This window comes from Malania oleifera, chromosome 1 (genome assembly GCF_029873635.1).
Source record: "Malania oleifera isolate guangnan ecotype guangnan chromosome 1, ASM2987363v1, whole genome shotgun sequence".
Taxonomy (NCBI): domain Eukaryota; kingdom Viridiplantae; phylum Streptophyta; class Magnoliopsida; order Santalales; family Ximeniaceae; genus Malania; species Malania oleifera.
Window position 1 is genome coordinate 153,727,998 of NC_080417.1, and position 72,089 is coordinate 153,800,086.

Sequence of the window (72,089 nt, forward strand, 5' to 3'; positions counted from 1 at the left end):
ATTATTTACAATGATGCCTCTAAGAAGGGTCTTGAGTGTGTTCTAATGCAACAGGGAAAGGTAATTGCTTATGCTTCTCGTCAACTCAAGGAGTACGATAAGAACTACCCGACACACGATATGGAATTAGCAGTGGTAGTGCATGCATTGAAGATCTAGAGGCACTACCTGTACAGTGAGAGGTGCGATATTTTTACCGATCATAAAAATCTTAAATACTTTTTCACCCAGAAGAAGTTGAACATGAGGCAGAGGAGATGGTTGAAGTTGATAAAGGACTACGATTGTGCCACTAGTTATCACCTAGGAAAAGCTAATGTGGTAGCTGATTCTCTGAGTCGGAAGTCAGTAAATGTGTCAGTCTTAACAGTAAATGTTCAGCATCAGATTAGTATAGACTTGGAAAGGTTAGGCATGGAATTAGTGGAAGGAAATCACTAGGCCTTCATTGCTATTTTGGTGGTATAGCTGACCTTATGGGACAGGATCAGAACAGCTCAGAAGGAAGACGCAGAGCTGGTAGAGGTTGTAGAGGGGATGCAGAATGGGTTGAAACCAAATTTCAACATCTCAGATGATGGGGTGTTGAGATTTCATACCAGTAACGGGCCATTTTAGAGGAAGCACATCGTTCGCTCTACACAGTACATCCAGGGAGTATGAAGATGTACATGGATCTACGGGAATCTTTCTAGTGGTCTAACATGAAAAGAGAGATCGCCCGATTCGTAGAGCAGTGCCTGACATGCCAGCAGGTGAAGGCCGAGAACCAAAGACCAGTAGGACCGTTGCAACCACTTCTCATTCCTAAATGGAAGTAATAGCACATCTCCATGGATTTTGTCACGGGATTGCCATCAGCACTTCATGGGCAGAATGCGATTTGGGTCATGGTTGATTGATTGACGAAGACAACCCATTTCATCCTGGTTAAAGTCAATTATTTTTAAACTCATGTAGCTATGCTATATGAATTAGAATGTTGGACAACGAATAAATAAAATATCCAAAAAGTAAAAATCACTGAGATGAGAATGCTTAGATGGATAAGTGGTATAATATTGAAAAATAAATTAAGAAATGAATATATTTGCGATAAGTTAGATGTAACTCCTGTAGAAGATAATATAAGGAATGGACGACTCTGGTGGTATAGGTACTTGCAACATAGGTCACATAGTGTTTCAGTAAGGAAGAGTAAATTAGAGATTGTGCAGGGCAGTAAAAGGGGTAGAGGTAGACCTAAAATAACTTGAAATGAGATAGTGAGTAAGAATTTAATATCCCTGAATATGTCAAAAGAAATGGTCCATGATCGCATAAATTGGTGAAAAATGATTCATATAATCGACCACGCCTAGTGAAATTTAAGGCCTAGTTTTGTTATTGTTGTAGTTGTTGTATTTCCTCAAACTAAGTTATTAATTTAGATAGAGTTCAGAGGAAAGAAAAAAATAATAATTTTGCGTTTCATGTATGGTTATAAAGAAATGAAGAAAAAAAAAACATACAATCAATTAATGAATAAAAAATTTATTTGACATGTCATGAAAAAATGATTTTCCTTAAATCATTTCTTAAAAAAATTTCATTCTTATATTTAACATAGTAAAAAATGGATTTTTTTAATACAAAATCCTCAAAATATATCCCTAATTGTCTAAATGCCTGTCTTGGCCCTTTGGCTACTATTACATGTAGTAAATTGAATTACACTTTCGAAAAAAAAAATTATTTTAATATCTTCTAATTTATTCTCGTTATGCTTTCACTATTAAATAAGTCTATATTATCGCCTAATAAAACGATAAAAAGTTAAATTATATGATCATGTAACGAAAATATATCGATAATTAATGCAGACTCAAATAGATCTAAGTAGGAGCAGATGCCACATAAAAAAAAAAAAAAAGAGTTAGTAAATTTAGATATTTCCCCATTGAAAATGCTGCTTCGACCCACTATTATAAACAACAAACACAAAAAGTTCGGACTTTTGAGTCAAATGAAAAGAAATATAAAAATAACAAGAAATTGTTTCGTTTGACTTTTTTGGTAAATAAATGTTACTTGAAATAATTTCACTAGCACTAAATACGAATGTATGTGCCCCGCTTTTAGTTACTTGTTTTAAAATTATTTATTTAAGTAGTTTTTAGAGATCATAATGTGAAATTTTTTTTTTCGCTAAATTCAAACAAGTAAATTTTGCAATTAATTACACATGATTTTGATAAATTATTCACAAAAAAAGTAAATTGAATTGAAATACATTGCATGTCAATAGCTCAAATAATTTCATTATAAAGCGGATGATCTTTTTGTTTGCAATTGTGGCATTCTTTTTGCTTTTATTTGCTCAAAAAATTTAAAATTAAAATGAAATAAAACCAATTATTAGCAATTTTTTCGACAACTTGATATTTATGAAATTTAAAATAAAAACTATAATCCATTTTACCTAATGCCACAAATTAATTTATAATTATTTATTTGTCTATGCACACCAGCGTGAGTGAGAGGGAGATATTATTAGAAACTAATAATTATTTTTTAAATAAATAAAATCTTGAATAGTAGGATATTTGCATATTTATTTCATTAAATTCAAAAAATAATTTTTATGAAAAAAAAGGAACCAAATTTTTTTTATAATTTTTATTTTTATTTAGCTCGAGTGCATCACACACTAAGTGGCAAAAGCCAATGTGACAATGTCCTTTGAGCATTGGAAGCGGTGAAGGAAGGGCACGTGCATGTGGCTGGTGATCACGTGCCTTTGGTATCCCTTAATCAGAAACCAGTGCACTGAAAAAGCTTTAAAAAAACAAAAGAGCAAACACATGCTCAAGCATAGTATATATGCCACGCCACGGCAGTGACTTTTACAGGGTCCCACTTGTGGGTCCCTGATATGCTACATGCGGTTGTACTTGATTACCCGAGACTCACCAATCATTGACCATTAATCAAATGTCAAACGCCGCGGAACCGTTGATTAGATTGACTTCTTCATCATGGATTTTGGGAAGTGTCGGCGACCCGGTTTGTTGTACCTCGTGGGTAGGAATCTAGTAAGTACTAATTGGGTGCATTGAAATCCACTCAATAATTTTTCTTAAATGCTCTTATGCTTTGTTTGGGAGTTTAGGGTCGGGACATTAAATTTGATTTTTGTGAGTTTGAACGAAATAGAAAAAATATATATATTTTAAAATGTTATACTTTTTTGTAAAAATTAAGGAGTTGTGTGGTATTGTCAAAAATTAGAACAACAAACAAAAACTAAAAATTAGAAACCAACAATCGATTTGGTTAAAATTTACAAGACTAATACAAATTAAAAAAATAATAAAAAATTATTTATTTTTATCTTTAACTTAAATAATATTATAAAAAAATAATTAAAATAATAAAATTACAAATAATGCATATTAAAAAATTTACTATAACAAAAATAACATTTATTACAATCATTTTACTTAATTCTTTCACTTTCAAATTTTACTTAAACAAATTTTTATTAGACATGACAGGTAAGAAATAGTAAAAGTATTTTGTAAGTGGTTTTATTATTATTTTTTTAAAATTTATGTATATTTTTATTTTAATTATATTTAAATTCAAATGATAATTTAATTTTGATTTTAATTTAAAAGTGTGTAAAAAAAGTGATTTAACCCAAAAAAAACTGTTTTTGGATGTTAAAATTTCTGACAAGTTGCCAAACAATTAGAAAACATAAAACCTAGTATTCAATTTTTTGACAAATAATTGAAAATCGACAACAAAAATAAAAATAAAAATGACAATACAAATAAACACATTTTTATAATCTGTTTTTTTCATTTTGGGGAAACAAAAACATAAAATAGTAAACAACAACGATACCAAATAAACTCTAAATTGTTATGATTTTTAAAATCTAAAAGAAGAAGAATAATTTTATGAGATTTAGAGGTGTAAAATATAATTTGTAAGACTTTCACAAATTCATGATATAATTTATAAAAACTTAAACAATTTATGATATAAATCTAGAAAGGCACTATTGTAAAAAATAATACAGACATTTTATTATTTTTTTCTCATGAAATAAAATGACGAGTTCTCTCTCTCTCTTCATTTCTAAAATGCCAAAAAAAAAAAAAAAAAAAATTGAAAACCCCCATTGACATTTTATTACTTTTTCCAACATAATGAAATGACGAATTCGTTGCTACCTTTCTTTTCTTTTTCTTTTTTTTTTCAAAAAATATCAAAAGATATACTTGCCATTTTATATTGTAAGAGTTGAAAACAATATTGCCAAAGTTGTTTATTAGCATATTTCTAAAAGATTGTTTTAGTCACACAATGCTTGTTGAGAATTTTACTTGTGAGTTTGTCCCACATTGAAAAATTAGAGTGGATGATGAGTACTTATATACATGGTTGGGCTTAAGACCCAATAGATTTAAGCTTTTGGGTCAAGTTGGTGTTCATCCCTATGTATCAATCCCACACCCATGGGCCCCTCCGGTCCTAACAATGTTAATATTTTTAATTATACAAATATTACTATTTAATATTTAAATTTAGTAATAAACTCAAATTCAATTGATCGTATGCTTGTAATTAAATTTGAGTTTGACTTCAATACAAATTTTTAAGATGCACATTTAACTTGAACTTAACTAATACTGTCGTTGTTGTTACTATTGGGACTTGCTAAACCCGAGCTATAAAATAGAAAATACCTCATTTTTCATCTTATGTATAAATATATTGTCACGCCCCAAACCCGGTAATGGAACCTAGGGGTAAAAATGTAACCTAACATGTCCCTGTATCATACAAATCATCACAGATACAGTACAATGGATGATCTCGTGGGGTTCCCAGGCACCCTAAACACATCCAACCACAATCATATACGCAGCGAAAAAAGTCATTCTATATCAACATATGCTAGAGTCTATACAAGAGCAGAATATGGTTCTAACAAAACGTACAAACTGGGTGCCCAAATACGACTCAAAGTGGCAACCCAACAAACTACAGTCCTAGCATTTACCCAAGTGCTAACGTAGTACACCGGCTATTACGCTCCCTACACCAGGACGTTAGTTCCAGTTACTCAAAGGACTTATAAAAAATGTACGTACAATAGGGGTGAGACACCTCTCAGTAAAGACGAACACAAGTTATATCAGTGTGTGGCATTTGAGTGTGATCATGATACAACATACATACAGTTGAATGCAATCCAATACTAATTCACACAGTGCATACATGTACGCATACGACGGTCATTTATACGCAGTCCCGTCACAATACACACACATGATTAGTAATACACAATGTCGTCACACTCATTGGCCCGAAGCCGGTTCGGCATTCCGGCGTTGGCCCTTAGCCAACCCATGAAGCACAGCGCCACCGGCACATGTCTAGTCCTCGACTCCCATGACATCGTACCGGTGCTAACTGGTGGATCCACACCCTTTGGCCTGATCAACCGGAATAGGCTCACGCCCTCGGATATAGAACCGAACACTCTTACCTACATGGTAGGCGATAAACACACGCCCTTGGATATAGAGTCGGACACTCTCAGTACCTAGAATCATTTTGGAACTGCGTTCCTATCAACAATTCCGCATATCACACACACATGCATGCTCATATAACCAAACAAACTACACTCATTTGGTAATCTAAATTATGATTTTCCAAACAAATACAATTTAAACAAAGTCAAGGCACGACCATCCCAATATCACAGTATAAATTACACATATACTCGATTTTCAACAAAATCCGGGATTCAGCCTGTCCCCCCCTTTTTTCCAAAATCGCAATAATAAAAAACTCATAGTTTTTCCCGTTAGATCCCCCCAAATGAGTAGCCAAAACACACACAGGACCGTGGACCACAGTTCCACCGAGTCCGATTTCGAAAAGAACCAATATAAACATAGTTCACCTTACCTTAACCCCATATAACAAATCCCGAACTCCAAGACTCCTAAATAGCGAATCGAGTTCCAAAACTTACAAATTACAGTATAGAATATACTCACAAGACCATCATCTACAAAACTACCAAATCAGAAATGAAAACCGAACTTTACCTCGATTTTTCGCCAAAACCCGAAAACCTCCGAAACGAGATTTCGATCCATAGAAGTTGTAGAGAATCCTTCCACGATCCTCGTGATTACTTCCATTTCCCGATTCTATCAATGATCGGCGAAAAAATCTAAAGAGAGAGAGAGAGAGAGTAGGGAGAGGTTTAGAGAGAGAGAGGGATAAGTTTGAGATTTCTTAATGAAGAAGTAATGAGAATTTCCTTTTATAACCCTTTGACCCGGCCCAATTTCGTCAACGAAATGGTGCCTTCGTCGACGAATCTTTCACTGGCTTCGTCGACGAATCGGTGGCCTCGTCGACGAATATGAGATCGTCGGTTTTTCCAAGACCCCTCAGCTTCTCCTCGTCGACGAGTTTTTGAATTTCATCGACAAATTTGCTCTTTTACCAAAATGTCTCTCTCTTTACATATATAAACTCATTATCACGGTTCAGGTTCTTACATATATATTTTGCATGTTCAACCAACAATTTACAAAAATCCTCATTAATTTATGGAGACATTCACTTACTTTTATGCTTCGTTTGGGGAGTAAGGAAATTTGGATTTGGATTTTGGTGAATTTGAATAAATTTCAATATAATTTGACAATACATTTTATTCAAATCCAACACAACTCCAAATTCATACGTTTTCCAAACACAGGATTAGTCTTACATGTTAAGTAAATCTTTAGTATTTTATTTATATCCATACATTACACAAAAATATTATTTTCAGAATTTTATTTCTTATATAATTTATTAAAATAAAAAAAAAACGTGATATTTTTCTAGTTATTGAAATTTTATTAAAATTAAAATATTCACCTCAACTAAACAAATTCAGTATTTTTGATATTTAATATACATTTTAAAAATATTTAAAGGCCATATTTTTATAATTCATTAAATAAATAAAAACAAAAAAATAATTTTTTAGGTCAGCATAAAAGTCAAACTTACTCATTAAATGACAAATTATTAGAGGGAGTTGAGTTTGATTAATTTGGGAGTACGGTTTAAATTTGTGTCGGCGAAGGCATCGCCATGTTGGCTTGAGCAGGAAGGGCAGTTTCGTAGTTTAAAGGATCGAGAAGAGCAATTTGATAGAGAAGTTTTGGTGGACTGGTGTGGGCCAGGAGACAGCTCCGCGGGACGTGCGCCAAAGATTGCCAGGCTGGCCACAGCGTGAATAAGAAAGCGCCACGTGGAAAACCGCGACAAACTGAAGCTTCCACCGACAATAACCTTAATGGGAATTGGCGTTGGTTGGTTCCTGGCTGGACGCACGATGGATTGCCTTTCGACGGTCCAGATGTTTTCTCAATTTCATTCCCTATTCCCAAAACCTTAATTTAAAAAAAAAAAAAAAACCATTTTCTTGTAACGGTTGCATTTACTCAGATTTTATTATTTTAGGAAGAAGAGCCCCCAAAAATTGGTAGAATTTTTATTTGTGTAAAATTCAATAATGTTTATCCCTTGTTTGGGTGTTTGTAATTGTGTGTACTTATAATAGTGTGAATTTAAGTATTATATTTTGCTCAAATTATTTGAATGGAAAATTAAATTTTCAAATTTAAGTTTCTTCGAAACAGAATCCATTTATCGATTAATATTGACACATAATATTTATTTTTCATATACTAATAAAAGATTTACTCTTTAAATTATGGTAGTCAATTTATTCATGAAATATTTATTTTTAACAATAAGATAATCTTTTAGAAATAAATAAAAAATCTTATACTGCTAATTTTATGTCCCTATTACAAGTTTTCATCTTTCGTGAATAAACTAAAACAAAATTTATGATTTTCAATTATTTTGACAGCCCCCTGTAAAATATTTTAATATCTAGAAATAATTTTTTATATTATTAATTAATTCATTTTATACACACCTTTAAATTAAAATTAAAAAATATACATAAATAATCTATTAAAAAATATTTTTACAAATTTTCAATTGTCATGTACAATGAGATTGTTATTATAAAATAAAATTTAAAAATATAACAATTAAAAAAATAATTAAAATACCTTGTAAATCCTAATCATTTGCATTCCTATTTAAGTTATTAGTTTTATAACTTCCATTCGTGTTCATTATGGGTTCTAAACAAAGCATAAATAAAACCGAAAATGAATCCAATCATTCATATTTTATTTTTAATTGATTCTTAATTATCAAGAACAACAAATCCACAATGAAAAAAAACAGTACATGATCTCTTTATTTAAAAAATAATAGTAAAGGTAATTAGGCTACAATAATAAATTAAACTAAAATTAAATTAACATGAAAGTGGCAAATAATGTACCAAACAGACGTAATGGTTAAACTTCCCAAAAAAATAAAAAAGAGAATAGTCCAAAAATATTAATGGGAATTATGAGAAAACAAACAAGGAATTAAGCATTTGCCCAAATTATATATATATAAAAAAGTGAGTAGTGAAGGAGAGCTGCAGTCTTGGACCATGCCTTAATTATTAAATTATTCTATATTTTTTTTTTTCACATTTAAAAAATGGAGTTAAGGTGTCGGTAATGTTAAATTAATTATTGAATTAAGGAAGAATTTTTTAAACTAATATTAAATAAATAAATGGAAAAGGAGAAGAAGATCCAGCTCATACAGAGACTTGTTTGGGTAAGCCAAACAAAGAGGTGTGTTGTGTGAGAACTGAGAAGTGACGAGCAACAAGTTATTGGTAAAAGTTAGCTGTACCTTTTGAATATATGGCATTACCATTATGCCATACCAAACACGTAAAGAATCATTCATCACTCTAAATAAATTTTAATCAAAATAATTAATTAATTATATATATATATTTTATGTTTGGTCCTCACTAGTTTGGAATTACATAATAGAAGATAGCTCATTTCTTGTTCTAGATCTTTTAGACTTCTTTTAAGCTTCATTTGAAATTTAAAAAGTATTAGGAAAAGAAAAGAATATTAAAAAATTCATATTTTTATGTTTAACTATTAAGAAAAGTGAGAAAGAAAATAAAAATGTCAAATTTATGAACACAAATTTAATTTTACACTTTTGTAACTCTAAAATCACAAGTTCAATTTCCTCTTGAGAGTTTACCTTAATAAATTACCAGAAGTGCGTCAATGGACGAACAACTTTCATCCTCCAAATTTGGTGCTGCACCATATTGTTCAAAATAACACGATGATGGTTGTAATCTCCGGATTATAAATATATATATATTTTCATATTTTCCTTTCCATCCAAATGGATCCTCAATGACTAAACTTGAGAACTTTAAAATATAAGTTTCAAATTTTAGCACCATTTTTCATTCGCAAGTAATAGAATATAATGGAACGGAATGAAATTGGTAATTATACTTTAAGTGTGTTGGGCATGTAGCTTTTTATTTCATTTCTGCATACCAAGCAAGTCTAATAGACAATTATGTAATTTTCCTTTTTCGGGTCGATTGGAGGCTACAACGAGAGGTAACCCATTTCTTATTTCGTACCTCTTCGACACTTTCCACCCTTCTTAGGATTCTAACTCGACGCCTCTACCATAGAAGTCTCAAATATTTTATCACCGGACTACCTCCAGAAGGATTTGCATAATTTAGCGTCCACTTTCTATTTTGCTAAAATGTTGGTATATATTTTACGACTAATTTTTATAACTATTTTTATCTATTACATAAATATTTATAATTAACTTATAACTAGTTCTTTCACGTCCTAAAATGTCAATACCTTACATAGAAAACAATTCAATAAACTGTAAATATAAAAAAATAAAAGTAGAGAATTAATTAATTTTATGTACGACCTTCGTGAACCAGGTCTTCACTTTATCTCAATTTATTTTTATAATTTAATAATAAACATTGTGAATGAAACAAAAAAATATGTGTCCAGATATTTTATGATGCTTTAAAATAAGCATCAACTCAAAACTAATAATTGTGAATTTAATTATTTCTTAGTAATAATTAGTAATGAGTTAATTTTGTGTACATAATATTGATTTTTTATGTTGCATTGGCATTATCATTTAGCAAATATTTATATAAAACTATTTAATACATTTATATATAGATATATAAAAATAACATGTGCCTAAAAGAAATTAGTTACGGTAAATTTAGAAGTCACACATAAGTTATTTTTAAAAGTCATCCCAAACACTCTTCAAAGTGTGAACCTCTAAACTAAAATAAATACCAAAATTATGGAGTTTAAATAATAATAATATGTCACACTTTGCATATACAAGAGTAGAGTCCAAATTAAGCCCCGTTTGGATCGCCTTAAAAAATAAATATTTATTCATAAAAAATAATTTTTATAAGTGCTTGTGTCAATAAATAGCATTTGGTCTACATTTCAACAATTAGTAATCATTAAAAAAAAAAAAATACTGTTTCAAACTACATTTTTTTAAAGAAAATAAATATTTTTAAAAAAAATATTTACTTATAATAAGTAATCTAATACTATTTTTAGCTAACTACTTTTTCAAATGAAAACTTTTTTAAAAAAAAAAAAAAAAAAAAAAAAAACTTTTTTATAATGTGGTTCCAAACAATCACTAGGCCCAGCCCACACAACCATGCAGAGGGTTGGCTTGCAGCCCAGCTTCGTGGACCCAATATACGTCCAGGCTGCAACAGGCCCCGCCCAAGCCCAGTTGAAGCCTGCATACCACTGTATCATCCAGGAATGGGGTATCAACAAGTAGAAGTATATATATTTTTTATTTATTAAAAATATTAAAATATCATTTTATTTAATTTTTTGACATTTATATAAAAAATGAATACTATATTTTTATACATTTTTTACTTTACTAAACAAATGTTTGAAAATCTAACAAACAAGGTCCAAGTCTTGTAATTCTCTAAATTTAAAAATAAAAAATATATGATTTTTCATAACCAAAGCTGCCCTAAATTTTGGTATTGTTTCAAAATTTTAGATTCAACTGATTTCATTTCCCGTGCTTTCAAAAAAATACAACACTTTCTGCGCAAATTAAAGAAATTTAAGGGTGTTTATAGCTTCTTTCTATTTTTTTATCTTTTATTTATTTATTTTTTTTTCTTGATTTTCGAGAATGAAAAAGATAGATAAATACATATCATATTAACTAGCATGGGCTGATGAATGGCAATTCAGTACTATATCGATCCATTTCTCGAAAATCAGCCTTCCAATATTGTACCATCAAGGGCAACAAAATAAAATAAAATAGCTTATGAAGCTTTAGTTATACACTTTGCCTCTTAATCTTCTTGTGGATGCCCAGTAGTTGGATCATAGGACTTCCATGTCGGAAGTTTTGGACCTAGGAGTTGGAAAGAGGTGAAGGATTAGGAAGGGGGATGGCCATTAATATGTAGGTCAATCCCACTGGGCCTCCCAAGGGATAAAAAGGTTTTCAATCTTTTTAAATGTATTGGAAGTGACTCGAGAAGTTTTAGGTTTTGAGGATACATAAGTATGTACACCCTTGTGATTAGTTTAGATACAACCGAAACAACAGAATTAGTATCAACATATTTTCTTGCAATATGCCAGTATGCTAGATTTGAGAATTCTAGGGCTATTTGTATTAAAAAAGATTTAAAGGTCAGAAAATCATAAAGGATCTACCGAATTGTCAATAGAAAAGGAAAAAGTCTGTCCAAAGTTGAAAACTACAACGATTCTATGTGACCCTGCAGGCAGTGAGAACAGTAGTCCCTACAGGAAGTGATATAATGATATTGTTTAAGTCATAGAGAAACCATCATCATCAATCTCGCTCTTGCTTTGGACCAGGTAACTAATCGATTCACTGGAACTAGGAGCTCATGCAATAAGAGGGCTTTTTTCTTTATTCCAAAGATGTACAACAACTTATTCTGCAGTAGCCAAAAGAGAGAGGGAAAAAAATTTGACCCTCAAAGCTCTACTGAAGAGCGTCTAAGGGAGCAGACTAAGAAAACAAACAAAATTCAGAACAGTTTCAAACGCTGATGGTGGAGAAGATAATGCATAAAGTGGATCCTCTTCCTATACTCAAGATACCAAAGCTGAGAAGCAACAAAGGAAAGACCATGATAGGATATGAGAGAAGGAAACAGAAACTTTGGAGTTACTCTCGTTCAGAGTTCATTAAATCTGAGTTATCAACTATTTTCCAACACCTCTGATAGAGTCATATCACCTGTAAATTTGTAAAAGGGAGAGAGAGAGATTCTTTAAACTCCATAGAAGATTAACTGTAGAGGATCTTGATCCTGGAAGCAATGCTGGTGGCTCAAAAGGAAACAAGGAGAAACAGCTTTATGGAAAAGCTTTTAGCTATTATGCTATCTCACATTGAATACCACTGGTGTACTAAACAGTTAAACTTTAATGAGGAAATATTTTTTATTTTAGATATCTTACATCATTTAATGTTTTTTTAGACAGTATCTCAGTTGTTTGAATGTTTAAGAAATTTAATGATTTTATGTTTGCGTTATCCTAGGCATTAAATTACAAAAACCTCAATAAGATCAGACATTTAGCAGTAAGCAGCTCATATAAGTACAGTTTTGTCTGACAATCAAGAAATTTCATTTCATCCAAAAATAACATCACTGCCATCATCGATTCTGAATTGAGAGTCCCTAATTGCATTCTCACGACAAGAAGCATATCGCATAATAAATGCAATATAGTTCAGACTGTTGAGAATTTCACTTGTGAGTTGGACTCACATTGAAAAATTTGAGTGGATGATGAGTGCTTATATATATGGTTGGACCCAAAATCCAATAAACTTAAATTTTTAAGTCAAGTTGGTGTTCACTCATATGTATTAAGCTCATCCATAAACTCCTTTGATGCTAACAAGTGGTATCAAAGGCGATGGTTCGTAACTCTGGGTAACTTTGGGTGAGCGACATCGTAAAAGTTGAGACATGAAACTAATTTCCTGACATGCTAACCGTTGGAGGACAAAGTGTGTGACCGAGGCCAATAAGGATATCATCTAAGCATGGGATGGATCCGAATAGGATTAAGACATGGGAGGTAGGATTGGTTTGAAACTACGTGGAATGCAATCCGAGGCACATAAGGCGCCAATGGTAAAACCCACTTGAACAACTATTGGAAAATTGGACTTACTCCCATAAGGGAGATGGTTTCCATTCAAGGGGGAGCAGTGAGTGCTTATATACATGGTTGGATCCAAAACCCAATAGATGTTAACTTTTGAGTCAATTTGATGCTTACTCATGTGTATTAAATCCACCCATAAACTCCTCCATGCTAACACAACATGAACAATGAATTATTCAAGCTTCCCTCTCAGAGCATCACCATAATTAATTGGGAAGATCTCAGGCACCAAATTTCCATTGCAATGCATCCAAAAACACAAAACCAATTTGACAAAGAAAACAGGAACACTGAAAACACCCAGCAATTAAAATAAGTGGTCAATATTAATTTCCCAAGAAATCACTTCTCATTTTACTTGAACATGCAACAACACTACAACAATGCCAACAATATACATTTTCCTTCTCCGTAATCGAATCAAAAAGAGAAACCCTGACACAACCATTCATTCATTCATTCAAAAACGAATATATCGAAGAACAAACAAAGAATTTACCAAACGGGTGTTCAAGGAACTTGCCTCTCAGCAGCTTCAGCAACAATTGGCAATCTGGGCACTTGTCCCAACGCGCAGGAAGAAGACCCATAAATCAAACACACAAGGAGGAACAAAAACACAGTGCTGTCCAAGCTCATCATCAAATCCAAGAACCCCATACCACCCACCCAGCGAGTCTTGAAAGTAGTACCTTCATCTCACGAAGCATAGAGGGGAGATATCATTGAGCAGCCACATTCAAGCACACAATAATACTAGCATAGGTTTGCACCTTTACCGTTACGATCTCACAAAATCTAAGGTTTCGAGGAACCCAACAAAAATAACGAGTCAAGAAAAACCAAGAAAACAATAAGACTAGGTGCGCGAAGGTCGCCCGTACCCCAGTATCTGAGGACTCACTATTATGTAGGCAGGACAAAAGGCTCTGAAATAAGGGCTTGGATGGGGGGAGCAGAGAGATAATGGTGTGGAAAGATGTAAATTCCAATCATGACTCATGACCGTATCTGATATGCCATATAGAAATATGGAAAGGGGGTTAGAAAGTACAGATGGCTGAATTAAGAGCTGTGTTCCTATTATGGGGGGTAGGGAGGAATTGCTGTATTGAGTTGCCGGTTGTGTTAGTGGGCAGAGGAGATGGGCCTTCGGGTCTTCTGGTTTTGTGTTGCCACGAGTGAAGGAAAAGAAAAAGAGGAGTATGGCATGAGAGAAGAATCAGAGAGGTGCAACAGTAAACATTGTTATCTCTGCAGTGGTATGAGAAGGTCGTTATATGAGCGTTTATATTGGGAGGTAAACATTGGCAGTGGTATGAAGGAGGTTGTTTACCTATTTACCATGAACATGGTGGTTTGTGCTATAAACTTTGTGATGGTTTGTCCTGTGTGGACCATGTAATCTGTGTGATTTATTAGTGCTGTGTGGACCAATCTTGTGTATGTTGTATGATTGAGTAGTCTTGTGTGGGCCAATTCTGTGTGGACATATATGTTGTATGGTTGACAGTCTTGTGTGAACGTGTATGCATGTGTACTGGAGTCCTGTGTGAACTTTGTGTTCGGTGTGTTTATGGACCCTGTGTGGGTATGATTGAAGACTATATGGATTATCCTGTGTGGATTGATTGTAGTATGCACATGTGTGTAGAACTCTGTGAAATGATTGGCATGAGTTGTGAGTGACTTTAAATAATAAAGTATTTATGGTAAAATAAATTACTCCACCCGAGGGCTTGCTGAGGAAGGTGAGTACTCTGGTGATTATTGTGGATATCAGAGTAGAGGGAAGCCACTTGTATGGGCAGGTGACCTTCCCTATTCTCGATGACTTTACCTAGATACATAACCCGAGGGTAGGGCCAGCTCCTCCTTTAGGCAATTGAGGTATTCGCCTAGGGCCCCAAAAATTTTGGGGCCCCCAATTTTTGTTAATATAATAATATATTTTTGGGGCCTTAAATTTTTTTTAATTAAATAATGTTAACATTATTTATTATGCTCTCTTCCTATACATTGACTTCCCAACTAACAAACAAATGCAATTTAATTCTTTTTTTTTTTTCAAGTTTCATTGATTTTCCAACTAAAAACTTTATTATATTTTTAACTATCTATTACTCTCATCTCTCTCTCTTAGCTTCTCTAAAAAAATCTTTCCATCTCTCACACTCTCTCACTCTCATCTCTCGGTCTCTATATGATTTTTGCTCCGACTCTTGTGTTCATCATCTTCGAGCCTCCGATTCTCCATAATTTTCATCAATCCTAATTTTGATTTTAATGTTTGTGCATAATTTTTCTATTATTTTCACTCTAAATTTTTTTTTTTTCTATTTTTTCTTAGATTTTGGAAGCTTTGAGATTAGAGCGTTGTATTCGGCAAGAATCCGATATCTCTAAAGCCTCACTCGCCAATCGATTTGCAATAATAATAATAATCAGGTTATATTGTTTCAATCTATTATTTCTATAGATTTATTAAATTTATTTTTATTTGTTTACATAATTTTTCAATTTATAGTTAGTGTTAATTTTGAAATTTAATTATGTCAACGAGAAAATATGAATCTGGATATGAAAAATGAAGAAAGAAAAAAAGGAAGCTCTTGATAAATTTATTTTTGCATCTCAAAATGTTAGAAAAATTAATTTTAAATAAAAATAAAAATTAAACAAAATATTAAGGATTCTTAATTAAATCATTCGCCTAGGGTCTCATATTATGAAGAGTCGGCCCTGCCCGAGGGCTTACTGAGAAAGGTGAGTGTCCTGGTGTTAACACTACAACAAAGGGAATCTACTTATATGGACGGGTAGACTTCCCTATTCTCGGGAATTATCAGTTATAATAATCATATATGTGGGCATGTGATTGGATGACAGATAATTTGACCATAATATGATAATGAACGTATTACCTTGGCTGCTATCGGATTATGATTGCATTTGTATGGATATTTTTTATATATATTAAACACTTCAGCCACACATTGTTGTAAATTATTTCTTCCTTACTGAGAGGTGTCTCACCTCGTCAATGATTTAATCTTTTCAGGTTATCCAGGTGATCGAACTTAGAAAGCTCCAAGGTGGGGTAGTTTTGTGATTGGTTATCAGATCGGTTATGTATTTAGTTTTATGATTAATATATATTTTATTCAGGTTTTTGTAATATGGAGAATGTGGTTGTATTTTATGAGTTTGTTGATGTGAATATAGAACTCTAGTATTATGTTCGAGGATATTTTATTATTTCCATTGCGTGAGTGGTATCTGAGACGTGTGTTGGTCTCATAACAATCCGAGCCCCACATGACGGGTTCGGGGCGTTACAATTAACATTTTTTTTAATTTTTAATTATATTTGGACAAAATTCCCATTCCTAATGTATAGAAAAAATACAATAAAATAATTTCTTCATTTTTTTCCTTTTTTTTTCTCAAACTAAATTGTTTTTTCAAATATAGCCTAAAGGAAAGAAAGAAGGATTTTGCTTTTTCTTGTATAGTTATAAAGAAATTTAAAGAACATAAAACTTACAAACTTATAAATAAAAGTTTTATTTGACATGTCATTAGTAGTTGATTTTTCTTAGTTTAAGTTATATTTAAATAAAATTTTCATTCTTATATAATTATATTTGATATAGACCAAAAAAAAATATAGTAGAAAATCGATTTCTTTCTTCTTCTTTTTTAAAAAAAAAGTTAGGAGATTTTTTCGAATGGCTTAATAGCAACATGCAAATCCATAATGATTGTGGTAACAATGAAAGGCTTATTAATAAAATGATTAAAAATTAAAATATCACAAATGTTCCAATGCAAGGTGATAAGAATGTACTAATAAAAGTCAATAAAAGTTAACTAAATTTCAAAATGTTATATGTACATTAATCTAACAATTAGTATTTTAGTTGGATATTCTATCTAATTATTTGTGGATATAGTGCAAAAATAATTGAATTAATATTTTAAATGTTTGTAGAAAGCCCAAAAGAGTTTAGTGGTCATGTTGAAACTAGAAGGCACCTCTTTGTTTTTGAGTGAAATCAGGAAAAAAAAAAAAGGTATTTATAATTTTTTTTCAAAAATAAATCGCATTTTTAACAATAAAAAAACATAAAAAATTAAGTACTTTTGAGAAATAAATTTTGACAAGAAAATTATTCAATTTGCATGATTAAGAAAGTTCTGAAAAGATACTTTCCACAGGGTTATATGCTCCATTACAATAAAAAAAAATTAATAGCTTTAGGGTTGCCCTGAATATGGACTGATCAGCTTAAATTAGACAAGCAGTCTTTTTTGATCATGTACATTTACATTTTTGGTAATGTGCATTTACACTTATATGCACCATTTGGGTTATCGGATCTTAAATTTAAATTTAGGAAATTTTGAACAAATTCTAATATAATTTTATATTATATTTTATCTAAATCCAATACAAATACGAATCTAAAAGCTATCCAAAATAGAGTTAAAAAAATTTGCTCTATTTTCTTAAGACTCCCAAAGATTGATCCAAAAATATCTTAAAGAGGTTAAAATTCAAACCAAACATTTTAATTTGTTTTTTTTAAAACAAAAGATAAAACGTAAGATTAAATTTTAATTAAATTTACATAAATTTATTTAATACTTGAAATTTATACTATCAAATGCACCTATAAAAATTACTAAGGCTCCATTTGAAACTCGAAAAATACTGAAATATATATATATATATATATATATATATATATATTAAGAAAAATGAGAAAAAATAAAAAATAATATATATCAACTTTATAAATAAAATTTTAATTTTGCATACTATCAATATCTAATTTTTCATAATTCTTAGTTATATTGAAATAAAATTTTATTTTGAATAGAATTTAACAATAAAAAAAAACATAATGAAAAATAAATTTTCTCCTCATTTTTTTTCTTTATTTTTCCAAATAAAATCCTTAATTCAAATGGATGTGTAGGGACACAAGCCATGGGGCATTCACAATCTTCCCACGCCGATGGTAACTTGCATTCTCACTGCCTTTGTTTTTCCAGGGAGACAAGCCAGTACCAAAGAGTAAAGGGAAGTGCACATCCGTAGCATTTGGGAAGAAAAAGCAGCTTCAGTACCTTAATTTTTTTTATAGCTTTTATTTAATTCAGGGGCACAAATAATTGCACATATATCAAAATCAACCAATCTTGACGGTCCCATTTAATGTCCTCCCCTTCGCTGAGAGCCCCAAAATAAGTAAAAATAAAAAATTTGGTACACACCCAAAGGCTCTTTTGTTTCCAAGTGCAGAGCCATGAATTTTGCACCTAATCCAAATCCCACCACCTCCTTTACAGAGGAAATATTAATTCTTCACTCCTTATAAAATCCATTTCTCTTCTGTGTCCTCCTCTCTCTCATAAGGCCTAATGTCTGCTTTCTTTCTTATTTCCATTGCTTTGTTCTTACACGCTTCCTGTGTATCCTCTACTCGTCCCTTCATGCTGATACCCGAAGCAATCAAATGGTTCCTCATTTTTTGTGTTATTTGTTCTCTCCTAAGATTCTAAAAGATCTTCTGTTTTGTTTGTTTTCATTTTTTCTTGTTTTCCAAATCTTCTTTGCTACCTGATTTTTGCTTTTGACATATTCTCAGGAGCTCGGTGGAGAACTCAGGAATGCAGCAAGGGAACAAATCATGCATAACCGGGAACCCTATTGATGACTGCTGGAGATGTGACTCTGACTGGCAAAACAATCGGAGAATGTTAGCCGATTGCTCTGTAGGGTTTGGGTGCAACGCTGTTGGTGGTCGAGATGGTGAACTTTATGTTGTCAATAGCTCAAGCCACGATGACCCCCAGAACCCAATTCCGGGTACGCTCCGGCATGCTGTGGCTCAAGAACAGCCTCTGTGGATCATCTTTGATCAGGACATGGACATCCACTTAAAGGAAGGACTCGTTCTAAGCTCATATAAAACCCTAGATGGCAGGGGATTCAACATCCAGATATCACAAGGCCCTTGCCTAACCATTCAGAATGTGACCAATGTTATCATCCACAACATCTACATACACCACTGTGTACCAGCAGGAAATGCCTATGCCGGGGACTCTCCCTCACCGGGAGGCATCTCCGATGGGGATGGGATATCGATCTTTGGGTCAAAGGATGTCTGGATTGATCATTGTACACTGGCTAACTGCTATGATGGACTCATTGACGTCACATATGGATCCACATCAGTAACCATCTCGAACAACTACATGTTGGATCACAATGAAGCTATGCTTCTGGGGCATGATGACAACTTCATAGCTGACAAGAATATGCAAGTGACCATAGCATTCAACTACTTTGAGAAAAATTTGGTGCAGAGAATACCCAGGTGAATAAACCAAGTTTACCATTCCACTATACCACTAAAAGCAACAGTACGAAGTATAAATATAAAAAATGAGTTACGATTGCCCTACTTCTGTGTTTCTATTGCAGGTGCAGGCATGGATATTTCCATATTGTGAATAATTTATATGCAGGTTGGAAAATGTATGCAATTGGGGGAAGTGCTAATCCAACAATCAATAGCCAAGGAAACATCTTCGTCGCATTGGACAGTAATTCTTCAAAGGAGGTAAGTTCATCCATAATCTTTAAGCTGATTAGGTGTAAGAGTTCATGGATAGCAAATCTTACCAAATTGATGATGCTATAGTTCACCAGCCTAATGAAAGTATCATCAACTTATTAGCAATTCTTTGCTGAGCCCAAGCTAGAGATAATTCGTTCTTCACATAAGTTGAAACTAAGAAAAAGGCACAAAATCCACAAAGAACAAATGGCCAAGCATCAAATTATTCAAAGTTTCAAACCCTTCACCTGAACCTTACTTTATGGGATATTGTGAAGTCTATGAGCCTGATATTGAACGATCTGAATAAACAAACTCGCTAACCTGCATCATGGATCCTGCAGCCAGTTCCATAATTCCATGTCCAATACACTCAACTTTGACCTGTTCTTTGAGATTTACTTCGTATTCAGGTGACTAAACGAGAAAGCCCACAAGGATACACTGGCTGGAAGAATTGGAATTGGAGATCGGATGGGGATCTGATGCTGAATGGTGCATTCTTTAAGTCATCGGGACAAGAAACTCCTGCAAGCTACATGAAAGCATCAAGCATGGTAGCAAGACCAGCTTCAATTCTAAAAATTCTCTCTCCATCTGCTGGAGTTCTCAATTGTCAGACAGGCCAACAATGCTAACATCCAGGCCAACCATACTATTCTTTTATTTGTCATTTGTATAATTTGCACTTTTAATAATACTTAAATTGCATGCAAGTTTTTTCTCTTTCCTTTTTTGGTAGGAAAGCTTCGGGTGGGGAAAACGAAAAAAAGTTTTGGAACCTTGTTGACATCAATGGGCCTAATGAGCAAGTTAGCTGGAGTCTTTAATTGCTTTTAACTAATGCCCCAAGTTCTATTTTGGCAGCATCAGGCATGAGAAAAAGAAAACAGGATGCAGAATGCAGGATATGTCAGTAAATCTGCCAAAGATTACCCCCAAAAAAATGCAGGGGCTCCAAGATTATAGCTCATGTTATCAGTAACACTAAATGAATAAACTGATTTGAAGTTATCTTACACATCTGCACTCATCTTTCTTACAAACGGGACAAAGTTATTCCAGTTCTCCACCCTGAAAATCTTATGATTCATTCTGAAATAAGTAAATGATCTTACACCTTCATCCTGGGGATGGTAACAGTTTGCATGTATTTGCCATAGTCCAGCCTGGAAGAAAATAAAAAAAATTTTAACTAAGGAAAAAATGAAGGGAAATAGCAAAAAAAGAAACCAGAACACACAAGTCAGAAAGAAGAGATGCTGAAAACAAGGCAGACAACTGACTGCTATTTTTAAAAAGTAGGAAGTTTGAATAGCTTGAATAGTTTTTAAAAAAAAAAAAAATTAATAATTGACCAAACAGTTTGAAAAAAAAATTCTGGTTTTACTTTATGTTGGAGTATGTGACTCATATTGAGTGGAACACATGCACGGGGAAAGCATGTTGAGAAAAAACAAGGAAGCTAGGCTGTAGGAGAAACAATCGACGGTTTGATCGACAATTATATCGACGGTTTAAGCTCCGGAAGAAACCGTCGATGTTCTGTTTGAAACCGTCGACAATTTCAGTCTCAGTAAGAAACGGTCGACGGTTTTGTTCAGCGCTGGTTTTGAATTTTGAATTGGGAAGATCAATAGGTTGGGGATTTGGGGGCAAATCCTCTGGGGCTTTATACAAGGGTATTTGGGGAACTTCCTAATCCCTTTGTACGTGTACGGTTAGAATATATACAATGTTGTAACCCTGATTATGACAGATAGTGAATTTCAGCCGTCGCATGCTCCTATGAACTTAGGCACATTGCCGAACCACATTAATTTGTGTGTCATTGTTTATTTGCTTTCCTCATTATTTGTGTGATTGTGTTTTTCGTATTGTTTATCGTTAATTGCTGCATTAGACGAATCGATCAGTTTTCTGTTGCACATTGATTCGCACAACAAATTGGTATCATAGTAATTGGTTACAATGGCTGGGATTTCTTTTGCGAAGTTTGACATTGTCAAGTTCAATGAATCGAGAAATTTCAGACTATGTCAGAGGATGATTAAGGACTTGTTAGTGCAACAGGATATGGTGAAGGCATAATACAAAGGCAGTCGGAAGGCATGGACGACATGAGTTGGAAGGAATTGGAAGCGAAGGTTGTAGCGACTATCAGGCTTTGTCTGGTTAATGACGTGATGTATCACGTCATGGAAGAAGAATCGTCGGCAGCAGTTTGGTTGAAACTAGAGAATCGATATATGTCCACGTAGTTAACGAACAAGTTGTATCTTAAGCAGAAATTGTATGGGCTTAAGATGTCAAAGGGTTCGGATCTCAATCAACACATCGTGTTCAATCAAATCATCAGTGATCTGAAGCGGGTTGATGTGAAGTTCGAAGACGAAGACAAGGCATTGATGCTGCTACATTCCCTACCTACGTCTCCTACGTATGAAAATCTGGTTACGACTCTAATATAAGGAAAAGAAACTCTTGAATTGGAGGATATCACGAGTGCTCTTTCCGGTTTTCATCAGAGGAAGAAGGCCAGCGATGAGAACTTATAAGATGAAGGGCTTGTGGTGAAGGGTAACTAGGATCGTGGGAGAAGCAAGTTCCGGAGTGGACCGAGTAACAATAAGTCTTAGTCCAATTCCAGGAAGAGGAAAGACGTATGGTGTTTTAAGTGCAGAAAAAAGGGGCACATAAAACTATATTGTCCAGAGAGGAAGAAGGGGAATGCAAAAAATAAAGAGAGTTCATCAAAATCTACGAATGTAGTGGAAGAAGGAAACTCGGAGAGCGGTGATGGTGATATGCTTTCGGTTTCATCCGGTCTAGATCGTCTCATGGATTCTTAGATCTTAGATTCTGCATGCTCCTATCACATGACACCAAACAAAGAGTGGTTCACTACCTACAAGTTGGTAAATTCTGGTTCTATTCTGATGAGAAATGATGCTTCATGCAAAATTTTTGGAATAGGGAATATCAGAATCAAAATGTTTAATGGTGTTGTGAGAACGTTGTGGGATGTTAGGCACATATCGGAGTTAAGGAAGAATCTGATTTTATTGGGCACTTTAGACTATAATGGGTTTAGTTATAAGTCTGCAAGTAAGGTAATGAAGGTGAGTAAAGGTGTTTTAACCGTGATGAAGGGGCAAAAATCATTAGGGAATATCTATACACTGCTAGGTACTACAGTTGTAGGTGGAGCTATAACTGCAAAGTCTAAGTCGGATAGAACTGTCTTGTGGAATATGCAGTTAGGGTATATGGGTGAGCGTGGGATAATGGAGCTTCATAAGAAAAATCTTTTGAAGTGTGTCAAAACATGCAAGCTGAACTTTTGCAGGTATTGTGTGCTTGGGAAAATAAATAGGGTGCAGTTCATAATAGCCATACACAAGACAAAGGGAATTTTTGACTACATTCATACAGATGTTCGGGAACCGATAAGGGTAGCATCACGAGGAGGACATATGTACTTCATGAGTTTTATTGATGATTACTCACGAAAGGTCTGGGTGTACTTCATGCGGCACAAGTCGGAGACATTTACCAAGTTCAAATTGTGGAAAGCTGAAGTGGAAAATCAGACCGGGAGGAAGATTAAATGCCTCAAGTCTGACAATGGTACTGAGTACACTGATTCAAGGTTCATGGAGTTGTGTGAATAGCATGACATTAGGAGACATTTCACAGTACACAAGATACCACAACAGAATGGTGTGGCTGAAAGGATGAACCGAACTATAGCTGAGAGAGCTCGGTGTCTCAAGCTGAATGCAGGGCTTGCAAAGAACTTCTAGGCAGAGACAATAAATATGGCATGTTTCTTTATTAACCGATCACCAAGGGCAACACTAGATGGAAAAGTGGCAGAGGAGGTGTGGGCAAGCAGCGCAGTAGACTACTCTAGTTTGAGAGTGTTTGGATGTCCAGCCTATGTGCACGTTTCTAGTAAGGAGAGATCGAAATTTGATGCAAAGTCTAGACAGTGCATCTTTCTGGGATATCAGAAAGGGGTAAAAGGGTTCAAATTGTGGGATCCAAAGGCAAACAAGGTAGTGATCAATAGAGATGTAATTTTTTATGAGAAAACCATGTCGTGGCGTACTCAAGAAGAAGAAGAGAAATAGGTGCCAAAAAACTGCAGCAGCAACGAACATATGGTGCAGGTGGAGCTAGAGTCTCAAGGTGGAGATGACAATGTTCAAAACGCAGGAAGTTCTAGCTCAGGAGAGTAGCAGCATCACCGTATAGCTATAGATGGGCCCAGACGCAATATCAAGCCACCCCCCAAGTATGGATTTGATGATCTGATTTCTTATGCACTTATTACTAGTAGCGAGGATCCTACTACTTTTCAAGAGGCGGTGCACAGCCAAGAGAAAAGTAGATGGATGGGTGCTATGGTGGAAGAGATGGAATCTTTACATAAGAACTAGACGTGGGAGTTGGTGGAGCTTCCAGAGGGAAAGAGAGTGATAGGATGCAAATGAGTGTACAGGAAGAAGGAAGCAGTATCAAAAAAAGGAGAAAAGTTCAAGGCTCAGTTAGTAGCAAAGAGTTACTCACAGAGGAAAGGGGTTGATTATGATGAGATCTTCTCCCCTATGGTCAGACACACTTCCATCGGGGTAGTGTTGGGATTGGTGACGCATTTCGATATGCATTTGAAGCAAATGGACGTAAAGACAACGTTTCTCCATGGTGATTTAGAGGAACTAATTTACATGGTACAACCAGAAGGGTTCAGTCAACGTGGACAGAAACATTTTGTCTATGAACTGAGGAAATCACTTTACGGGCTGAAGCAGTCTCCAAGGCAGTGGTACAAGCGGTTTGACTCCTACATGATCCGGATTGGCTACAGGAGATGTGAGTATGATTACCGCATTTATGTGAAGAGTGTTGATGATGGTTCATTCATTTTTCTGTTGCTTTATGTGGATGACATGTTAATTACTACAAGGAGTATGACTGAGGTCAACAATTTGAAAACCTTGTTGAATAAAAAGTTTGACATGAAAGATTTGGGTGTGGCCAAGAAGATTCTTGGGATGGAGATTCGCAGGGACAAAGCTTCCAAGAAATTGTGGTTATCTCAGCGTAGCTATGTTGAGAGGATGTTGGATAGGTTTAGCATGAATAATGCAAAACCAATGAGTACACCGTTGGTGAATCATTTTAGGTTGTCTACTGTCCAGTACCCAAAAACAGATGATAACGTTAGTGCAATGGAATGCTTGATGTATGCTATGGTTTGTACAAAACCGGATCTGACACAAGCTATCAATATGGTGAGCAAGTTTCTTTTGAACCCGAGTCGACAGTATTGAGATGCAGTCAAATGGATTTTTAGATACTTGTGGGGTACTACAGACTATTGCATCATGTTTAGCAGACAACAAGGTGATGTTTCAATGGTAGGTTATGTGGATGCAAACTATGCAGGAAACTTGGATGACAGGAGGTCTACCACAGGGTATGTATTCACCCTTGTAGGAAGGCCTATTTGTTGGAGGTCCATGGTTCAGTCACTTGTTCCACTACACGTGCACAAGAAAAGCATGCTGAGGAAAAACAAGGAACCTGGGCTGCAGGAAGAAACAATCGACAGTTTGATTGACGGTTTAGGCTCAGGAAAAAATCGTCGACTTTTTTCTGAAACCGTCGACGATTTTAGTCTCAGTAAGAAACTGTTGACGATTTTCTGAAACTGTCTACGGTTTTACTCGGCACTGGTTTTGAATTTTGAGTTAGGAAGATCAATAGGTGGGGGATTCGAAGGCAAATCCTCTAGGGTTTGATACAGGGGTATTTGGGAAACTTCCTAATCCCTTTGTACGTGTAGGGTTAGCATATATACAATGTTGTAACCCTGATTTTGATAGATAGTGAATTTCAGCCGCCACTTACTCCCGTGAACGTGGGCACATTGCCGAACCACATTAATTCTTATGTCATTGTTTATTTGCTTTCCTTATTATTTGTGTGATTGTGTTTTTCGTACTGTTCATCGTTAGTTGTTGCATTACACGATTCAATCAATTTTCCATTGCACATTGATTTGCACAACACTTTAAGGAGTTGCAAAATATAAATAAAGGTTCAAATGACAAGAATGAAGAACTAGTGCAATCCATGCATATCCTGAAGGATCAAGAAAAAACTTTCTACCCTTTTATAACTTTGTAAAATATGAATAAAGGTTTCAATTGATGAGAAAAGAACTGGTGCAATTCATGCATACCCTGAAGGTTCAAGAATCAAAATTTTGCTATCATGCTAATGCATATTAACTAGCTAAGACAAACACAATCCTTAAATCCATGATCTAATGAGTCAAAACAAAAATAACAATAACAACAAAGACTTAAGCACTGCTATGTGGGATTCTTATATGAATCTTTTTTTCCAAAATTCTACCAATTGAAAGTCATATCCAACAAAAGTTGGAGACCATCAAAAAATAAAAAATATATATTAAAAAAAAATGCATTTTTCCCTTCTCCCTCATGCACTCTCTTAGCCCCACCCCTCTTTCCCCTAGCTCTCCCACCACCTCAAACTCAATCAAATTGCCCTTTCTCAGTGGTAATCCTGTTTAATCTACATTACATGTGTTCAAACCATCTTAACTTCTTTTGTTGAATAGGCTCTACTTCAAACAAACTAGGAATGTGCTCATTTCTTACTTTATATTTTTGAGATCATGTTGCTCATCCAACAAAGAATTCTAACTTCAGCCATGCATATTTATTGTAAGCTGTTTTTTTAGTTGGCCCAGATTTCCATACACATAACATAGCCAACATACAGTTGTCATCTAATACTAATTAAATTTCATAGGTATTTTACACTAACATGACATCAGATGCAATTCCCATTTAATCCATCTGCTTTAACTCTACACATGAGATCCTCATCAATTTTCCATTTACTAGAATGATTTACCCAAGGTGACAAAATCCGTTTTTTTTTTTTTTTTCTGTTAAATTTGTTGACCATCATTTTAACTTTCTTCAATATCCCCCTGGAATTACTTGTCTTACTTCTACTTATCTTGAAACATACAAATTCTACGGTGTATAATCTTGATTCTAATCCTCCTCCAATTTCATCTACTAAGAGAATATCATTTGTGAACAATGAAACCTAAGGGCCATTCCCCAAATGGCTCCCTACTTTGCAAGGGTAGGGAGAGGGTCGTCATAGTTTACGCAATCTTACCCCAGCTTTTAAGCAAAGAGGTAATTTCCTTGGACTCAAAACCATGACCAACCGGTCACAAAGGAGCAACCTTACTGCTGATCCAAGGCCCGCCCTCAAACTATGAAGCCTCATCTTTAATATATCTAGAAATTTCATCAATAACTAATGATAAAAAAAAAACAAAAACAAAAAAACAAAAAATAAACAAAAAATAAAAAATAAAAAATAAAAATAAAAAAACAAGATTTGCAATTCTTAATTTATTTTCTTCACATTACTTTTTGTGTAAATCTTCTTTCTTGGTGTGTTATTCTTCGCTTTAATTTTGACCAACATCTCCTAGGAATGTGGTGTTTAAAACATTTCTTTGGGGGAAAATGGATGATGATTTCCTCTACTACAAATTCTATTTTTAGCAAGAGTAGGCATGATCTTCATTCTAACAAGTTTTTTTCTTGGAAAAAGGTGGTGGGGGTTATGCTCCTCATACTTATCCTCAACTTATTCTCTCCTTTGCTCGGTATAAGCTGGTGATCAGTGACAACAATTTTCATTTTTATTCTCCCCATCATTATAGGCTTTCTTACAATCACAATGAGTTGAGAATTACCTCTTATTCTATGAAGGGAAAACCTCTTTGGTGATATTCACTTTCTTCAAAATCTCTATGAGAGTGAACTGGATGTGATTGTTAGATAGACAGATGCTCTTCATTCTTTTGTCCCACATCCAAGACATAAAATTAGAACTTGGAAAGGGGATATGACATTTCCGGTATCTTTTCTCACGAATCTTTTCTATTGTGATTACTGAAATCCCTTCTTTTCCTTTGGAGAAAGTAAATTTGGAAGGCTAAGATTTCCTCTAAAAAAAGGCATTCACTTGAGCATTGGTTCTAAAGACTTAATACTATGGGGCTGTTGGGCTATGGTTATCCTATAGGATTACTGGAAAATGTGATCTTTGGGATATTGGATCTCCACACTTGGGAACTCATCAGAATTTTACATGGCACGCATCTAAGATTCCCTAGGAACACAAGATGCCCCCAAAACATGGGTATATATTATCCACCTCTCCCTTGGGTAATTTTGAATTTCCATGGAAATCCAAATTCATGGAACAAAAATATCCCTACCATTCTTTGCTCTTGGACGAAATCACCTTTTCTTGTTGACTAATAATTATAAGAATAATAATAAATATTATTAATACTTCCTACGATAATAAGTAAAAAATGCCTGATTTACTATTTCGGTTTGGTGACAGGAGAGAAATAGTAGAATTTTCAAAGATAAAGTTATGCCCACCATCTTTCTGTGGGATAGAGTGGTTTTTCTTGCTTCTGTACAGGATTTTGCTTCCAGGGTATTTTAAGGTGTTTCACAATTCTTCTGCTTTGTATCTGTTAGAGCAATGTGTTTTCCTTGCCATGTCCTTGCATGGAATATTTTTAAGAATCACATATGTAGAGAAATGTGAGGCTATAAAATCAAGCAGACACAATCCAGAAATCAACGCAAAGAATTTTTTAACCATTGTGCAGACTGCTAGTATCCCTCTCCACGATGCAGTTGCAAAGATTCTAACTGAATAATAAATTAACATTACTTCTATCAAGGCAGTCACATCTTTCACGAAGAAATGGATATGAATAAGAACTTATGTGACATTAAAAAATTCAAAAAATTGAGATCCTGTTCGATAAAGTAAAGAATTATGTTTACCTTGTCAAACCGCTCATTGCTATTTCTTCCAGTCAACTGTATTATCCTCTTCTTTGACACTTTTCGTAACTAACATGAATAAACTCAAATCCAAGGAAGTTAGTACACAGACATAGGAGAAGCACAATAATTATATAGCTTGTTTACTCATAAAACACAACAAATATATATACCCAATTTTGTAAGCGGAAATAAGATTGTACAAGAAAACATAGAATTAAGGAATGACTTTCCTTCTAGAAAGGTAGAGGTGGCACCTAATTGATGACCAAACAAAAGATGTCACCCAAAATGGTTTAGTTATGTACACCAAGGATTATAGAATGCACAACCAAGAAGTCAGCTGATCCAAGTTGAAAGTGCTGTTAGCACGAGAAAGGCCAGAAAGATTGCAAGATGAGACACTAGATAAGACACGAGCATAAGATTTAACAGAGGAACTACCTCAACACACAGCTGGACAACTTCATGTAGCTAACCAGACAACCCCTACTATGTCAAACTTAAGGGTTTGTTGAGTTAGCAAATTAGATATGCACTTAGCAATTAGAGAGAATAAATCCAAAGGAAGCTGGAGACTACTAATGACAAGTCTGAAGCAGATAGTTTTGAGAAAGGACACCATTGTGAAAACATATTAGCCCACTTGTCGCTAGAGAGAGATATCAGGAATGGTGTCATCTCAGCATTAGAGCAATTTACCACTAAAACCCACCCATTGTGCACACACACATACACACCACATGCCACAAGACCACAAATAAGTTTTAGAAAGAAATTTCAAAAGAAAAGATAAGAGAGCTGAGCCAAAGACACTAAAAATATTAAATGTTATAGGAGAAAAATATGACATATTAGTACGTGTAATCACCCTTTAGGAGAAAATTTTGGCATTTAATACATCATCATTACTGCTTCGCATGAAAGCACAAAACATTAAGAGGAAGACATTGAATGATAAAAAAAGAAATAAGTTAAATAATTGAAACCAATGCAACAGATTGTTCTAAAAGAAAAAAGGAAATGGGGGTGACAAATGTATTAGATAGTAAATAATGGGTTGCCAAGTAAGAGTAGAGAGAGTCTGGCAATCTTCAAGCTTGGTATCATTTTAATGAGTATTCTTTCTTGGAAGGGGTTTTCCATGTTTCTGAAACTCAAACATTGATTTGAGGGGGTTAAAATTTTTGAGTTACTAATGCTCATGACAACAGGAGAGGAGTTTATGAAGATAATCTTTAAAGTTTCACATAGTTTTGAGGTTCCACAAGATGCCACAAACAACAAAGGTAGTCTAGGTCAGGAAAATGATAAATTTGCCTACTTCCTACGTAGAAGGAGGCTTTTCTCCTGCTGAGACTAGTGTTAAAATGGGGAATAGCGCACCAAATGAAGATGCACAAGTATTAGAATAAACAGTCCAACAAAGTGCTATTTTATTGTTATTTCTATCAATTTTCTCTCCCCCCCCGGGGCAGGGTTACTGGATGGTAGGATAAATTAAGCAATTGAAAGAAGCACTAACATTGGAAAAAATTCCATGATTAAAGGAGTCTTGATTAGCTCAGCAAACCCATACCTGTTGCAGTAATCCTTCAGGGCTGCAAAGATAGGTTGGATAAGTTTCACTGTCAGTCATTTCTAGGCAGCTACCAGGGGAACAAATCAAAAAACATAAAAAATGAGAACACAAGAAGAGATAAATACAAGGGGGAAAAAAAATAATTTTGAATATGTTGTCATTTTCTACTCATGATACTATCAATAATCGAAAATGAGGTCATATCCTGCTCATAGTTATAAATTTGACTTATCCAATTTTGGCCTAGGAGATCTCAAGGCTAGGTCCAGCAACTGCCCCACTGCAAACATCATTTCCATCCATTCACCACATATTATTAGTGAACCATTATGATCTACAGACAACAATAACAAGCTTTATTTTGATAGATAAGTTGTGGTGGGGCACAGTGAGGTTCAAGCTCCACTCAAATGCAAGATTGGATGACCCCACCCCTCCACAACAATAACAAGATTAACAATAATAACAATGCATAGAAATTTCAGCAAACAAAACAATACAAGACAAAACAAGCATATGTAAGAGGATACAAAATAACACAAGAGAAAATGAAAAAACTTCAAAACCAGAATCTTACGAAATATGCAAAGCAGCCCCATGACGAGACAACACTGAAGCGACAGGATCATAACCATCCCTTAGAGCAGTATTGTAGTAACCAGCTGTAAGTTCAGCAGGGTGTGATACTGTTTGGTACCACCAGTAAATTCCACCAATTTTAGCCACTAACAAAACAGAAGCATTCCTGCTTTCTTTGTACTTCTTCAACATATTTGCTGCTTTAGCAAGAACAGCATCTGCATGACGAATTAGGCTACCACTGTACCATTCCTACAAAATATAGTGGCCTTTGTCAGGTTTCCTATGTTTTTTCTATTCAAGCAACATAATACTAGAATCACTTTCATATTCGTGAGATACTAACTAAAGCTTCATGGATTTGAGGCTGTGATAAAATAAGTGCAGATGTTCCCATATAAATTCTCATAGGCATGGGGGGGCAAGCAACACAACTAATATGAGCACATATTCTCATATCCATTTTTTCCATAAAATGCAAGTTAGGCGTACATTTATGCACAATACTATGACAATGTAGTTCTAACTTGATAGGAAACTGTCAGCTTCACCCATAATAAGTCACACAAATGCCCATTCCATTCTAGATCCTTCAAAAAATCTTCCAAATTTTGCTTTTAAACTCTTTTAGAGTCCATGGGGGGTGCTGTTTAAAGAAAATAACTCACATGACAAAATATTACGTCAATTGTCATAACACATTCAAGGGATGGGTTACAAAAGCAACCCAACAACCAAAAAATTATAAAGAAGAATTTCGGCAAAAAATGATGATTTATTTTCAATGCCAGAGTTTTATAAGTCATAAAGCCAAATAGACATTTTGCATGACCAAATCACACTTCTGATTAAACTTTCTGCACATCATCATATATTAATTATGGGAAGAAAACGCATGCTTAACTAACAGTAAGTCAAATTTTCCAGTATACTTCAATCATGCAGATATGCTAATATGAAAATTTAAACTAGCTTATATAGAATTCATACAAGGAAAAAACGACCATAATCAGAAAGAAAGCTTTCTTGTCCCTCTTCAAAGAAAGGAACGCCAGATGGAAGACTATTATAGAACCCTGCATTCTGTGGGCCTTTATCTCCCCATTGAGGCTTTCCTTCCTGGCAAGCGGACATCTTCAAGTCCTCCATCCTGAGAGAAGCAAGTTTGATAGCATTCAGAATTCAATATCAACTATGTAGATATACCAGGAAGAAAAAGTATAACCCACATATATTTGTCATAACACTGAAATTCACCAATTCCAGGGAATCTCCATCTACCATCTCCGAAAGGATGTGCAGGATACCTGCAGAAGATGCTCTATAAGTTAATCTAGCAATATCTACATGCCCTATGGAAAAACTAGAGATGGAAAAGTACCTAAGCTCTCCAGAAGGACCAAGACCAACACTTATTTCTTCAATTACACTTCCAATAAATGATTCAAATTTGTTAACAAAACTGAACATGAAGTCTTCATAACATTGAATGGCAGTCCGGCCAAAAAATAAAGGGGCATGGTCCACCCCTAGCGTAAGATAATCATCATTTGAAAATCCATTTTGGTCGCGATAATATATATCCTTATTGAGATCACCTATCTTAAAAATGGAAATGCAAATGCATTAGCCTTTAATAATCTGGTTCATATAATATAATAATCAAATACTTAAGATAAAACACTAAAAACAAAACAGCACATATGCAAGGGGTAGTTCCAGAAAAAGTTGAACAGATATCAACCATCCAAATCTGTAACATTCTCCATGGCTGTCAGTAAAGACAAGATGTAAATAAAGCAATCTATGTATATATATATAAACTAGGACAGCAGACAATGACGATCATAGTAATCACAATTAAACTCAAAACCTACTAGGGCAAACTTTCAAATAGGGACTGGCAAGTTGCCATCCCAAGCATTAATTGCACTCATATCACTTAGTTTTTATCATATACAATAACTCAAATTAAGTTGAGATGGCAAAATAAAGAAACAAACCTCTAAAATCCACAATGGAAGACTAACTCCCCCTTTCTCTCTAGATAATGAGTGCACGTTTGAGTGAAAAGACAAGGCAACATGCAACTTCAACCCTGACTCAGATATCAGTCTAAAAAGCTCTTCATAGAGAGACCAATTATATGTACAAGGAGAACAACGCTCTACAATTCCCCACCAAACCTCAACTGCAATTCCATGGACACCTGCCAACTTGAGCGCTTTCAAAGATATAGTTAAGGCCTTGATTCTGAAACAACAACCAGCAATATACATAGTGTTTCTAAGTCACCACCGAAACTGGAAGAATCAATAAATGAAAGAAAATAGATATTAGACTCTATAATATCTTGCACCTTAGATTGAAAGTGGACCCCACATAGCCCCAAGGCTTCTAAAAGTCTATCCTTTTTAAATTTAAACAAGTGTATGGCAAACATTGGGATTGCCATTTAATTCAGAGAGTGCCAATTGTCAAATGATGTCAAAAGTCAAGAAAGCACAAGCCTTCTCAAAAAATTCATAAACAGACACACATCTAGGTCAGTTAATGATGAACACACACACAATGGGTCTAAAACATACATCACGCAAATGCAATGAACCCTCACTTTCTAATTCTTGGAACCCCATAAGTGTCAATAGCAAATGAGTCAATGGGCATCATGACAAAGATGGGAACCCTCTTTTGTCTTGATGACTGCAATATTGTGGCTCTTGATTTCTCTCTAGCATCCATGCTACAAGACAATCAAAAAATATCAGTACAAATCTCTTCCTTCCCATTGACAAGTCATTTAAGTATATTAGAAATACACATGAAGGAAGTTAGATGGCTCAAGCAATTCATAAAATTAAATAATTGCATAATTGTAAAGAAATTAAAAGAGAAATCCTTAATCTCAAATCAGCTTAAACATCATAACTCAAGTAATCTGTTGATTAGCATTAAAAAACTCCATACTTTTGCCTTTGTGATGAATCAAGGTGCATGGATTTGATAAGCCAATTAGCTAGGCCCACGAGTATTAAGCCAACCTGGCTTATCATCTTTAAAGAACTGGAGATAATAGTCCATAAACATGTATATTAAGATTTAAGACCAAGCAATTGACATAGCCTCTAAATATGCACATAACCAAACATCATGCATTCAAGCCCATTGACCCAAACCAATAGCATCAAAAACCTATTGAATCCAAATCAACTACATTCAAGCCCATTTTCATACCAGAATAATAGAGTTTGTTTACATAGAAAAAGAAATTTATTAAGAAATAAAGTATGAGGATGAGAAATACTCAAAATAACAAAGGAAAGAAATAAAAAAACAAGAAGAAAATTAACACAATAAGAAAAAAGAAAATTAAGCTAATAAAGCCAACAAATCACAACGGATATAAGAGAAAACAAGCTGCCAAAACACCTTATAGAGAAAACACACATGGAAGCAAAAAATAAAAATAAAAAACCTATTCAATATCAAATCAATAGATGAAGCATGATCTTGAAAATCCTGGGCATTTCACTCAAGCCAAAGAGCACATATGACAGCAAAAACAGCACAACAGCAGCATCACATCCTCACATTACTTTTCCTCCCAAATCCTCTAAGCCAATCAACAACAATCCAAAAAAAAAAAGCCTCCAAAGTATGAAGGCAAACCCAGCATGCTGCCAACAAACCAAAAAGTTTGTTCAACAAGCACCAAGCCACAGAGGAGTGAAGAACTAAATGAGCATGATCCAGCAACTGCACAGAACCTCTAAATCCTCACATTGCCTCCAAAAGCCTCCAAAACCAATCAACAAAAGAAACCCCCAAAGAATGAGGACAAACCCAACATTCTGAAGATTAGCTCCAGAAATACAAAGCTACAGAGGAACGAAAAACTGATTGAGCATGATCCTCACAACTAGAATAATACATAACACGTGCATCAGGAGACAGCCAGATATGGTCTTGTAATTTGCACCATTAATGATGTTAACCATTTAGCTCTATTAAGAATGGTCATCCCCACAAAAAGCCTTTTGCTTTGACGAAATTTTAGCTTTCCACACTCGATTAGCAAGACGAAAAGAATGAGAAGACGGGTTTAATATAAAATTAAAAATATAGATATATATTTTACAAGAAAAAAACACATCAGCGCAATGAGAATACCAATAAGAACCCTACAAAATCAAGAGTGAAGAAAGATCCCCCATCTCCGACTTTATATTTGGCACAAGGAGAAAAGGAAGGAGTTACCAGTGAAATGAATTTCCAAGGGCTTCCACGTGAAAATCTAGCCACAATTTTGGCATCCCATCCATTATCATGCAGATCAAATTTACTTTTAATAACCCTACACCAAAGAGAGCCAGCTGCCAAATGAAAACTTCATAACCTATTACCCACCAAAGCAATGTTTTTAGACACCAAATTACCAAGACGCAAGCCCATCTCTTCCTCAAACCTACGGATGACCTCCTAACTCACTAGAAGTAGAAATTAGAAACTTTTCCTGCAAAATTTCTATAATTTATAAATAATTATATTCCTAAATCCAATAATTTTTCTCTAAGTCATTTTAGGTCAACTGGATTTCTGTCATTTTAATCCTATCCAAGACCATATTTTCCATTAAATCAAAGGCATTGATGACTTCCGTAATGATCTCATCTCCTGCCCCTTCACATCTTTCTCCCAACTTAGGAGTAACTCCAAAGGATGACAATGCTTAAGATTGCTGTATTTGAGCGGCATCTGAGACCATATGCATCTTCCTTAGGAAGAAAAATTAGGAGCAACCAATGGAGCAAGAAAAATATCAGCATTTATGATGATGGGCAGAATCAATTAGGTTCCAGCAAAGGTTCTAGATAAGACCTTGGAATGCTATTAGCTAGATGGCAGTCCACAAGGGGTGAATATGAGCTGTAACCTTATGTTTGGCAGGTTAGAATTCGAACCTTAATTTGAATTTGTGTTGATTTGGATGCTCCACAGTAATATTGAGTTTCTGGCTAAATTCTTGCACATCCAAATTTAACACCAGAAATTCATGCTCCCAACCACAACGTAAGCACTTCTAGCACAAATAAATGTTAGGCTTAAAACCATGCAATTTTAGATATTTTCAGCAGCCAAACATTGAGAAAGTCATAACCGAATGAACTATAACGATTCAATTGTTTTGCTAAATTAAATTATCAAATCACTGATTCTTCGACCAAGCTCGTTACAATTATTTGCCCTAAATTTGAGCTTACATGTTTCGAGAAGGCAAAAAAAACAAAATCATAAAAAAACCGCACTTAACATTTTCGTTTCTTTGTCTCTAATTTTCCTAAACTTTCCCGGTAACAGAGAATTATACACGCATAGATGCATTTGTAAGTATTGACGCGTTTATGTAAGCAAGGAAACGGAAGCTGACCTCAAAATGCGGCGATTTCCGGCCACGGATCGCCCTCTGAAAAGCCCCTTTCTGAAGAGAGGAACAGCATAATCGTTTTTAAGGTTCTTTCTGCTTTTCCTCTTTTCGAAACGCGCTCCTCTGAAGCTGCAGAATATTTTCTCTCCCGCGCATTTGCATCCCACTCCACTTTCAGCCATTGCAATCGATCCACAAAGAGAGGCGAGAGAGAGAGAGAGAGGGATTTTCTCGAGAAAGTGCGACGAGTTGTTGCTCTCCACAGCCATAATATTATTAATTATTTTTATTTTAAAACTTTTTTAACTTCCCCACAATGCCCCTAGTTTACCTTGGAATCTTGAAAAAATATACGCACACGCCTGTGAATTTGGTTCGATTGCATGTGTTTGGTCTAATTATTTTCATTTTTTAATATGAAAATATATCTTTTAATTGTTAATTTTTATTTTTTTTTTAATTTTAAAAAATTATTGTACTACTCAAAAGTGATGTCAAAGATTATAAAAGCTAAAATTAAAATTAAAAAATAAAAATAAAAAAATAACAACGTTCGGCTAATATTTCTAATATTGATATAAATTTAAAACTTGATTAAAATTATTTGCGCCTTTATCAATAATAATTAAAAATAATAATTAACATCATAAAAATTCAAAATAATATAAATTATAACTATTAGAATAAAAATAAAATTAAAATAGTTATTTTACTTAAGTATCATATTTTAAGATTTACTTTACAATAGCAATCTTAATATATTGAAAAATATTTTTTAATAATTTTCAAATAGGTTTTATTGTTTTTTAGTCTTGAAAATTTGAGTATATTTTATTTTCATCATATTTTAAATTCATGTAATCACTTTATTTAAATTTTAATTTAAAAAATATCTAAAAAATAAAATATTTAATCAAATAAAAGGTAATTCTTAATGGTTTGCATACAGATTGTCAAAATTATTTAAAATTATCAATTTTGATTTTTAATTTTTTCAATTTTAACTTTTTTATTTTTGTTCATTTATAATTTTTATTTTCATAATTTTAATTATTGTATCAAACAATACTAGCTTTTCTATCTATTTCTTATTTTGTTTAAATGTATTTTTATTTTATGTGCGAGTGAATTTTTTTTTTTGTGTGCGCATATTTTATAGCAATCTATAATGAGTTTTTTTTTACTTATAGAAAAATCACTTTAACTTATAAATTTAAGTTATTTATTCGGATTCTAAATTAAAGCCTAATTAATACAATTTCTAGTCTAACAAAAATAGTATTCGTAAGTGTCTACACATCAAATTAATAAATTTTATACCCATATGTTGCTCGCATTTTTTCAAAAACTAATCATTCAATTAATCAATTCATGTTACACTAGATATGGATCAAATTAATTAACAAGTTCAAAGATCAAATTATAAATATTCTAAAATTATTGCAGACGTTTTTTAAGAAAAGTAAACTGGCATGCAATTGCCGATAATTACATAGGATGAAATTTAAATTTTGAATTTTTTATCAAAAACCATTAAAAATATAGTATAATATTTCGATAACAATACATAATAATCTCAAGGGTAATCATTATAATTAACTTTAAATTAAATCATTAAGAGGATATTATTGTAATTTCAAATTTTCAAATTTTTTTCTTTTTTTTTTTAGTACAACAAAAATGTGGCCGGCGGCCCTCCATTTTTTTGGCGTGGGAAACGAAATTATGGTGGGCTCATACTTTACGTTTGCTGTCATTGACGATGAACTTTGTGTAATTTATTTCTTTACCTCTTCAAAAAATAAATTTATACTTTGACCCCTGTAACCTGAACATGTGCAACTAAGGGAATAAATCAATGGGAGTATGGTATTTCAAGAAAAAATGGAGGGAGAGGGAAGTTTCACAAAATGCACAAAGAAGAGGGGTTTATGGAAAATATATATATCTGACGTGGCTGCTGTCCGACCTGGAAGTGGTTATCCATACATCAAGTTGGAATCAATTCATCGTTACATGAAAAATAGGTCTATTAAAAAAATAAGTTTTTGTGTATTTAGAAAAATCAAATAATTACAAAACTTCCTGCATTTTTTGCTTATCAATATTTGTGCAGAAAATTTGAAAAAATAAATTATCATATTCTAATTTATTCATAAAAAAATTTGAAAATAAAAAACAAAGTGATAAATTTCTAATTATTTGAAATCTTAAAATAGAAAAGAAAATTATTTTTTATAATTAATTATGCCATGTATCAAAAGCCTAGATAATATGGCTATAGAGTGTGACAACGATTTTTTTGTAATTTTGTTCCCATGCAATGCATTCAATTTCTTATGTAATACACATGTTGTGTGTAAAAGATGATCATTTGCATTTGAAATATTATTTTATTTTTGTGGTATACACCGATTTTTATTTTTATTTTTAATAAAAGAGGGCGGCATCCCTACTTATTTATTAATAAACCCTCATTTTTTGCGAAAGAATACCGTGTTACAAGATAAGGAAAACGGAGATTACAGAAAAAAAAAAATAAAACCTTTCCAAAAACAACACCAGCAATCAACCAAACCAAAACAACAAAACTAAACAAAGCTAATAAAGAAGATAGAGACACAAAAACAACCATAAACAAATCAAAATTCACCAAACAAAACTTGATGATTGAACTAACGACGAACAGAAGTGAGACCCCACCTATCAATCCGAATAATATTTTTCAGATAAAGTGGCAGAGAGTGTTATTTTTCGTAGATTACATTGTTTCTCATTTCTCCTTCTTTATTAAGAAAATCAGTCTCACCATTACCTTCTCTATATTGATGTATCACCGATTGATATAATTCAAGCATATAATAGTTTTTACCAAATATGGTTATTGTATTTTACCAAAACAATGAAGAGCATGAGTTTGTTCCTATTAAATAATAGCTAGAGAAGTAGCTCACTAGCCATGAATACCAATACTAAATTTGTTAAATAATTAATGTACGAGTACTAATCATTTCGTTTAAATGGCGACAATCATAGTTAATTTTGAATTTATATAGAGATTAGTAATACACTTTTAAGTGCCTAAGCACTAACGATGAACAAAAGTGAGACTCCACCTATCAATCCGAATAATATTTTTTAGATAACGTGGTAAAGAGTGTTATTTTTCGTAGATTACATTATTTCTCATTTCTCATTCTTTATTAAGAAAATCAGTCTCACTATTACCTTCTCTATATTGATGTATCACCGATTGATATAATTCAAGCATATAATTGTTTTTCCCAGATATGGTTATTGTATTTTACCAAAACAATGAAGAGCATGAGTTTGTTCCTATTAAATAATAGCTAGAGAAGTAGCTCACTAGCCATGAATACCAATACTAAATTTGTTAAATAATTAATGTACGAGTACTAATCATTTCATTTAAATGGCGGCAATCATAGTTAATTTTGAATTTATATAGAGATTAGTAATACACTTTTAAGTGCCTAAGCTCCAAGCTCCTCATATCACCATATGCAAAAAAAAAAAAAAAAAAAAAAAAAAAACTCCTTCAAAATATACTTTTGATTTGTTTCGTAGATAGTAATAAAATAAACAACAATAACAATAACAAACCTTAAATCTCACTAGGTGGGGTCGACTACATTAATTATTTTTCGTTAATTCATTCGATTTAGAGCATTTTCTTTTATTGAATCTGTAATAACCCAAAAAAAAATAGTTAAACAATATTAGTGAAATAATCCTAAAAAAAAAATTATTAATTAATTAAAATTAAAATTAAAATTTTAAAAATATAATTAATTAATAAATAATTATTAATTAAAATAATATAATATAATATTTTTTATATATAATGGTAATCTATAGCTTCAGGATTTCTCTCTGAAATCCAGAGAAGAATGCGGCCCCCCAACCTCACTCTCATCTCTCTTTCATCTCCTCTCTCCCACTCTTCTCAATTTCTGTTTCAATATTCGGCCGATCGAATAATAGAAAATACCACTGGGATCCTATCTCCGTCACCGACATTCTTACCGGAGCGAATTTGTCGTGGGAGAGACGTATGCATATCTCTTAGGCTAAGATAAATTCTCACTTTTACCTCAATTTTTCTTAAATCTTAAGTCCAATTGACGAACAAAAACCGTCAAGAGATTCGTGGGGAAATTCTCTACAATCTAACCGAAGCGGGTTTTCGTGTTGGAGTTCCGGAGCATCAACCCTAAATCAAGGTAAGTTTAATAATTTAGGCTTTTATAGGCTATTTAGGGTATTCAGAACCTATGGGGGTTTTAGATAAAATTATTATGGGGATTGTGATGAATAATATGTTAAAGTTTGAATTTTATGGTTTCAGAGGTTTTGAACGTCGTGGGGCATAGGTCGGGGTTTTATCGGGTTTTTTCATAAATCAGGTAAAGGGATTAAGTTAAGTGAGTAATTTTATGGAAATTGAATCAATTTAATTATTATGTATATATATATATGTACATATATTTATTTTTTTATTTATTTAAAAATTTAAAGGTTATTTTGAAAACTAACCATTCGAAATGGATTTTACAAACCTAAGATATATGGTATGGTATTTTTGAATGGAAAGCTTGTTTGTTTATATGGTTATGTTAATATGTGGAAATCGTGTGACATATGATTTAATTGGTATAAATTATTGTACATCCTGATTTGAGATTTTTAAATACTAAACTGTTTGTGAAATATTGGAATTGTTTTCGAAATACTAAAAATACTTGTGAATAATGTAAAAATTTGATATAACGGCTGAGGACCAGGGTTTTGTTTAAATGGCTATGAGTCAGGTTGTATTTTGTGGTCAGAGATCAGGTTTCTGGAATAATAGGAAATATATGTGAATTGATGTTTTAAATGGTGATTTTTATTATCTAAATTGCATGATATGCTTTAGGAATCCTAGTGACTAGTGTATTATGAACACGGTACCGTTGTTAAGGATTTGTTATGTGACCGTGTGCGCCCACACCTGTGCTGAGAGATGTAAGGTGGCCTTGTCCGATTTGCCTACGTGAGGTGAATGTTATAACGACCTGCTTAATTAACATGATTTTTTTTCCACTGTAATAATTATCATACTCTGATACCGTAATATTTTCCTAAGCAGTGAGAAGCATAATACAAATAAACATTTCCATACATAATGATATACCATACTGTACAATACCAGAGTGCTATCACGTTTCCCAAAAGAATATATACATGTGATACTAAATCCCCAAAATTGCCCTCAGCTAGCTAGGGCAAAAACAAAAACCCTCCACTGTACTCACTTTGCTGTCAGGGCACCACAAACGCCCCTCTACCTACGAGCCTGAACTGCTCACCTACCTGGATCACCTGAAAAAGGTTTCAACACTGGGATGAGCCAATGCTCAGTAAGACAATATATGCTATTACTAGTGTGTGGCAAATGAGTCATCATATCATAAAAATTTGTTTCCATATAATCATATATATCTGGATCTATAAATACAGTACAAATCATAATATTCATTACAATTTTCATGTCATTTAACACATCTGCATTTAAGTTACTATTCAAAATACTTCTAACATACATAAGTAACTCCTTGGTCTCTGTAAATCATAATATACATAATAATAAATGTAAAATTTCCCCTGCGGATATCAGTATTTCATGATTTAACCCCTCATGACAGGGTTGTGCGGCCCGTAGGTGGGATCTACACTGGCTGGCCGACCAGGTAAATCACTATACTCCCTCAGTCGATCTGCCCACCTCTACCCATATCTGATGGGAAGCCTGTCCACGTCAAGGATACTATACGATCGACCTACAGCCTATTATCTAAATAGGCGGTTGCACTCTGTAAATTGTATACTGCATGTAGCTACGGTACCTTACTCTATAAACTGTATGGTCCAATAGGGTCTGATACTATATACGTATTCATATATATACTCTTTCACTGTTTTCATCATGTTTTCAAAATTACCATAACGCTATCTTTCTGTTCTATACATACTAAACTGTAGCATCTCGATGCTATCTCTGTATAACTGTATATATATATTCTGTAAATGCTCTGTCTGTATACTTTGAATGTTATGGTAATAGAAATCATGGCATGCTTTAAACTCTGTAAATCATAATACTGAAACTACGTAATCATAATATTGTATCCGTAATTTGTATAATCATGGTGTTAAAATCCATAAAATCATGGTACTGTAATTCACATAATCATAGCACTAAAATACATAAAATCATGAAACTACAATTCATAAAACATACTCTCATACTACATACATATTTCTTAAGCCACACCATACTTGAGTACATAATTTTCATAAATAAATACACTGTATAATATTTAGAAATTTCCTAGCATAGCATATATCCCTTACCTTAACTCTGAAAAGCCCCTACTGTACTCTAACCCGATACCCGCAGAGCCTCCTACAAAACACCCTCAAACCAATATTTTTCAGAACTAAACATTAGTATTTTTCTGCCTGTATCATTTCCTATAACTACCACAAGGCCAAAAGGAGACTAAAAGGTCTTACCCTGAATTTGGGATGATTTCCAACTCCGATTTCTCGACGATCCGATCCAGTAGATGCGTGGAGAACTCCGTCAGGAGCATCGTGGTAGCTTCGGATCGTCGATCCAGTGACTAGTGGGGCCGAAAATGAAGAGAGAAGGGAGAGAGAGTCGTAAGAGAGAGAGAGAGCGGCGAGAGAAATGCCAAAAATCCTGAGTTACCTCTATTTATAGGGCCAGGTTCATCGACGAGACACGTCACCTCGTCGACGAACCCTTCACAAAATTCGTCGACGAGGCCCTGTGTTCGTCGACGAAATTCAGAGCAGCCCGAACCGTCTCTCCGTATTTTCTCGTCGACAAAATTCTGAAGACCTTCGTTGACGAGACCCTGTGTTCATCGACGAAGCTGGGTAATATCCTGAATTTATGATTATTTAATATTATCTCCAAAATGCAATGTCGTCGACGAACGCGGAGTGTTCGTTCCGCGTTCGTTAACGAAGTCTACGACCTCCTTCTGTTTCTGGTTCTATTCTCTCCCTCTTATTATTACTAACATGCTATTATTCTTCGGGTCACTACAAATGTACCCCCCCTAGGTGAGGGCAATCAAACCAGCAGTTGGAGCTACATATACTCGCGGAGTATGTTAGCGGAGAGTACATATGACTATTATCTAGGTGGATCCCCTAGGACAATAGTCCAACCTTCGGACCGCACAACCCATGCTATGGGGGGAGTAAATGCCGTGTTTATCACAGAGAGTGTCTTATATGCATATCTGTTAATTTATGTGAATACAAATAATTAATAAAATAATTTTGAGGGCTTGCTAAGAAATGTGAGTGCCCCAGTAGCAGTAATGGTATTAAAGTAGAGGGAAACTACTTGTATGGGCGAGTAATCTTCCCTATTCTCGGCTAATTGTGTGTGTAACGTCCCAGTCCTTTATACGAACTTAGAGTGCTACTACATATACGGAATGCCTGTATCTAATAAACATACATAAACAACCTGCCATAAACAAGCACAAACGGGTGTCATACATATATGTATTCAACCACGGCGGAAAACATAAACATTCATGCAGGGTTCTATTAGACATATACCAGAGTTCTATCTGTATTTTTTAGTACATACATTCTACCAGGCTAACAACCCAGTACTGATACAAAACTTACGTCTACTAACAATACTACACACGCCAAAGTTGTAATAACCCAAGAAAAAAAAATTAATTAATTAAAATTATTAATTAATTAATTAGTCAAACATTGTTAAATTAATGTATTAAATAAACAAGTAAAAGGAAATAGTATGAAAAAAAAATTAAAGTAATTATTAATTAATTAATTAATTATTATTATTATTATTAAATTAAGTAAATAAATAAATACGAATAGTAAAAAAATTGAAATAAAGATATATATATATATATATATATATATAAGTTTATTATAATATGTTTATATAAGTTAAAGTATAGATATATATGTATATTTATATATATAAGATTTAATAATATATATTATTTATATAGGAAGTAAGAACTTTGCGTGCTCTCTCTCTCTCTCTCTGTACTCCTCGTCGCCTCCCCTGTCCCCGTCTCTCTCTCTTCTCAATTTCTTGGCGGACATTCAGCCGATTGGAAAACGAAAGGTGTCGTTGAATTCCTAACTCCACCACCGACATTTCTACTGGAGTAGATTTGTCGTGGGAAAGGTATAGGCACCCCTCTTGGGGAAAGGTATATTTCCTCTAAATCCTTAATTTTTCCTTAAATCTATCATTAAATCGATGATCAAGCACCACTACATGGTCCTAATCGTGATAGTCGTCATTTTGACGTGAGTAAATTTTCAATTGGGGTTTTCTAAACCCCACTCTAAAGCGAGAGTGGGATTTGGAAATTTTGGTAAATTAGTTATATTTAAGGGTATAACCATTTATTTTGAATTTATGACCCTAATAAATATTAAAATAATATTTTATTTAGGGTTAATTTATTGAAACTAGGATTTTTATTTGAGGGTTTGGGTAAGCGTCGCAGGTAATTTTCAGGGTACCTGTTGGCGTAGTTCAATAAACCAGGTAAGGGGAAAAATATAGATTAAATCATAGTTTTTATGAATTTAATGAAAAATGAATTGTGTTATATATACATGTATATGTTTCAGTATAAGTTTAAAATGCCAACCATTTAAATTATGTTTTTCCGAGTTTAGGGCTGTTTATTAGGTACATATATGCGAAAATGAACTGATGAAAGTGAAAGATATTTTCAGGATAATTATGTAAGAAATGAAAGGTATTTTTAGTATATAAACGTTAAATGTTGGTTAGCTTATTTTACAGGCAATGTATGAATTTTATTACTAAATTGTGTGGCATGAGTAAATATAAGTTCTGTGCAAATATATGTTAAATGTATAAGATGCAGGTTAAGTAAGTGAAGCATTAAGAATGAAATATGATATGAATCATGTTGTTTGTGTATGTTAATGCAACCATATAAAATAGTTGAAAGATACTGGGTAAAACAGTTGAAAGATGTTGGGTAAAACTATAACGACCTCAATTTCTTAACATGAAATATAACGTAATGAATGGAAAAGTCAACCCGAACTCCTGGGTAACGGGGACACCTGTTAATCACAGCGGAAACCTAAGCAGCAGTAAAATAAAATCTCAATCATTCAACCATGAAACATAATACCAGAGTTATTTACATTCCCAAAATACTGTATTTATTTACAATCTTCCAAAAAGTCAAAATAACACTAGGATCGTACAACAAAAATCTCCTGATCCTAGTTCAACGCTTATCCTTCTAGTAGGGAAGCTTAACCCACTTAACGGCGGCCCTAACCCGTCGGTCCCTCTGGGTTTCCTGAAAATCATTTAGTATTCGAGGGCTGAGACACTTCTCAGTAAGGGAAAATAAACTAAATATAGTTATGTGGCAACATGAATATTTAAAGCACTTATACGTATACAGTACATTTCATAACTCTATAAACATTCAACATATCATACTAGATAATCATATAATTTCATATTTGTTAATAAATCATAACATACATAAAACGTCTGTTATAACTGTAATACTGAAAATATACCGAGGATGAATAACTAGCTGGTGTCATGTATTACCCCCCATGACGGGTTGTGCAGCTCGAAGGCGGGACCCGATAATGGCTGGCCGACGACTTCCGAGTCAAATATGTCTGTAAGTACAATGGGCCCGCCACACCCTGGTCCGGACTGCCAGGTGGACGTCCACACTCTACTGAAAGCCACATCGACTATCCATCTCCCACCCCCTCGCGCGGTGGTTAGCACTAATCTGATCTATAAGTTACGGTACCGAGCCCCTGAACTAAACTAAACTAACATCCGGGTTTTGATAACATATAATACATGATATAATAACGGCATTGTGCCAATCATTTTCATAAATACGACCTCGAGCCAAAATCATACATAAATACGGCCTCGCGCCGAAATCATACATAAATATGGCCTAGCGCCAAAATCATAAATACAGCCTCGTGCCGAAAACATAAATACGGCTTCGTGCCGAAAACATAAATACGGCCTCGTGCTGAAAACATAAATACGGCCTCGCGCCGAAATCATTTAAGGTATATATATATATTCTGAAAATAAATCAATTATCTTATATATTCGTCAAAATCATCGTAACATAACACATCTTTTTATAATACCTGAAAACATGCTTTGCGCATAAAATCTTTCATATCATATTACATTTTACGTAAAATAATATTCATGCCACACATGTGTTGTATAAAATCATACTTCCAATTCTAAAATCATAATTTTCTGACATCTCATACATATATGCACGTTTCAACATAATAGTAATATTTTTCCCAAACGTGCATTTATCCCATAATATTCAAATATCGTAAATATTTTTAGGAAATCAATTTGCCCATAATAATATTAATTTTGCGTAAAAAGTAACTGCTTTAGTTTATTCCCTTACCTGACTATTGAGAAAGCTCTTAAAATATCTTAGCCTGACCCCCGTAGGATTTCCTGATCAATACCCTGAAACTGAAAATTCTCAGTATTAAACTTCAATATTTTCATGCGTACATCATTTCCTATAACTATCACAAGACCAAATTCAACTTAAAAAGTCTTATCTCAACTCAGGGATGATTTCCAGTTTCGTTTCTCCAACGATCCGCTCCGGCAAACTCGTAGAGAACTTTGCCAGGAGCGTCGTGGTAGTCTCAAATCTTCGATCTGGCGACTGGCAGGGCCAAAATCGAAGAGAGAAGTGAGAAAGAGAGGCATAGGAGAGAGAAAGGAGCATTAAAAGTGAATAAAAATCGAATTTTTAGCTATTTATAGGGTCAGATTCGTCGACGAGACACGTCACCTCGTCGACGAGTCCTTCATTAAATTCGTCGACGAGACCCTGTATTCGTCGATGAAATTCAGAGCAGCCAAAAATATCGCTCGATATTTTCTCGTCGACGAATCCCTATATTCGTCGATGAATTTTCTTCTACACTCATCAACGAACCCCTATATTCATCGACGAATCCAGACAATCTCTTAAAATTATTTTTATCCCCCAAAAGCAATGTCATCGACGAACGCGTAGCTTTCGTCAACGAAGTCTATGGCCTCCTTCTGTTTCTGTTTCTATTTCTCTCCCTCTTAATTATTCAAATTCTATTTTTATTTGGGTTATCACAAAAACAGTTGAAAGATGTTGGGTATGTAATGAAATGAAATGAAAATTGAAATGAATGAAACGAAAATGAAGTGTGAAATGTGAACAATGTAAAAGGAGAAAGAGTCACTTGAAGTGAAATGAAATGAAATATTAAAGTTATGAACATGAACATAGGTGAATGGTTGAATAATGACAGAAAGAATAATGTTTTATGATATTAGAAGTATCTATGCTTGTAGAACATGTTACAATTGGGCGGGGCATACTCTTCGCCTAAAGGGCTTGCTGAGAAAGGCGAGTGCGTTAGTTGTATCATATGTAGCAGTAGCTGCATAACGCACTAGCGCAGAGGGAACCTACTTGTATGGGCAAGTAGATTTCCTTATCCTTGGGGCCTTCGCTGGTAAACCTTTGTTTGAACTGTATGAGTACGAGATCAATTTAATACTTGAGGGCTTGCTGAGTAAGGTGAGTGCCCTGCTATGCTTCAATTGTGACCTTCGGGTTGCCTAAGTATCAGAGCAGAGGGGTGCTACTTGTATGTGCCGATAATCACCCCTATCCTTGGGTAATCTCGTGGGTTAAATCTTTTGCATATGATTGATTAGGTTCAAAGAATGATTTCAGAAATTATGTTAACGATTTTCAAATGTTAAATATTGTGTTGTTATATAAACTCATGTCAGCCACATGCTATTTTAATATATTATTTCTTCCCTTACTGAGATATGTCTCACTCGAATATGAATTTATCTTTTTCAGGATTTCCTTGAGATCGAGCTTAAAGAGCTCGAGGTTTTATCTTCTGGATTTTATGAATGGTTGTGAAATATACCGGTGTCGTGAACATTGGAAGTATAGGTTATGTTTTTGGAGATATGTATATATTTGAATACAAGTGGATGATTAATTTATTATGATTGGTAGATAGATTTAAAAAACTCTCGTATTATATTTTTTGGGAAATTATATTTATGTTTTCCGTTGCGTACATGATATTAGAATGTGGTTTATTAAGTAAATAAATAGATTATTAGCACTTCGTGCCCACGTAAGGGGGCGTTACAAAAGTCCCTCTAGAAGAACTAGGATCAACATCCTATAGGACCTGAAACAAAGGTTGTAAAATTGGGGTGAGACACTTCTCAGTAAGGAGGAAGATATTACATAGCATGTGACTACATGAGTTTATTTCAATTAAAAAAAGTTGCACGGTATCACATTCACAATATAGTACTATTAGAGATATATAAACATAATACAGCATCATTACAAGAGAGAGTCCCCGAGGTTAGGGTAGGGTACAAGATCATACACTGTACGATTCCCTCCACACGGTACTCAACCCTGTGACTTTGCCCATTTCAATTTTTAAATCATGTATATGAAAATTCAAGACAATGACCAGCTTTGGGACTTTTAGAATATGTCTAATTACCCCGTGGTACGGGTTGTGCACTGATAACTCTGACAGAGAGCCCTGTTCGTGCAAGCACTGTCAAGCATCACAAATATAGTCCGGCTGCCCCATCTGGCCCATTATTTCACCAGTGGCCCTATACACTCCTGCAAGCCGACTATCTCAATACCCATACTAATTCACATGTGTGGTTGTACTGTACCTTAGTTAGCAACGGAACCGCGCCTCTAGCTATTTAAAGCCTCAAATAACTTGGAGTATCTTTCAACTCCTTCGGAGGGTCTTTCAACTCCTTTAATAATAAGTTGTGGTCTCAATCAATCACATATATAATTTACAATAAAACATAACAACCTGTACAGTTCTAGTAATTTCACAATCATAATCATGCAATCTTTCATGCATTCTTTCTTTCTGTCAGACAGTGATGTTAACCGACACAAATGCTCTCGGTTCAACACTTTTTACATATAAAGTTTGATGATTAACCGGCACCTGTTTTCCACATTTTCAGAAAACAGAATGGATTTCAGTTCTCACAGTTCATTTTCAAATGCAACAGTTCAGTATGTTCCACTTCATATCATATGTCACGCTCGTTTCGTCAAAATCCGCTATAAAGAGTGTATAATTCGAAAAATACCATTTGGACCGCAAACATGGGTATCAAACAACTCTTACTTTAGGTTTTAAAACAGTTAAAGTAGTTTTGGAAAGTTTGAAGTTCATATACCAAAACCCCTATTTTTGCCAAAAATCATAAAATCATAAGCAATAACATTTATACTTAGTCAAATTTTACAAATAATCAATCACAATGTGCAGTAAGACATAAGCTATCTAGCAGTTAATTTTTCTAAAAATATTGATGTAAATAAATCCCCTTACCTTAATCTTGAAAATAGAAATACAAAAGGATCAATCCAAAACAACGACCCGGGAACCCCGAAACCTAAAAATCGAAGAACAATACTTCACTATAATCTCGACTAGTACATAACTACCGAATCAAAAATGAAATCGGATCCTTGCCTCGATTTTAGGGGAAAACCCAAAAATCCTTAGAACGAAAATCTGATCCACTATAACTGTAGAGATTCTCCTCCTAATCCACGTAGTGATGTCGAATTGTTTTTTCAGACAACAAACAGCACTGAATCCTAGAGAGAGAGGGTTGGTTCGTGTTCTAGAGAGAGAGAGAGAGAGAGAATGAGATAACTTAGCATGGAAGTAATGAATATTCCATTTATAACTAGGTTGATCCTACCAGCCTCGTCAACGAGTCGGACTTCTTGTCGACGAGCCGAAGAAGGTCGCTCATGGCTGAGTAAGCGACCTCATCAACGAGCCTGAGATTTCAAAATCTCTGAAAATCCCTCGGTATCTCCTCATCGATGGGTCCCTGCATCTCGTCGCCGAGCCACAGAAGAGACTTCGTTGATGAGAAAAGAAGTCTCATCGACGAGCTCTGTTATTTTATCCTTTTTAATTTCCCTTCTCTTTTCCTTATTTATTTTCCGGATTCGGGTCCCTATAGTGTGAGTATAAAATAAGAATGATTTCATAAATGTGTTTATCTACTCAATGAACTGGTTATTTTTTGTACACTAAATGCATGTTGGCCACACACTGGTTAGTATTTCCCTTACTGAGCTCTTCCTTACCCCTACTTTACAAACTATATTTTTAGGAAATCCTAGGGATCGGGTCTAGTAGGCTAGAGGAGTCGGGCTAGTGGTTTAAATTTATGTGGGTGGTATGTATGGACAGAAATTTTATTTTTGTATAGTTTTACTGGATGTAATTATGTGAAAATGGAGATATTTGCGTATAAAGATAGTTAGAACTTTAGTAATATAATTTAAGGATTTTGTATTTTATTTTCGCTGCGTATGTGTTTCATATATGAGGAATAAGGTATCAGGTACACATACATCACTAAAGTAGCACCCCGAGGCCACGTGGCGGGTCAGAGCGTTACAAAATCTTTCCCCACTACCTCATTCCAAGTTATTTTTGACCTACCCCTATCCCTTTTCATGCCAGAAACCATAACTAGCTTACTCATTCTCACAAGTGTTCTACTATATCAGTGTTTCAAATGTTTAAGTCATCTAAGCTATCCCTCTCTTATCTTGTTCTCAACCGATGCTATGTCTAAATTATTGCGTACATGTAACAACCCGAATCTTAAATGAAATTTAAAATAATAAAGGAAAGGGAATGGAAACAAAATTAAAGAAGGAAGCTGCCAAGCTTCGTCGACGAACACAGGGTTTCGTCGACGAAGTCTCAAGAAAATTCATCGACGAACACAGGGGCTCGTCGACGAGAAAATACCGAGAGGGGTTCTGAGGCAGCTTGAATTTCGTCGATAAATACAGGGCCTCGTCGACGAAATATGTGAAGGACTCGTCGACGAACACAGGGTCTCGTCGACGAGTTCCACCGCCTATAAATATGAAAAATCCGATTTTAAATTCATTTTTAAGTTTCCTCTCTCTCTCTCTCCTCTCTCTCCTCTTCGGCTCTCTCTCTTCAATTTTGGGCTGGTTTTACGCCGGATCGAAGATATGAGGCTACCACGACGCTCCTGGCGAAGTTCCCTGCAAGTTTGCCTAAGCGGATCGTCGGGAAAATGAAGTTGGAAATCATCCTAAAGTTGAGGTAAGACTTTTTAAGCCAAATTAGACTTTGAGGTAGTTATAGAAATTGATGTACGCATGAAAATATTGATGATTAATACTGGGAGTTTTGAGTTTCAAGGTATTGAGTAGGAAATCCTACTGGGGTCAGGCTAGGAAATTTGAGGGGTTTTTTCAGTAGCTAGGTAAGGGAGTAAACTAAAGCAGTTCTTTTCCATGCAAAACATTATTGATTATGAGTAAATTTATTTTCAGAAAAGCATATGATATATCGGTATATTATAGATGAAATGTACGTTTGGAAAATACTGTTATTATGATGAAACGTATATGTATGTATGAGATGATAAAAAAGCACGATTTTAAAATATGAAGTATGACTTTTAATAGAGCATGTGTGGCATGAATATTATTTTACGTGAAATGAGATAAGATATGAATGCTTGTATGAGTAAAACACATTTTCAGGTATTTTGGAAAGATGGGTTATGTTATATTGAGTTGACGAATATATGATAAATGAGTTATTTTCAAATGTAGGAGTGAGGCCGTATTTATTATGTTATCGGCGCAAGGCCGTATTTATTATGTTATCGGCGCGAGGCCGTATTATTATGTTATCGGCACGAGGCCGTATTGTTATTGGCGCGAGGCCATATATATATATATATATATATATTTACTATGATTTTGGAACGAGGCCATATGTATGATTTCGGCGCGAGGCCGTATCTATGTTTTCGGCACGAGGCCGTGTTGATGTTACGTATGTTCATGTATTATATGTTATTGCAACCAGGATGTTAGTTTAGTTTAGACCAGGAGCTCAGTACCGTAGCTATGGGTTGATTTTGGCACGAGGCCATATTAGTGCTACCGTCCCACGAGGGGATGGGAAATGGATAGTTGATGAGGCTTTCAGTAGAGTGTAGATGTCCACTTGGCAATCCGGACCAAGGTGCGGCTGGCCCATCGTACTTACAGGCATAGTTGATTCGGTAGTGATCAGCCAGCCATTGTCGGGTCTTGCCTTCGGGCTGCACAACCCGTCATGGGGGGTAATACATGACATTAGCTAGCTATTCATCCTGGGTTGGTTTTCAGTATTACGAGTTATAACAGATGTTTATGCATGTTATGATTTATTAACGAATATGAAATTACATGATTATCCAGTATGATATTATGATTATTTCCAGAGTTATGAATTGTACTGTATATGTATAAGCACTTTAAATATTCATGTTGCCATATAGCTGTATTTAGTTTACTTTCCCTTATTGAGAAGTGTCTCACCCCCATCATTATTAAATTTTCAGGAGCCCTTGAGAGACTGGCGGGTCAGGGCCACCGTTGAGTTAGAAAGATTACCCCGTGAGGAGGGTAAGATTTTTGTACTAGGGTTAGAGTTATTTTGTGTGACCCTAGAGATATTTTGATGTATATAGATCTGTACAAGAGTACAGTATTATAATGTTATAAAAGCTCTGGTATTATGTTTTATGGATGGATGTATGGATTTTTATGTTTACTGCTGCGTAAGTTTTCCGCTGTGTATGACAGGAGTCCCCACTACCCACGGGTTCGGGTTGACTATTTACTTGTTATGTTGTATCTTATTGACGGACGTTACAGTATATGTTTATTTCTTACTTTATATTTTAATGTTAAATCACTCGTCATCATTAACATACGCACTTGAACAACTTTTATTTTTTGTACATATTGTTTCTTAGTTGTCCAACATTCTGAAGCATAAAACATAGTTGGCTTTATAGTCATCTTATAAAACTTTCATTTTAATTTTAAGGATATTCTATGATCACACAACACACCTAATGCACTCCTCCATTTTACCTAACATGTCTTAATTCTATGTAAATGTTCATCAATTTTCCCTTCACCTTTCATGATAGATCCAAGATATCTAAATCTATCAGTGTTATTTATCTTTTGATTATCTAGTTTAATCTTCTCTCTATTGCTACTTCTTACAATACTAAAATTACATTTCATATATTACATCTTATTCCCAATCATCCTAAACCCTTTAGACTTTAATGTGACTCTCCAAAGTTCTAGCTTAGACTCCACTATGCTCCTATTACCATCAATCAACATGATGTCATTTACAAACAACATGCACCCATCAATTACTAGAGTAAAAAGATAAAGAGTCAAAATAGAACTAGGGGTGGCAAAACATGTCTAAACTCGACGGGTGACTCATGACCCGCCCATTTAAATTGGGTTTAAGTGAATGTAAGTTGACCCGTTTATAAACAAGTCAACCCATACCTGACCCATTTATTACATGGGTTAGGCAGGATCGGGTTGGGTCACTCATTTATCTGCATATATATATATATATATATATACTTTTTGTTATGTGGAGTGATGTGGTCTAGAGAGTGTCGACTGGAAGGCTTGAAATCCCTAACCCTAGTAGCACACTAACATTAGCATGCACGCGGCGTAGAACAGCAGAAGCCTCTCGTTGTCGGTCTCAACTCTCAATCTGCAGACCAGAAGCCTCTTGCTCTCAGTCTCAGCCTCTTGGGCTCTCCCTCACTCCCTAATATATCTCAACTCCTATTTGAGTTGTCTCAGGCTCTCAAGCCACTGTTATGTGGACAGTGGACTTGCAGTTGTCGACTGTTTAAATAAAATGAATGAGTGTTTTTTTTTAATGTCATTTTATATAAAATGTTTAAAAAAAATTAAAATAAATAAATTATATTTTTTAAATAGATTAAACGGGTGGGTTTGGATTTGCATAGTAGTGACCTGTTAATAAACGAATCAACCCGAACTCGAACTTGTTTAATCTCGACCCATTTGTGACCCACCCGAACCCGAATCGTTAACCCATTTTGCCACCCCTAAGTAGAACCTTGATGTACAACTATTGTGAATGGAAATTCTTTATAATCTCATCATATAATCCTAACGCTAGTCACTACTCTATCATATATATCCTTAATGACCTATATATATCTACTGCAAACTCTTTTCCTTTCTAATACCCACAAAAGGGTTTCCTTAGGTACTTTATCATAAGCTTTCTTGAGGTTAATAAAAACTATATGCAAATCTTTCTTCTTTTCCCTAAACTTTTTCATTAAATCTCTTAAAAAGATAAATAGCTTCTATTGTTGATCTCCTAAACATAAAACTAAATTGATTTTCTAAAATCTTTATTTCTAATCTTATTCTATATTCAATTATCATTTCTCATAATTTCTTCGTATGACTCATAATCTTAATTCCACGATAGTTTTTATAGTTTTGAATATCGTTTTTTTTTTATACAAAGGTACTAACATATTTTTCCGTTATTCTTCTGGTATTTTCTTGGTTTTTATAATATTATTGAATATATTATTTAACCAAACAATTCATTTATTAAACATTTATAGACTTCAATTGATATTTTATCTGGTCTTATAGATTTCTCACTTTTATATTTTTTAATGTCACCTTAACTTAAAGGACTCTAATTTTGTAAATAAATCTTCTAATTTAAATATTCTTTTCAGTTGTCACTTCCAAGTTCAAATTTTCATTTTGATTTTCATTAAACAACTTATGTCTTCTTCTCCAATTAAAGCATTATCATTCTTGTCCTTTATACATTTTACATCACTTAGATCTTTGCATTTTCTTTCTCTAGCTCTATAAATGTCTTTTTCTCATTCTTTTGTATTTAGTTTAGTATATAAAGTATCATAAGCTCTATGTTTAGCTTCATTGATAGTATTTTTTTTTGCATTTTTTCTTGTTTCTTTATATTTTTCAAGATTTTCTACATTTCTACAATTTTATCATAATTTATACTAATTTCCTCTTGTCTTAATGGCCTTTTGAACTTATTGATTCCACCACCAACTTTCTTTACCACCCAAGTATCTTCCTATGGACCCATCTAAAATCGCTTTTGTCATCCTTACAATAGAATTTGTCATTTTATTTCAAATAGTATTTGCATCAACCTTATCCCCTTCTCTCCAATCATACTCTTTATTCAAATTATCTTTGAATTTTACTATATCATCCCCCTTTTAAGTTCCACCATCCAGTCCTCTTGTGTTGATTTATACTACTCCTTCTCTTCCATTTTTTTTATATGCATATCAAACACTAAGACTATATGTCATGTAGCCAAACTTTCACCTTGAATAATTTTACAATCCTTATAAGATTGATGATCTTCGTTCTTACCTAAGAAGAAATCTATTTGACTTTTATTGCACCCACTCTTGAAAGTTATTTGTTATTCTCTTTTTATAAAGCAAGTATTTAATATAACTAAATCGTAAGACATGGCAAAATCTAAGATTGTATCACCGACCTCATTTTTATCTCCATATCCAGGGCCTTCATGTAGAGACTCGTAGAATTGTGGTAATTAAATAATAATAGAATAGAAAGAAAATGAAGTTTATAAAGAAGATTCAGTAAGGCCTCATCAATGAGTGTAGAAGTGCTAGTCGACGAGCAGACTATTGGACTCGTTGACGGGGACATTCGTCTCGTGGACGAGAAGTTACCGAGAGGGTCGTTGTCAGGGCCTGAATCTCGTCGACGAGGAGTAGGCGTTCGTTGACGAGACTACTGCTTGGACTCATCGACGAGACCACGTAGACAACACTCAATATATAGCTCAAAACAGATTTCGCACGGAGAAAATTCATTTTTACAGTTTCTCTCTCTATCTAACTCGGTTCCTCTAACTTCTCTCTACAAATCCGGCTCTATCTCTCCCCGGTTCGACGATCAGAGACTACCACGGTGATCCTGGGGATATTCTATGCAACATAGCTGAAGCAAAATGTTGTTTTGAGAAGTTTAGGAACCATCTCAAAATCAGGGTAAGTGGATTATTTGAATATTTTCAGTATTATCCAGTTCATTTGAGGTCAGATTCTGTATTATATGCGAATATACTAGAGTTTTGTGAAGTAAAATCAGGGTATTGTATTTTTAGGAATATGGTGTTTTGGGACCCTACAAGCAAGGGTTAAGGACCCCAGTGGGTGGTATTTCAGGAACGCAGGTAAAATGATATACGGATTATAGTTTAGGAATTGTGCATATGTGGATTTGGGGAATATGTATATGATAATTATCTAGGTGAACTTAGTTGTTTGATTGGGAAATTATTCGCATGTTATTTTAAGATGTCGAAATTATGAATGCCGCACATGTGGGGATTGTAAATAGCAGTTAGTGCTCAGATAGTCAAGTAAGGGAAATATGTTATGCTAGGAATTTTAGTATGGTTATTAGTGAAAATTACATATTTTACCAAATTATTGTTTTTCAGACCATAGAATATCTGTATAGTAGAAAACACAGATTTTAGAGCATGTGAATCTAATTATTTAAATTGTGTGGCATGAGCTCATAACAGTTTAGCACAATATTTATGCAATTACAAATACCATGTCTTATAGTATATTAGCAGAAAATATCATGAGATATATATGTTTTATTAGAATGATGAATTTTTAATATATACGGATAGAAATTATATAGTATATTCAGAAACATGATTTACAGTATACATACAGAAACATATATTTTCAACAATTTCAGAACACCATGATTTCAAAATTATAACATCCAAATACTCAGATATTCATACAGATATTCAGTTATACAAATATTAAATATTCAGTCAGTTATTCAAATTTTAAGATTTATCCAAATCAGTTTTATAGTGTTATGGTTATTTCAAAATCATGGTAAAACAGTAATATAGATATATCAGTCACATATGCATATAGTATGAGACCTTGATGGACCAGATTCAGTCAGCAGAGCACGGTACCGTAGCTATTTTTAGTTCAGAGTGTAACCACATAACTCAGATAGTATGTGGATATCAATAATCGATCGTACTTATGTTGTGGACAAGCTCCCCGTCAGTTAGGGTTGAGGAGGCCGATCTAACTTTCAGAGTTCAGTTGACTTATCCTGGTTGGCCAGCTAGGATAGGTCCCGCCTTCGGGCCGCACAATCCTGTTATAAGGGGTTAAATCATGAGTTTAAGTTATCCATCCAAGAAAATTTTCTCAGTTATTATATATATATTCAGATTCACAAAAATCATAGACGTACCTATAAATACTAGAAGTATTATGAATAGAATATTCAGAAAAATAGTTTATGTTAAGCAACACAGATATAAGCTATATTGTAATATTTATATGTGTTTTCTCAGACTCAGTTATTTATGGTATTTCTAAATCAGATTTTACAAATATATAAACTCACCTGCCACACACTAGTAATAGTATATTTCGTCTTACTGAGTGTTGTCTCATCCCAATGATTTAACATTTTTCAGGTGATCCAGTTAGGCGAGCATATCAGGCTCGTAGATAGAGGAGACTACAGTACTACCCTGTTTGTAGGGTGAGTATTTTGGAAAGTCATTTTTGAGTAGTCTCTAGGTACTGATGAGAGTATTTTGGGAATAGTTGTGTATGTAAACTTTTGGAAATATTCTGAGACTCTGGTATTGTATATATTGTTATGGTTATATGTATTTTGCTTCTTGCTACTTAGGTAGTTTATTGGGTTCCAGATTCCATGGTCCCTATCTGGTCCATGATGATGGTTTGGTTTTTAATAGAAGGTATCAGAGTATAGAAGTTTTACAGTTATATGTGCATATATATGGGGGAAAAAATGGCATGTAAAATAAGGTCGTATACTTCATGTATCCTCTCATATCCTATATTATCTTTGCTAATGTGACCGTTCAAATTAGCTCCTATAAATATATTTTCAAACATATCCCTTACAAAATACTATTCATATCTTCCCAAGATTGTCTTTTCAGATTTTCTGTTAGGTCTATTTAGGGGGCATATGTACTAATGACGTTTACTATCTTCGAACCTAAAACTATCCTAGTTTTAATGATCATATCCCCTATTATTTTAACACATCTACTACATTATCTTTTAAGTCTATATCTACAATAATACCTACCTTGTTTTTATGTTTCTCTTTACCGGTGTACCAAAGTTTACATCATAATTTTTCAATTTCTCTAGCTTTCTCTCCTACCCATTTCGTCTTTTGAAGGCATATTAAATTAATTTTTCTTCTAAACATTATTTTTACTATTTCCATATTTTTTCCTATAAGAGCCCCTATATTTTAATTTTCTAATCTTATCTTAGTTTCTTGTGCTAACTTATTAACTCTCTTCCTTTTACATTGACCCGGTTCTTGATCTAAGTGAATTTGATAAGAATTCATGATAATAAGATCAGACAAAGTTTTATGTTGACTGTTAGCTGCCTAACACAACCCTGCTCCTTTATCTAGGCTTGAGATCGACCGTGTGTACAAAGAATTTGTGTTACACAGGCGAAGTACACGTTTGCATTTTTTTTTAGCAAACTTATTTCGCATAAACAATTTTATAAGTCATACCTTACAAGTAGTAGAAACCACACACACAATATAATGCATTACAAAATTTTAAAGCATACAACTTTGAATGTGAATCCAAGCTAGACTAAAAATCCATGTAATAGTACTTTTTAAAAAAAAAAAAATTGTTATATTCCAAGACTTGTAAATGAAAACACAAAACACAAAAGTGCATATATTAAGCCTACAAATCCTAAACACAAAATCATCACAACTAACCAAGTATTTGAAAAATTATTAATAATAGTAATAAAAAAGAAATAACAAGAGAGGAGAAGATCTCACCAATGGCTGAGACTAAAAAGGCAAGGCAACTGCTCGAAAAATATCCTTTGATGTAGGAAAATTAATGTTGTGGTTCAAAATAAAAGGTAATGACAAATGACTAAAAATACTATAGATAATATCCCTTGGTGCTGAAAATTTGATGTGATGGCTAAAACGGCAAGGTTGTACTCTAAGCAAAGTTGGGTGCCCTAATAGAAATGACAATAACAATTGATTGAAAATACCGTATTAAGTATCCTTTGATGTTGAAAATTTATCACTGATTAACAAAAATCAATCGAAGAATATGGAAAGCAATGGGTGATTTCGAGAATTCTTCAATTCAAATTCAAGATGTGTGACAGAGTTGATTAGTCAAAAATGTCAATATAACCTCTCGTGCAACTCACGCCCCCTCACATTGTCATGGTTCGAGCTTCCATAAACGAAAATTTAATGGACAACTTAATTGAGAATTCTTGATGTTTTAAATTTCATCATAAATCTCACTGAAAAAGAGGTATGCAAGTAGCATGATCTAGAATGACAAACCTAGTGGTACCTAAAGGTTCTTTTATCTATTACTGAAGGTAGAGGAAAGAAAACTTTGAAGATTCAATTTATTGGCTAAGAACAATCCTTGCAATAATCAAGTTAGGCTCAAAATTCTGTCTGATTTTGATTTGCCTCTATAATCTATTGTGCAGCTATCAACTGTTTTTGATTTGCCTCTGTCATAATCACAAGACTTGTTGGATTCCATATTATTAATTTTTCTGGCAACTTCTCTTCTATCTCCATTGTCAATGATGTAGGACAACCACTGAAATATGATATAGGATAAGAATAAAATGAAATGAAATGAAATTAAATTAATTTTTATAATTTTACAAATTTGTTATACATTTTTTAATTCCATTTTATTTTTCTTTGTCTCCAGGTTTATAAGGTTGTGTTTGGAAGCACGAATTTTATAATATAAATTTGAATTTACATATATTTCAATGAAATTTAAAATAATTTTGTGTTATGAATAAGAATAAGAAGAAGAATTATTGACAAACAAAATAAGAAAAAAAAAAATCATATGATAATTGTCTTTTAATATAAATGTGTGTATATAAAATTTTAACACGATCACTATAATCGGATGTATAATGTATTGAGACACAAATTGTTCACCGATTTTCAGGTTTTTCCCGTTCCTCTTTTAATACTATCACTATAATTAGATGTATAATGTATTGCGATAGAAATTATTCTCCAAATTTTTCATGTGTTTCCCTTTTCTTTTTCCTCATTTTTGGAAATTTGAAATTTGAACGTGACTTTTAAATTTATAATGAGTTTTATCTTAATCCAAAAACAATTATTGAAAATTTCAAGAAATTCATGTGCCCAATCACTTTTTTAGTTCTTTCATCAAAGTTATATAATGAGAGATAACATCTATACTTCTTCTTATTCAATTTCAAAGTTAAAATTTAAGACTTTTTAGAGGTTTAATAAATTTTTAAAATCTAATGTTACAATGTCTCCAAAGTATTCTACCTTCAGCGTTTGAACTATGCGATCTCTCCGAGTTAATTCAAGGACAAATTTCAGATGCTGATAATAATTTCCTATGTGCTGAATTGACAGAAGAAGAAGTTAAAAGAGCGGTGTTCTCTATTCCCAAAGAAAACAATCCGGGACTGGATGGATTTGGCTCTGAATTTTATAAATCTTGTTAGGACATTGTAAAAAAAGATCTTTTGGATGCAGCAATGAATTTTTTTCAGGGCACTACTCTTTCCAAGTTTTTTTCCTCTTCGTTTATTGTTTTAATTCCGAAGGTGGATAATCCTTTTAACTTTGATAAATTCTGGCCTATTAGTTTATGCTCTGTGGCCTATAAAATTCTTTCCAAGGTTATTGTTTTTAGACTAACCAAGGTTATTGATAAGTTGGTCTTGCATGAACAAGGCATTTTTATTCCTAGGCGTAGTATTTTTGAAAATATTACATTTGCTAAAGAAATAGTTCAGTCTTTGCACAAAAAAATGGCTGGCGGCAATGTGATGGTAAAACTTGATATGGCTAAGGCTTATGACAGAGTAAATTGGAATTTTCTTCTGGAGGTTCTTAAGGCTTTTGATTTCTCTAAGAGGTTTTGCAAGCTCATAAAAAATTGTGTGGAGTCCCCATGATTTTTTGTTTTGATGAACATAACCTTTAAAGAGTTTTTTCAATCTACGAGAGGCTTGTGGCAAGAGAATCCACTCTCTCCTTATTTATTCATCATAATGGAGGAGGTTTTGACAAGGTTGCTTAGGAAAAACTATGAGACTGGTCAATTTAATCATCTGATTGGGGCCCATTGGTTTCGCATTTGTTATATGCGGATGATATTCTTATTTTTGCAAATGGTGGGAAGAGGTCTATTAGAAATTTAGTTTACACTCTGAAAATGTATGAGAAGTGGTCGGGTCAAAAAATCAGTAAGATAAAGTCAACGTTATTCATTTCGAAATACATCACTCCTGCTCGAAAATGTGGTTTATTGAGAATCACGGGTTTCATAGAAGGTAAATTCCCAGTTACATATTTGGGTGCGCCTTTGGTGTCTGGAAAATTGGCTTCCAAGACATTGGAGCTTCTTGTGGAGAAGATTAGAAAGAAAATTGTAGGGTGAGAATTTAAGTTGCTCTCGCAAGGTGGAAGATTGATTTTATTAAGATATGTGTTGTCTAACATGCCTATTCATTTTATGTCTATTATTAAGGTTTCTCAGGTCATATATTCTCGCATTAACTATCTTCTTTCTAATTTTTTATGGGGAGAGGTGAATGATAAAAGGAAGATTCATTGACGCTCTTGGATGAAAATTTATAAACCTACCTTGGAAGGAGGACTGGGCGTGAGAGATCTTAAGAAAGTTCAGAAATCTCTTCTCATGAAATTTGCCTTCAGATTGCTCACCTCTAATAATTTGTGGGCAGGTTTTTTCAAGGCTAAATATTGCAGAAATGATCATTTATTAATAAGGAAGGGGAGACCAAATGACTCTCAGTTTTGGAAATCAATTATGGCCACCATTCTAGAAGTAATGGGGAATGTTAAAATTTTGGTGAGAGGTGAAAACTCTTCTTTTTAGTTCAACAGGTGGCTGTCATCAGGCCCGTTATCTATGAGCACTGAGGATATTTTGAACAAAAAATTATGTATTACAGATTGTTGGCTAAATAATAATTGGAACTCTAATTTAGTACTAGAATTGGTTGGTACCGATAAAACAAGGAAAATTTTGCACCAGGTGTCGGCGAGTAAAAGTGGGTAGGATATTTTTGTCTAGAAGCTTGCCTCTAACGGTAATTTCTCTACAAAAACGGCTTGAGAGGCAGTGAGGAGCAGAAGTGATAATTTTGTGTGGAATGACTGGTTTTGACATTCTTTATTACCCAGAAGAATCTCAATGTGTTTATGAAGAGTCTGGTTTAGATGTTTGGCTGTAGATGATATAATTCAGGCCAAAGGAATATCGATGGTTTCGGCTTGTGATTGTTGTGTTCGGAGAAGTCAGGAAAATATTGATCATATTCTTTCTTTAGGTGAGGTGGCTTCAAAGGTTTGGCGTCGGGCTAGTGTGGCGTTGGGGATTCCTTTCCAACAATCCCTTTCCTAGAAAAAAAAAATGGCAAATTGGTTCCACTATGCTAAAAAATCATCTATTAAAGGTATTTTAATCGAGCTGATTCCGTGTTTGATTATGTGGTGCCTTTGGAATCGAAGATGTAAAGTAAGAATTGAAGGAGTTTAAAGTGCGGATCAGATGTGGAGAAATGTTCGATTCTGGGTTAGTTTTATTGCTGAGAGCACCAATTCTTTTCAAAAATTGAAGAAGACGGATATTAAGATTTTGAATGAATTTCAAATTAAGCATCAGAGAGTTTGCGACATGCCTAAAAAAATTATTTCGTGGGTTAAACCTCTAGTATGGTGGATAAAACTTAATTGTGATGGGAGTTGTAAGGGCAATCCGGGTAGTTCAGGAGGTGAAGGAATTATTCGGGATTGCCATGACATGGTAAAAACGGTTTTTTCAAGTTATTTTGACAATGGTACGAATAATAGTACGAAATTAAAAGCAATGAGGGAAAAAATTCGTTTGTGCAAACGTTTGCATTATTTTAATGTGATTATTGAAAGTGACTCGCGAATTGTAATTGATTAGCTTCAAAAAGGTAGATGTTTTTTGTGGTATCTTTGGGAATTTTGGGAGGAGTTAGAAGGAGTGAACGTCATGGTGATGCATCAATATAGGAAAGAAAATAGTGCGACTGATTTTCTTACTAAATAAGGAGAAATAGGAAACAATGTAATTTACAAATAACAACATCTTCTACCACATTATCTGAAAGGTATTTTTTGGATGGATAAATGGGGTCTCGTTTCCGTTTGCCATTAGTTTAACTCTAGAGTTTCATTTGGTGTTTTAGTCTTGATTTTGATTGTGTTAATGTTTTTATCTTCTTTGTTAGTTATGTTTAGTTTTGTTGTCCTAATTTGGTCGGTTGCTGGTGTTGATTTTTTTTTGGGAGGGTTTTTCTGTTCTCTCCCTTTTGTTTTATCTTGTAACCACGATATTCATCCGCCAAAAGTGAAAGTATATTAATAAATAAATGGAAGTGCTGCCATCTTTTGGTAAAAATAAATAAATAAATAAATAAGTATCCTACCTTCAAATTTATTCCTTTACGTAGTGTTTGGTAACGTGGATTTAAAGGTTTATATTTGAATTTGTGTAAAATTGAAAGAAAATCAATATAATTTTATATTATAATTTTTTTTAAATCCACACAAATTAGCAATTATTTAATTGATATTAACAAATGTCAAAGAAAGGGTTTTAAAGAAATTAAAAAATTGTAATGGGACCATTAGTCCTTTCTTTAAGCTGGTTTATGTTTATTTCAATTTTGTTGGTCTATAAAGCAGTGCGGCAATTTTGTAAGCAAGAATAAATAAGATTCTTTCAAAATTCAAATTAGTGACAATGATGGATAGGAGATGACCTATTACAATAGATAGAACCTAAGCTTCAATCAATCATCATAGTGTCACAAATTTCCTTCTAAAATGTATCAAATTTCAAACATTACATTAAACACCTCGAGTATATTCTATTTTTTATTTTTATTTTTCCATGAAAAAGAAGTGGAGAGAGAAAAAAAAATTTTCTTTTCGCTTGTTTTTCTTTTTTATGTTAATTGATTGGCAAATAAATGACCACATTTGAAATTTATTTTATAACTTTTATTTTACTAAATTTTAACACAAATTATCTATACAACAAAAATCTTAATAGAAAAATTATTTATTTTATTTATATTAAATAATATTAAATAAATTTGAATATGCGTGTACAAAACAAATAGGAAAAAAGACACTCGCCTTCCCTGATGGTTGGAAAAAAGACAGAGACCTCCCCTGAGGTTTCAAAAATCTCAATGATCTTTCTTGAGATTTAAAAAATGTTACAAATCTCCCCTAAAATTTGACAAAAAGATATAAAATATAAGAGAAAATTTGTGTCATTTTGGCAAACCTCATTTACAGAGAGGAGAGTTCCCTAAAATTCTTAAAACCTCAGGAAGGTCTCTGAAATTTTTGAAACCTCAGGGGAGGTTCTTGTCTTTTGTCAAACCTTAGGGAAGGTCAATGTCTTTTGCTCAAACAAATATTAACTTTACAGAAAGGTCTTTAATGTTGTACTAAAATTGTAATTCATAAAAATTCCATATAATTTTGAGAAAGTTTCTTCAATGAAATCAGTAGACATGTTGCTCTTACGAGGCAGTGTTAAGGCATTTCGGTTTACGTTCGAGCATCGTACTTTCTTGTTTAACTCATATATGAAGTTATTGTTGTCCTTTTGCCAAACCTTAGGGGAGGGTCAGTGTCTTTTGTTCAAACAAATATTAATTTACAAAAAGGTCTTGAATGTTGTACTAAAATTGTAACCTATAAAATTCGATCGTTGTACTTTCTTGTCAAACTCGTATATGAAGTTCTTGTTGTCCTTTTGCCGAACCTTAGGGGAGGGTCATTGTCTTTTGTTCAAACAAATATTAATTTACAAAAAGGTTGTAACAATCTATAAAATTCCAAATAATTTTAAGAAAGTTTCTTCAATGAAATCAATAGACGTGCTTCTTACGAGGGCAGTGTAGGGCATCTTGGTTTGAGTTTCGAGCGCCGTACTTTCTTGTTTAACTCATAAGTTATTGATTTGAAACCTCTCATGGGAGGTTCTTATCATTTTGTCAAACCTTAGGGTAAGTGTTTTTTGCTCAAATAAATATTAACTTTACAGAAAGGTCTGAAAAGTTAAATTAAAAATTCATAAAAATTCCATATGATTTTGAGAAAGCATCGTATTTTCTTATTTAATTTTTTTTTTTATATTTAAAAAACATGTAACGAGTCTTTGTTATTGGCTATCTTACATTTTAACAATAGGTTTAGTCGGAATAAAAATAAGTGCATAAAACATGTAACGAGTCTTTGTTATTGGCTATCTTACATTTTAACAATAGGTTTAGTTGGAAGAAAAATAAGTGCATATTTGGTACAAACCAAACCAATAAGATATAAGTGAATGGAAAATAAAATCAAAGTTAAGTCATGTGAGAAACCTTTCAATATTTTTTAAGCTTGTATTTTTCATAATAACTTTATGTAAAATGGAAATGTGCTTCTGTCAAATCATTTAATAGTACAGTAATATTTTAAATATATATAAAAAAATATTGTATAGGCCAAAATGCAAGATGCCTAACAATTAAGAGCAAATACTGAATAAATTTTTTTTATTAATGAAATAAACAAATCAATAATTATCAAGAAAAAAAAGAGAGGAAGAACCATAGGTACAATGATACAACAGAATTTAAGGAAAAATTAAAATAAAAAAACAATGGTGGAAAAAGCACGGGAAAAAAATAGTAGATTGTTCTAGAATTCTACATTGCCAAAAATGCGCTAAGAGCCAACCCGGTGAAGCTACTCAAAATGGCCCGAACCTCGTACCCGGAGTTTGAACCCGAATCATCACTAACCGGACCCTGCGCAGTTTCCGGCGACGAACTCGCCGGCCCTGGATTCGGCGACCCGCTAGCCGGGAACATCTTCGGCGGCGCCGCATGCGTCTCCAGAGTCGGTGGGGTGGCTGCACTCGACGGAACTTTCGCCGCCGGCGGAGTTGCGGTCGGAGTCAATGTCGGGGTTGGCACCGGCGGAGATGATGTCGGAGTTGATACCGGCGGAGAAGATGTCGGAGTTGATACCGGCGGAGAAGATGTCGGTGTCTGCACTGGGGGAGACGATGACGGCGTTGGTAGCGGGGGAGACGATTTCGTCGGAGACGGTGTCGGAGTGCTCACCGGCGTAGTCGCCGAAGATGAAGACGGCGGCGGTGTAGAAACCGGAGCAGCACCGCCGGGCGACGGGGCAAGAGTCGGAGAAACGGTATTGGGCGCTGGAGCGGCCGGAGATTTAGCCGGGGAAGCCGCAGTCGGTGACGGGCTGGCGGCGGGCGGCGTGGATGCTGGCGGAGTGGTGGTAGACGGCGGTGGAGAGGTGGGAGTGGCCGCCGGCGGTGAAAGAGTCGGGGAGAGGAGAGGAGTGGCCGCTGGAGAAGAAGCCGGAGGAGTGGGCGGAGGGGCAGACGCCGCCGGAGACTTGGGTGAGGAGGCAGGAGCATTGGTGGGTGCTTGAGCCCGCCCCGTATCCGAAACAGAGAGCACCAGGAGAGCAATCAGAAGGAGAAACCTGTGCATCTTGAATTTGTTTCGGAGATACAACGTTCGGAACGTAGAAATTAAGGAGGAAGGCGGCGATCGATGACTGGTTTCAAGTCTTTTGATGAGAGATTGTGGGGAAGAAGGGGAGATTTATAGGAGGAAAGACGGCGGATAAATCTGAACGTTGGGTTTAAGGGATTTTTCAAAGGGAACATGACCGTTGGGGGCGGTGGGCACTTGGTTACCGGCTGTAGGGAGTAAAGTAGCCGTTATTTTGGAAGTGGGTGACTGGTTGTATCAGTCGCCGGCCGTTGGGTGCGTGTTACGGGACTTCTAATGATTTGGTACTTATGACATGCTTAGCAAATGAGGTGTGAAGAAAAATATACTAATAATGAGGTAATAATGTCCTCTCTTTCCTTTACCAAAAATATAAAAAGAAAAATAAATAAGACAAGTATTCTAAAATAAACAGGACAAATATTCTTTTCAATAAAATTAATAATCAACAAATCACAAGTTGTTATATTAATGTTAAAGTCTTCATATCTAATAATATTTTTCACTGGGTATAAGTGTTAATGCAACATTTTATAATTTGCGCGTCTAATTACTTAAGACCCTATTTGGAATTTAAAAATGTGAAGGAAATGAAAGAAAAATGCGGAGGAAGTCACTTTTTTATATTTGGTTATCAATAAAAGTAAGAAAAAAAATAAAAAAATATATCAAATCAATTGATAAAATTTTAATTTTACGCATCATTAACATATGATTTTTCTAAATTTTTAATTATATTAGAGTGAAATTTTATTTTTAAAATTATATGGTATATACTTTCTTTTCCTTTATTTTTCCCTCAAAACTCTTGATCCAAATCGACTCTTAAAGGAATCGTTCTTTTTAAGTGTTTATTGAAAATATAGTTGAAAAATGAGTTGTTCCTATTTTCCTTTATTTCTTTTCCATCAAAATTCTTGCCCCATATCGACTCTTAAGGCCCTGTTTGGAACTCAACAAATATTAAAGAAAAGAAAGGAAAATATCAAGAAATCTATATTTTTCGTGTTTGGTCATCAAGGAAAGTGAAACAAAAATAAAAATATAACAAATCTATGAATAAAAATTTGATTTTACACATTATTTTGATATTTAGTTTTTTATAATTTTTAGTTATATTGAAACAAACTTTCATTTTTATTGTATTTTATATAGAAATAAATACAAGGAAAAATAAGTTTTTTCCTTATTTTCCTTTCCTTTCCTTTCCTTTCTACAAACAAAATCCTTGATCTAAACCAATTCTAAAGGAATTGTTCTTCTAAAGTGTTTTTATTTGGATTTTGAAAACACCTTTGCCCTTTCTCTTTCTCTCTCCACAATTACAATCTCGATTTAAAAATATTGAACTTGAAATGGAACACAAACGCAGCCAATCACATAAATGATGAACTCGAGTTCGACCCAAGTGTAAGTTCTTAAAGTTAGAATTTGATTTGATGAAGCTCGATTCAATTATACATTAATATTAAAATAATAACAAAAAAAGAATGTGTATTTTATATAAAGGTATTGATATAATAAATCATTTTGTGGATACAAATATTAATAATTTTAAAACAAAGACTAAAAACTCCTAAAATGTATAATTGTAAATTAATTTGTGGACAAATGTATCCTATTTTTAAAACTAAAATTTTATTAGATCAATGTTTCTAAAAAGAAGTAAATTTTTATACTATGTAAAGAAGTATGGATAGTGTAAATGATTTTACTAACAAAAAAATATTCGTATCTTTCGAAAATAAAATAAAATAATCAAAAAATGAGTTAATTTTTATAATATATATAAAGTAAACTTAACTAAAATTAGATGAAATTACATTTAGAATGTCTAAAAATTGTCTCCTATGAGACGTCCAAGTGGCTAAAATTTTAAATATTTTTGTTAAAGGTTTTAGGTTCGAATCTTGAGAGAGGTGTGAAGGAATATAGGCTACCTCCCGCTTTGAAGCCCAAGCCTGGCATCGGCTTCTAATTGGAAAAAAAAAATATAAAAAATAATGTTTTAACTTAAAGAAAATACTTCCATTTAGTTAAAAAATAAAAATAAAACAAATTGACATTATATATACACACACATATATGTCTATACTATAAGAAATTAATAAATGTTTGAATAAAAAATAAATCATTTTGTAACAAAAACATCCCATTAAAAATTAAAAATAAAATTAAATCAAAATTAGATAAAATTACATTTTCAAATCTATTTTAGATACATTAAAAATTGAACTTAAAAAAATTGTATTTAGCCCAAGAGGCAAAACATTATTATTCTAAAAATAATTAAATTCAATAACATTAGATAAATTTACATCTAAAATTTTCGTTTTGAATTGGTCGAAGATTCATACTTAAACTTTTATTTCATTCAAAATTAAAATAGATACAACGGTATTATATATAAATATTAAATAAAATGTACATCCAAAAATAAAATAAGTAAATTCATCTTATGCCTTCGAAGATTATTGTGAAGTGATATAGATTTAAAAATACGTACAAGAAATAAACTTTAAAATTATTTAAAAGTTTAAAAAATTCATTAATGACCACCAAAAATTACAATAATTAAGATTTAGGTAGCTAATCAAAATTTAGAAATTGTAATAAACTTACTAATGTTTTTATGGAAAGAAGTGTTGTAAATGAAATAAAGAGAAATACAAAAAAGTTTGGAACTATAGAAATTCAATAGTTTAGTTCTTCAGGAACTAAATGTTGCTAATTATCTTACTATCTTATTTTTTTGTAAAGCATATGTAACGACCCCGACCCGCCGTGTAGGCTCGGGGTGCTACTTTAGTAACGTCTGTGTATTTGATACCTTATTCATTAAATATAAAACACATATACGCAGCGGAAATAAAATACAAAATCCTCAAATTACATTACCAGAGTTCTAACTATCTTTATACACAAATATATCCATTTTCAAGTAATTACAACCCATAAAATTTCACAAAAATAAACTCTCTATCCATACACACTACCTACATAAATTTACACCACTAGCCCAGCTCCTCTAACTCGCTAGACCCGATATCTAGGATTTCCTAAAAAGTAGGGGTGAGACACAACTCAGGAAGGGAAAGACTAAGTTAATGTCAGTATGTGGCCAGCATGCATTTAGTATACAGAAAATAACTAATTCACTAAGTTGATAAACACGTTTATGAAAACATTATTATTTTACACACACACACAATTAGCCAAAGATAGGGAAGATTACCCGCCCATACAAGTAGTTTTCCTCTGCACTAATACCATTATTACTATTAGGATACTCACCTTTCTCAGTAAACTCTCGAAATTATCTTATTAATTATTCATATTTACATAAATTAACAGATATGCATATAAGACAATCCCTACGACAAATACGTCATTTACTTCCCCCATGGAACGGGTTGTGCGGTCTGAATATTGGACTAAGCCTGGGTGATCAGCCTAAACAAAGTTAAAAAAACAACATTCTTTCAAACACATCTACAGGCATCTACAACAAAGTTACAGGTTCGACGCCCTTACTTCAAACTCACGCAAGCAGTCGGCTGGACCCCCTACACTTCTATGCAGAATAGTGTGGGTGCACATGGTCTAACTAGCAACGGTACCGTGCTCACAATACACTGGACCCTAGGGTTCCTAAAGCATATCATGCAATTTAGATAATAGAAATCGCCATTTAAAATATCAATTCACATATATTTCCTGTTATTCCAAAAACTTGCCCCTCGGCCACAAATACAATCTGGCTCACAGTCGTTTAAATAAAACCCCGGCCCTCGGCTGTCAAATAATAATCCTGGCCCTAGGCCAATCAAATAATACCTAGCTACTGGCCATTAGTTTAAACTCCTGCATTTCATAAACAGTTCTAGTATTTTCACAAGCATTTCTAGTATTTCTCAAAGAATTTAGTATTTCAAAAACAATTCAATATTTCAAAATCCCAAATCCAAATATACAATAATCCATACCATTTAAATCATCTGTCACACGATTTTTCACATTTTAACATATCCATATAAAAAAACAAACTTTTATTCAAAAATACCATACCATATATCATAGATTTGTAAAATCCATTTCGAACGGTTGGTTTTCAAAATAGCTTTTAAATTCTCAAATGAATAAATAAATAAATAAATTTATATATACATAACAATTAAATTGATTCAAATTTTATAAAATTACTGACTTAACTTAATCCCCTTACCCTATTCTTGAAAAAACCCGCTAACACCCCGACCTACGCCCCACGATGTTCCAAATCCCTGAAACCCTAAAATTCCCTAAAACCCTCCTAAGTTCTAAATACCCTAAATAGCCTAATAAAAGCCTAAATTATTAAACTTATCCCGATTTAGGATTGGTGCCCCAGAGCTCCAATTCGAAAACCCGCTCCAACTAGATTGTAGAGAATCTCCCCACGAATCTCCTGATAATTTCCATTCGTTAATTGGAATTAAGATTTAAGAAAAAATGAGGTAAGAGTGAAAATTGGCCTTACCCCATGAGATATGTCTACACCGCTCTTACGACAAATCTACTCCAGCAGGATTGTCAGTGGTGGTGATAGGAACCTAATGGTATCTTCGGATTTTCGATCGGCCGAATATTGGAGACGAGATTGAGGAGAGTTGGAGAGAGGAGACAGAGCAGTCAAAGAACTCCTATGCGCAGAATGAAAACAAAAAAATGGAGACGTCTTCCTAAAGGATCCTGAGATCCTTAAAGTTATAATATATATA

At 33.8% G+C, this 72,089-nt stretch overlaps 3 protein-coding genes and 1 long non-coding RNA gene across 10 annotated transcripts; 2 read left to right on the forward strand and 2 right to left on the reverse strand.

Moving 5' to 3' along the window:
* Positions 1-5,213: 5,213 nt before the first annotated feature.
* Positions 5,214-6,244, reverse strand: LOC131167419 (uncharacterized). Its single transcript, XR_009140121.1, has 2 exons — positions 6,117-6,244; positions 5,214-5,602 (listed from the first exon to the last, which is right to left on the reverse strand). It is a non-coding gene; the product is annotated as an uncharacterized LOC131167419 (long non-coding RNA).
* A 12,430-nt stretch (positions 6,245-18,674) lies between these two features.
* On the forward strand, positions 18,675-20,613 carry LOC131167452 (putative pectate lyase 21). Its single transcript, XM_058126261.1, has 4 exons — positions 18,675-18,790; positions 18,920-19,654; positions 19,762-19,900; positions 20,311-20,613. The coding sequence occupies exons 1-4, from the start codon at positions 18,693-18,695 to the stop codon at positions 20,533-20,535; spliced, it is 1,197 nt and encodes a 398-aa protein (XP_057982244.1). The 5' UTR covers positions 18,675-18,692; the 3' UTR covers positions 20,536-20,613.
* Positions 20,614-20,808: 195 nt separating this feature from the next.
* On the reverse strand, positions 20,809-36,689 carry LOC131167422 (inactive beta-amylase 4, chloroplastic). 7 transcript variants are annotated; one of them, XM_058126229.1, is made up of 10 exons: positions 36,429-36,689; positions 33,615-33,743; positions 33,004-33,253; positions 32,382-32,602; positions 32,230-32,307; positions 31,991-32,150; positions 30,999-31,252; positions 30,419-30,488; positions 28,840-28,908; positions 20,809-21,066 (listed from the first exon to the last, which is right to left on the reverse strand). In XM_058126229.1, the coding sequence occupies exons 1-10, from the start codon at positions 36,605-36,607 to the stop codon at positions 20,914-20,916; spliced, it is 1,563 nt and encodes a 520-aa protein (XP_057982212.1). In that variant the 5' UTR covers positions 36,608-36,689; the 3' UTR covers positions 20,809-20,913. The 7 variants fall into 7 exon arrangements, 6 of the variants coding, with proteins under 6 accessions (XP_057982212.1, XP_057982218.1, XP_057982222.1 ...); XM_058126235.1 differs by having other exon boundaries at positions 30,419-30,440; positions 36,429-36,680; XR_009140122.1 differs by having other exon boundaries at positions 21,025-21,066; positions 30,365-30,440; positions 36,429-36,680.
* Positions 36,690-66,538: 29,849 nt separating this feature from the next.
* Positions 66,539-67,243, forward strand: LOC131150134 (glycine-rich cell wall structural protein 1-like). Its single transcript, XM_058100734.1, has one exon. It carries the CDS (start codon positions 66,539-66,541, stop codon positions 67,241-67,243), a length of 705 nt encoding a protein of 234 aa, XP_057956717.1.
* The last annotated feature ends 4,846 nt before the right edge of the window (positions 67,244-72,089 follow it).

Excerpts from the sequence above, each read along its gene's own strand:
- LOC131167452 (XM_058126261.1), top strand. The coding sequence starts at position 18,693 with ATGTCTGCTTTCTTTCTTATTTCCATTGCTTTGTTCTTACACGCTTCC. Across the intron at positions 19,655-19,761 it reads TTGGTGCAGAGAATACCCAG|GTGCAGGCATGGATATTTCC; the intron begins GTGAATAAACCA and ends TTTCTATTGCAG. Across the intron at positions 19,901-20,310 it reads ACAGTAATTCTTCAAAGGAG|GTGACTAAACGAGAAAGCCC; the intron begins GTAAGTTCATCC and ends CTTCGTATTCAG.
- LOC131167422 (XM_058126229.1), bottom strand. The coding sequence starts at position 36,607 with ATGGCTGAAAGTGGAGTGGGATGCAAATGCGCGGGAGAGAAAATATTC. Across the intron at positions 32,151-32,229 it reads CAGTGTTATGACAAATATAT|GATGGAGGACTTGAAGATGT; the intron begins GTGGGTTATACT and ends TGCTTCTCTCAG. Across the intron at positions 28,909-30,418 it reads CTGAAGGATTACTGCAACAG|TTACGAAAAGTGTCAAAGAA; the intron begins GTATGGGTTTGC and ends TATTCATGTTAG.
- LOC131150134 (XM_058100734.1), top strand. The coding sequence starts at position 66,539 with ATGGCCCGAACCTCGTACCCGGAGTTTGAACCCGAATCATCACTAACC.